Source organism: Vespa velutina, chromosome 8, assembly GCF_912470025.1.
Source record: "Vespa velutina chromosome 8, iVesVel2.1, whole genome shotgun sequence".
Lineage (NCBI taxonomy): Eukaryota > Metazoa > Arthropoda > Insecta > Hymenoptera > Vespidae > Vespa > Vespa velutina.
Window position 1 is genome coordinate 8,174,612 of NC_062195.1, and position 71,922 is coordinate 8,246,533.

General features: G+C 34.2%; 7 protein-coding genes across 38 annotated transcripts in view; 5 read left to right on the forward strand and 2 right to left on the reverse strand.

The window, feature by feature from the left end:
* Positions 1 to 6,257, forward strand: part of LOC124951303 (zinc finger CCCH domain-containing protein 13) — a 26,044-nt gene extending 19,787 nt beyond the window's left edge. For 5 of the 6 annotated variants that reach the window (XM_047499517.1, XM_047499518.1, XM_047499519.1 and 2 more), the window contains 4 exons: positions 1,703 to 2,406; positions 2,477 to 2,682; positions 3,030 to 3,198; positions 3,437 to 6,256. In XM_047499517.1, coding sequence (XP_047355473.1) covers positions 1,703 to 2,406; positions 2,477 to 2,682; positions 3,030 to 3,198; positions 3,437 to 5,213 — 2,856 coding nt within the window. In that variant the 3' untranslated portion in view covers positions 5,214 to 6,256. Of the gene's footprint in view, positions 1 to 1,702; positions 2,407 to 2,476; positions 2,683 to 3,029; positions 3,199 to 3,436 lie in introns of all 6 variants that reach the window. The other variant, XM_047499520.1, reaches the window with a different exon arrangement.
* Positions 6,258 to 9,325: 3,068 nt separating this feature from the next.
* Positions 9,326 to 23,459, reverse strand: LOC124951308. Of its 3 annotated transcripts, none has more exons than XM_047499531.1 (3): positions 22,899 to 23,459; positions 9,965 to 10,189; positions 9,326 to 9,554 (listed from the first exon to the last, which is right to left on the reverse strand). In XM_047499531.1, exons 1-3 carry the CDS (start codon positions 22,984 to 22,986, stop codon positions 9,373 to 9,375), a joined length of 495 nt encoding a protein of 164 aa, XP_047355487.1. In that variant the 5' UTR covers positions 22,987 to 23,459; the 3' UTR covers positions 9,326 to 9,372. The 3 variants fall into 3 exon arrangements, with proteins under 3 accessions (XP_047355487.1, XP_047355485.1, XP_047355488.1); XM_047499529.1 differs by having other exon boundaries at positions 9,965 to 10,192; XM_047499532.1 differs by lacking the exon at positions 22,899 to 23,459 and adding an exon at positions 10,586 to 10,655.
* A 1,201-nt stretch (positions 23,460 to 24,660) lies between these two features.
* Positions 24,661 to 26,599, forward strand: LOC124951306 (protein abrupt-like). Its single transcript, XM_047499526.1, has one exon. It carries the CDS (start codon positions 25,111 to 25,113, stop codon positions 26,248 to 26,250), a length of 1,140 nt encoding a protein of 379 aa, XP_047355482.1. The 5' UTR covers positions 24,661 to 25,110; the 3' UTR covers positions 26,251 to 26,599.
* A 153-nt stretch (positions 26,600 to 26,752) lies between these two features.
* LOC124951307 (tetratricopeptide repeat protein 12-like) lies at positions 26,753 to 28,058 on the forward strand. Of its 2 annotated transcripts, none has more exons than XM_047499527.1 (4): positions 26,753 to 26,885; positions 26,961 to 27,158; positions 27,226 to 27,618; positions 27,720 to 28,058. In XM_047499527.1, exons 1-4 carry the CDS (start codon positions 26,753 to 26,755, stop codon positions 27,755 to 27,757), a joined length of 762 nt encoding a protein of 253 aa, XP_047355483.1. In that variant the 3' UTR covers positions 27,758 to 28,058. The 2 variants fall into 2 exon arrangements, with proteins under 2 accessions (XP_047355483.1, XP_047355484.1); XM_047499528.1 differs by having other exon boundaries at positions 27,000 to 27,158.
* LOC124951305 (UPF0415 protein C7orf25 homolog) lies at positions 27,613 to 30,011 on the reverse strand. The gene is made up of 4 exons (XM_047499524.1): positions 29,855 to 30,011; positions 29,193 to 29,591; positions 28,122 to 29,105; positions 27,613 to 28,045 (listed from the first exon to the last, which is right to left on the reverse strand). The coding sequence occupies exons 2-4, from the start codon at positions 29,346 to 29,348 to the stop codon at positions 27,959 to 27,961; spliced, it is 1,227 nt and encodes a 408-aa protein (XP_047355480.1). The 5' UTR covers positions 29,349 to 29,591; positions 29,855 to 30,011; the 3' UTR covers positions 27,613 to 27,958.
* Positions 29,315 to 37,260, forward strand: LOC124951304 (zinc finger protein 346-like). The gene is made up of 8 exons (XM_047499523.1): positions 29,315 to 29,857; positions 33,135 to 33,617; positions 34,286 to 34,359; positions 34,451 to 34,597; positions 34,713 to 34,807; positions 34,896 to 35,203; positions 35,306 to 35,374; positions 35,445 to 37,260. Exons 1-8 carry the CDS (start codon positions 29,818 to 29,820, stop codon positions 35,597 to 35,599), a joined length of 1,371 nt encoding a protein of 456 aa, XP_047355479.1. The 5' UTR covers positions 29,315 to 29,817; the 3' UTR covers positions 35,600 to 37,260.
* Positions 37,261 to 45,832: 8,572 nt separating this feature from the next.
* The window catches only part of LOC124951198 (ephrin type-B receptor 1-B), a 159,172-nt gene continuing 133,082 nt past the window's right edge, over positions 45,833 to 71,922 (forward strand). For all 24 annotated transcript variants that reach the window (XM_047499151.1, XM_047499153.1, XM_047499171.1 and 21 more), the window contains exon 1: positions 45,833 to 46,072. The gene's annotated coding sequence lies outside the window, so the exon portion shown is untranslated. The remainder of the gene's footprint in view (positions 46,073 to 71,922) is intronic.

The window sequence follows — 71,922 nt, forward strand, 5'->3', positions numbered from 1 at the left end:
ACCGTTTCGTGCTAAGCGAATCTCGAGATTGTGAAAGCTATTGCCAAAGGAACTTCCTTCCGTCTGGACTTATCGATCGGCTTACCCGTATGTCGGGAGTGGATAAACCATTGTTATGCAAATATCGGCAAGAAAATTCGTTGCGTTCGTCTACGAGTCAGTCGGCGTAAAGGGAAAAGAAAAGAAAAGAAAAACAAACGGATTTCTTGTTCGCTTTCCCCTTAAATCTCGATAGAAATTTTAAAAACATACACGTACACGAACACAGTTACGACGAATCAAATAGTTTAGAAGTGTTAGAAATATATGCGTACATACAATCATCAATGATTTCATGTACGCATATATTTCTAACACTATATCTCTAACACTAGGATTCATCCTGGATCCTAGATATTGAATTCGAAGTCACGTCAATTAGAAGTAAAATAAATGTATCTCTGTACTTACGTAGATGTACGTGCGCGTATATCAATTGATGTAATTAGCATTAGACAGTTCGTTATGTTATGTCAAAACTATAAGAACAATTGCGTTGTTCATAAAAAAAAAGAAAGAAAAAAAATTGAAGAAGTTCGGTCGATAATAGTAAGAATTAGAAGATATTAGAATGAAAAGAAAAGAAAGAGAAATAAAAAGAGAAAGAGATAGAAAGAGACAGATAGTGAAAGGACGTGCTCTGAATGATTCCAGATGATTCCGTCAGATAATTCACGTTGGCTGTATGCGCGATAGACAATCGTGCATCCTGCTCATACGCGGAGAGACAAGTTCCATCTGTGCGCAATAGCGTGCACACACGAAGCCTCGAAACGAAACGAAACGATCGTTCTCACACATACGTACACACACACACACACACACACACACGCATAATACCGCACGGTGTGAAAGCTACGGTAACGCCGGCGACCTGGCTGTTTCTCTGAAAAGTGTGTTAAAACTGTCAACTGTCGACAACATAATCAACTAGAAAAAATATACATATATATATAAAGAAAAAAGAAGGAAAAAGAAAAGAAAAACAAGAAGAAGGGGACGAAAATAAATACGTTAAATTTCGTACTTGTCTATATATTGATAATGACGTATCGCTTTCCAAATCGAAGGAGAAACGTGCTCAAAAATTCTCGAAAGTTTTAACGCCAATACAACATGGCGTTTCCGTCACTTTCACCGATCGATGGATATATTATTTCGCAATTAGCTATAAAACAAGTCCCAAGTGTTACCCTATTATGAATAATAGTTGTGGTCCCAATGAAAAATGACTTGGCCGAGGATGGATTTGAAAACGACGACTTCTAAGATGTATAATCGTTCCGTCGGAATCATCTTACGAAGAACTAATCCCGCACGATTTATCTCGTATCACATTATAAAGATTACGTTGCGCATCCATGAACGATGTTTTTCTTCTTTTTTCTATTTTCTTTTTTTTTCTTTACAAAAGAAAAAAAGAAAATACAACAAAATAAAAGAAACGGTTACGCTTGAGCGATGGTTTCGACTTACTACATCGGGACTGAGAGATTCTTAGCAGCATGCGAGAAAAGAATTTCGTGGAAGTAGAGCGAAAGAAAGCGTTTCAAAAGTCGACCATTCGTTTCACGGTTTCCTTAAATCTCAAAGATCTTTTATAATTAACAAAAAAAAAAAAGAAGCTACACGAAACAAAACAAAGAAATCTTCTTTTCGGCAGGTCTATCATCACTGCCTTTTCGGCACACGTTACGACTTCCTCTGTGCCAATTTCACAGCATTCGACCAGAAAACCTTCATTTGCCATTTCGTGTCCGAGGTCGATTGCGCCAACTCGAAGAAGTACTGGCATAGGAACGATGCCCTCTACAAGGCGACGACCAGCTCGACGACCTCGACGTCGACGACGACCACAACTGTCGCACCGGTCACGGTGGCTTCCTCGTCGAATGGTCGAGGTTCCTCGCGCGAACGAGATCCATTAAGACGAAGAAGACCATATTCAAGAAGAAGACCTTATGATTATTACGATGAGGATTATTATGACGACGAGTACACTCGACCACGTGGATACGACAGACGAGATGATTACGAGTACGAAGATAGGAAATATAGAAGAGATAGAGATAGAGATGTTAGAGATCGCGATCGTGATTTTCGTGATAGAGATACTGCTAGATCCAGAGATACAGCAATAAGAGACGAAAGAGATCGGGACGTTTCTCTTAGAGAAAGATATCCAAATAGAAATAATAGGAGGGATCAAGCAAGACCAAGAGATCCACCAGAAGAGGACGCAAGAGGATTGAAGAATAGAGAACAAGAACAATCTAGATCGCGAGAGATCGAAGATTCGGAATTGGACGATCGAAGGATCGATTCGAGAGGCAGGGACAATGATGATAGAAGATATTCCGATAAAAGGTAAGTAAAAGGATTTTATACTACGATCGAAATATATGTAGATACATTGTTTTGTCTAATAATATAATAGGTTCAGGGATGATTATGATGATAAGGATTCTGCTGGTGCTCTGTCAAATCAAGGATCGATAGGTGCTACCGAAGGACTGGTCAAACCAGCTGCTCCAATCTCTTCTGTGTATTCCAGACCAAGGGCTCCACCTAAAATTCGAAGACCGGTACCATTATCCGAACAAGACCGCTACGCTTATAAGTCAACGTCTGCGCAATCTACTGGTAAGCCGGTTCTTCCCGTTCCACTTGATCAATTTACATTTGTTTCAACGCCAGTTTAGGTTTATTTTCTTAAGATTAACAAGCGTGTTCAACAAAAAACTATTCCCTTTCCCCCTTGTATTTCTTTCTACTTTGTGGTTTTATTATTAACAAAAAGTGGTATTTAATTTTCTTCTTTCTCTTTCTTATTTTCTTTCTTTTTTTTTTTTTTAATTTGTTCCTATGGATAAACAAAACAAAAACTAAACGAACGAGCAATGATATATTCTCAACAAGATAACTCGAGTGAAATTTTCTTTAATACAATATATTCGAAAATCGTTACAATAATGTTACTTATAATTTAGAAGAACCTCGAAGACGACCTGTGGATCTTGAAGACGATTATTATGACGACGAGCTCGAAGATATCAGACCAATGAGACGACCACTTAGACGAAGACCGACTTACAGAGAAAGAGATAGAGATCGTGATTTCTACGACGTCAGGGACAGGGAACGAGATCGACCCTTCAGGTAAGGTAACGTACACAACACAGATACAGTTCTACTCATCGATGTTAACCCGTTAATCCGCATTGCTCGTCTGGACACTAATGACGCACTCAGGAACAACATACCAAAACAACAGTTGTTTCTTTAACGGATCAAACATCGGATTGGTTTAATAATAACTCATAAATTCGTCATATCGTTCATGCAAGTCTATTTAATCTTCGTAGAAAATAAAAGAATGGATGATTTTTAATTACAGAACTCGATATCGCGAGGATGAAGATGATATACGACCCAGGAAGCATCCTGATCGCTCTAGAGACCGTTACTACGAGAGAGAACGAGAAAGGGATCGTAGTTTGGAACGTGGCAGAGATCGATCGATCGATCGTGGAAAGGATCTCTCTGCTTCGAGATCTTTGGATCGCGATCGTGGAAGATATCAAGACACTGAGAGACCCGAGAGACCGTATTCCTCGAGTCGACCTCTAGAACGGGAGAGAGACAATAGGCCAACGATAGATGATAGATCTCGATCGTCCTTCAGATCAAAAGATTTGTCAGATACCACGGAGACATCTAGAAGACCGATCTCAACGACGAGCACCACATGCATGCCGGAAATGGCAGTCCACGAAGTGGAGCCGGAAACAAAGCAAACGTCCGTGGATCGATTCGAAAGACCGGAACGCCCAGCAAGACCCCTACAATCGCATAACAATAACAATAATAACAATAATAACAATAACAACAATAACAACAATAACAACAATGGTGCTCGGGGATCGTTCGAAGATGAGGAAGATATTGGTAAGAAATCTATCAAAACACCTCATTATACAACCTACCAAGAACGAGATCAAGAAGAAGAGGAGGAACAAGATCCTCGATATTCTCAACAGCAGCAACAACAGCAGCACTCATCATCTTACTCGGATGAGTATTCATCGGAGTATTACGACGAACCTGAGGATCCACCAATTCCTTCTCCAAGGACAACCGTGCGCATTGTCAAGAGACCATTTTTACCATCACGAGGTGGAGTTCCCAATCCTAGAGGACTCTCGCCGGTTGGTTCGAAAGCACCGAGAAGAGAGGAGGACAGAAGTACCGAAAGAACGATCCTACAACAGCAACATGAGGAAAATCATAAAGATTATTACGTTCAACAGGCCCCTGATCAAGAAAGCAAACGAATCGAACAGGACGGTAAACGCGAAGAGGAAAAACAAACATATGACGCTTACAAAGTGATACAGAGCGATCTCCAACAAAAACAGAGACAGGAAGAATATGATATATCTATAGCCAGACCAATATTACGTAGACCCACTGAAAGACAACACGAAGAGGAAGTAACAAAATCATTGGAACAAAATCCAATACCTAAATTGGCCACCACTGAATCTTACGAAGAAATTCGAAAAACACTCGAGCCAGAAGTACCGGCAAGTAACAAAAAATGGTCTACCGAACAATTTACTAGTAACAAGGAAAGTAATGATGGTATAGTGCCAACGTCCTCAGGATCACCTATTCGTAGCAAAAGCAGACAATCCGTAACTGAAATTTCCAATCTCTACAGTTCGACTTATAAAGCGGAAGATATTCACGAGCAACCTTCCGGGCCAAGTAGTTTTCGTGTAAAACAAAGAATAAACGAGGTGACCCATAAACTTCAAGATATTCCGGACAGCGAGTACGACGTAACATTAAACGATGCACTGACACCTACGTTAAATCAAGAGGCCAACTTGCCCAGTGGTTTTGTTTTACCTCTTCACAGACAACTTGGTAGAGACACAGTTTTACAATCCTCGGAGGACAATTATAAAATTTCCAGACCGATCGGTCAACAACAACAACAACAACAACAACAAAAATCATTCGTACCGAGTCCACAATTCGTTCCAGCTCCAGCTATCCCAAACGAGAGACAACGAAATGTTTATTATAGAACACCGGAACCAATCTCATACAATGGACAACATTACAGACAACAAAGTCAGCCTTGGCAAGATTATACCGGTTATTAACGGAGGATAATCATCGTCATAAAAAAAGGGGAGGGAATACGAAAAAAAATTAGAAGAAAATCGATCACATAGCTCAAAGATTTCCAAAGTATTCCCTTAATTTCTCAATTGTTCATTGTTCGTATACGAAGATTCTCAAGGGAGATTGGCTTGTGACAAGAGGAATCGTATATGGATAGATATTTTGTGAGGATTGGACGATCACATCCTTTTATGTCTTTCATTCCAATTAACGTACACAAATAATTATGCAAAAGAAATGTCACGATACAATTTTCAATATAGAATTGAATGATTAGCAATAAGAGAGAAAAAATAGAAAAAAGCAAAAAAAGAAAACAAAAATTCGATTACATCTCTGCGTTAGATGTAGCAGAGAAAAAAAAACGCTCGTTTCTTTTCTTTTCCTTTTATAATATTTTATTTATCCATGGTTGTCAAAAATCAAATCGTAGACGAAAAACTTCAAGTAAAAGATATTTACATCTTTTGTCGCTCCTATAGAATTGCAAAAAAAAATCTATTCGTTTCTTTGTTCAAACAAAAAAGTAGACGATCTCTATTATTACATGAAACTCCGTACTTCCTTAACAATCCCTATAGCGTGCATGAAATAGGAATCCTCATCTAGTACGATTTAGTTGTCTAACAGCAAGTTTATTTTCTAAACTACGATAACTTTTGAGATTTTTTCACGTGGCCCCCAATTATTACTTCTTTAGAGACGTAAAGATAACTTAGAAAATATAGTAGGCGACGAGAGACCTTTTGTTTGGCCTTTGTGTTTCGTCGACTAAACTTGTAAATACATGTGCGATTATCGATATTCTCTCGAATTTAATTATATCTTAAGAGCGATAAATTATAAAGTGTTTTCCTATAAAAAGGTTACTTCACGATCCACAATTCGTCAAATAAAATTATTATATATTAGATGTTAGAGCGAACACAGCGAACTTCCTGAGTGTATATCTTACATCACGATAATAATGTAAATTATATTGTCGGTATTTGCGTACGATATAAAAAAAAAAATATATATATATATATAAAAAGAATTTCTTTCAAGTATTCGTTATTTGACACCTTTAAATTATATCCTTAACTTTGCTTACATCGATCGACTTCCTCTTTTTTTTTTTTTTTTTTTTTTTTTTTTTAATAATACAATGAAAACTTATCTCAGTAAGAAATTCAAAAATGTTTATTATTATAGTACAAAATAAATTACGTAATGAAACATTATTAGGTGCTCTTCGTATATGCCAATGAATAAACAGCACGTCCAAAAATATATCTTTTACATTCAAACAAATGAGTGCATAATTTTGAATCAAACAATTTGTATATATAGGTTTACGGGTAATTATAGTAATTTTCAAATATGCAGAGAATTATATTTAAAAATATTTGTATGATGCCAGACGTTATTTGCGAAAAAAAAAAGGAAAAAATAATAATAATAATAATAATAATAATAATTTATGAATATCGTTATGATATATAGGCATCAGCTGTGCCAAAAAAAATAGTGTGTCTCAGTCAATAACAAACTTCTGTTAAAAGATAATATTATGCACATCACAGAGTAAAAATGTACAACTTACTAAAAAAAACCACGAATACACAAAATATACGTTTTATTTCCAAGGAAAAAAAAAAAAAAGAAACAAAAAAGAATTCAAAGGAAGCTCAAAAATAATTATTTATAAGACCATCTCGACGAAACAGGGATGTATAATACTGTAACAAGTGTATAACATGTTTCAATGAAGATTTGCGTATGCATGGCTATTGCTAAAAACAATTAACAGTTACGATATTACGTTATTCAGTCAAATCACTGCAATGCGACAATGACAACAACCTGATACATGCACGATACAACAAATAAACAAAAGAGTCCTCGCGTAATTAATTAATTTCTTTTTATTACAGAATATAAATCGACGCGGAAAATAGATAACTTAAAGATAATAATTGATGATAATAATAAAAATAATAATAATAATAATAATAATAATAATAATAATAATAATAATAATAATAATAATAATAATAATTCGCGAGTACCATTCGTAATTACTAAAGTTTGGGCTTGCGAACTATAAAAATATTAAATCTTGCCATAATACAGACGAACATCCGCTTTTATCTGCGCATAAAAATCAGGATTTATATCTATCTTGCTTATAATGCTTATTTCTGTACAAAAATGATAGAGTACAAGAATAGGTTACACGCATATACACGTATGTACACGTATACATACATACATACATACATACATATATGTATACACACACACACACATGTATATATATATATATATATATATATATATATATATATATACATGCATATATATAATTATACATATTATACGTATAAATGTAATATGTCGCAAGTGCTCCACGATTATTATCTGCGAGCGGAAACTCGTGCACCTTAAGAATATAATCTTCTTCTAGATTACAATATAAGACATGAATTATTGGCAAGAAATATACTGCCGTGTTTGTTAAAAAGGAATATTTACAAATTTTTTTTATTATATTACAGAGAAAAGGACATTGAGCATGATTATGAAATTCAATATAGTTTTGGTATAAAAGCTGGTGTATGTTCCCATATGTCTTGTAATTTAAAAGTTAACTTCTCGTAAATGTTTTCTTATCTTCTCGTTTTCCTTTTCTTTCTTTCTATCCTTTTTCTTTATATCTTTTTTCCTTTTCTTTTTTTTTTTCTTTTTTTAAATATCATTATTTCGCAACGGTCATTCGACAAGGAACCAATGGCTACATTTGAATTCACCGATTCTTTGGTAAACGATAACATCTGTTAAAACGAAAATCGTTGTGAATCAACCGAATTTAAAATTATTTTCTAAGGAACAAGACTACATAAAGAAAATAATTATTCAATCATCGAACGTAACGCGATTCTGACAAGAATAGTGTCGTTGGTTATGAATCAATGAATCATATCGTACAAAAAATATGCTTAGTTCATTGTACCAAAAAAAAAAGAAAAAAAAGAAAAAAAGAAAAAAAAAAGAAAAAATACATTATTCTAAGTAGCCAAAGTGCTTAACATATTTATTAGAACTTAATATTCGATAATGAATTCAATACGTTATAAAACAGATACAAACAATCGCGTTACGTGTTTCGTATTCATTACATTATTGAATACAGAAATTCGCAATCATATCGAAAATGAAAGACAACTATATTAAACATAATTTTATTATAGTTCTCATCTTGTTTATAGTAGAACGCATCGTGTTACTTTCATTAATTGTCTCGAATTTATAGACAATATTTATATATGTGTATGTATGTATGTATATATATATATATATATATATATATGTCGACATCAAATTTACAAACATACAAATATTAATATAAAAAATCATGCACTCGACGATAGTATATCTTAAGGAGAATATCAAATGGGCAGCTCATCGCATCGCACCCAATTTTATATATATATATATATGTATGTTTGTTGTCTGTCTGTCTGTATATATATATATATATATATATATATATTTATATATGTATATATATATTTATATATATATATATATATATTTTATATAAATATAGATATAGCTGCACTTGAATGAGAAACGAGTAGTCAATAATCAAAAAATTACAGACAGTACTATTAGAGGTGGATTAGCCGTAAGAAAAGGCACATACCGCTGATATTAAAAAAGGTATTTAAAAAATCATTTCTCACTCAAGTACCTCTTTACATTTGGCTTCTCGATTCGTTTCACCTGCCATGTTCGATAATTGTTATTGTTCGATCGTGTCTAGTTATTACTCGTGTATGTATAAAAAAGAAAAAAAAATTATACAGAAGAAAAATTCAAAAACGAGAGTGACATACAAAAATGCGGATATACAAAGAAACGACGTGATATTTATTATACTTTGCTGACGATCGAAATATTCGATATTGTAGTATGTATATAAATTATTCTGACATCTATCGATGACGATCTATCTTATCATGGCAAGCAGGTGCGTCTCGATCAAAGCGTTCTTCTTCTTTTCTTTTTTTCTTTCTTTTTTTCTCTCTTTTTACACATACACATATTCTTTTTCTCTTATTTACTTCTTTTCCAAACATTTTTTCTCTCTTCTTACGCTATTGGAGGATCGTCATCGTCATCGTCGTCTCTTGTGACTAGGACGTTGCCGTAACGACGTTGCCGGTATTGTCTAAATCGTTGGAGCCAACTATATCGTCTCGCACCGAAATACAGTACGACGCCGATTAGTATGAGGAAAGTTGGTATCAAAAGACCGGCGGCTACTGAGCTACCTGAAGAAAATATAACATTAGCTAGATATATATATATATAAAGAGGAAGAGAGAGAAAATGTCTGAATCTCGATTAGATAAAAAAAAATTAAAAAATAAAAAAAAATCTTTTCAATTACTACATATAAATAGCTCGATGAGATCTTCACTTTATCGTTACAATCGTGCCGATTAATTACGAAAATGGCCTATGTGAAAAATTTGTAAAAATTGAATTTATTTCTTATTTTCTATTATATCGGTATAGATTATAAGAATACTATTTAATCTACTTCAATGATTTATCGGTTGAATTAATTAAATTAAGGAAATAAAATGTAATAAAAATGAAATATCTTAGGGAGGGTCTTTTAAACATCTTATTTCTTTTTTTTTTTATTAAATAAGAAAGAAAGAAATATAGATCATACCTCCTGAATCCTCTGCGTAATCTGGTCTGAACGTCGTCGAATTGATTAGAATCTGCGATACACTAAGCTTGCACTCATCATCCTTTACGTATTCGTAACCTTGTTCGCAGTCGCACAACGATTCTATCTGATCATTGATCTTTTTCTGGACACATCTTTCATTCTTGGCACAGGATGTCTCCGCGTTCGAGATGTCGCACGTCCTTGATCGCTTGTTGTTGTTACCTGCTAAAGAGAGTCGCCGTCAGTGATGACTTTAAACGGAGAGACAGGTAAAAGCCTTCCATTTCAACTTCACGGAATGGCAAACACATCCATATGGATTTTCTCTCTTTTATCCGTACGCCATTATATACGGTGATACAAATAATTTGTTTCATTCTCCTAATCGTCAATTATTTCGTTTTTAATTACGAATCAATCAAATAACGAACCTGAACAGGATTAAGAAATAAACATATAACTAAAGTTATAGCCAATCAAATTGATAAAAGAATATAAGTCGTTACTATATTCGATTCGACATAGAGGGTCATTTTATATCACGATATCATCATCATCATCATCATCATCATCATCATCATCATCGTTAAGATAGATTCGTATACGTGTATTTCTCACCGCTAGTTACAGCAATAGACGAGAATAGTGGGACAAATTGCGCATTACGTGTCATAGTACGTGTCAATGTACATACATACATAGGCATATCATATTTAAAGTCATACGATGTATAATCATTTTTCTCTAGAACATATTTAAATGTTACGTACGTATTCATTTCACGAGGAAAGGAAAAAGAAGCGTGATCGCAAAAGGTTAATAAATAACTCTCTCTATATTCTTCTGTCTTTTTTTCTTTCTATAAAAATCGCAAAAGATGTAATGAATACAATAAAGAAAATCCACTTGTCATAAAAGAGATTAAAAGAAAGAAAAGTAAAAATGATAAACAAAATTCTCCCAATTATTCTAGAACACAATGAGTTTAGCTACTTGTATGTATTTTCATGAATACATCGACTGAGCTAGGGAATTACAAACGAGATAACGAGCCTTGTAGATAGTAACAATAATAACAATAAGAACACGTCAACCGAAGGAAAGAGCCGTTCTCATCCATCCAGTCAAGCCAGTCGCCGCGAATAAAAGTCTAAACACGAAGAGTAGAGAGCAATTGAAAGCGAGCGGCACAAAACTCTTTTTCTAGTTAATTTATCCGAGAGGAGGAGCCGGAGGTCAATCGACTTGATACGTATCGTTGTGACGAAGATAAAAAGAAAAAGAGAATAAAGAAAGAAAGAGAGAGAGAGAGAATGAGGGGAAGAAACTTTACGAGGATAAAAAGAGAAAAATAAGGATAAAAATCATTGAAAGACATCGTCTTTTTATTTTTAACAAACCGGTATCTATATATAATATAGTGTAATCTATACATAAATACACACATACATACATATATATATATATATTTATACATATGTATATATATATTTATATCTTACATCTTTTTGTTATATTTTAGAATTTGGATCAAAAATAATAAAAGACAAAGTTTTAAATAAATCTTTATATTTCTTTTTACTCTTTTAAATTGTTCACAATAGAAATTTGAAAAAAGAAAAAGGAAATGTTAAATTGAAAGGAACGCGATTTTCGGGATTCGTAATTATTTATATATTAAATTTTGTTTTGTTGTAATTTAGAATTTCTATCAAATGTAACGGATACAGGATGTTTCTTCGAAATAAATCTTTATATTTTCTTTTTGCTCTTTTAAGTTGTACGTAATAGTAATGTAAAAAAAAAAAAGAACGGAAAATGAACAAAAGAAAATTCTTTTAAATTATAAAATACGCGATTGCCGTGAAATCTTGTTAATTATTTGTAACGTTAAAACTTAAAAATGAAAGACGTCGTTAATTATACAAGTCAACTATCAAATAGCGCTACGTTTGTTAAACTGCAACGGTTTGCGACGTGTTAAGGAGTAATAACACTTAAAATTCGACGCGTCACGAGCGATATTCAAATGCCAGGCCGGAAACACGAACGTGATTAAGCGCATGGACTTTAATCCTATCGTTACGACGTTGACTAAGGCCATCGAATGAACGAACTATAAGAATGAGATAAAGAGAAATTGAAAGAGAGAGGAAGAGAAGTCTTAATAGGCCCAAGAAGAGAGAAGAGAGAGAAACAGAAAAAAAAAAAGAATGGCACAAAATTATTTCGTAGAAAATTTTTTCTTATTATAGTTTTATGTTAACGAAGAGGAACTACGAAGGAGTGCTCAAGGACGAGCATGCATGCCATTTAACGAGGGTTAAAATCAAGAAACGGAAGCATCGTTGTCGGTCACGGCACGCGATTGAGAGACGATTAAAACGTGAATTTCTCAGTAAAATGAGAATTCTCATGAAAACCAGGAAACCAGGAGATATATATATATTATTGTAATTATATTAATGTATTAAATATTATTATAAATATTTGATAAATTATTGTAGATATATATATATAGTGTGGGTGTGTAATTACAATAATTTATCGTCCATCAAAAGTCCGAGATATCAGTCGATCGTATCTCAATTGTAACAACAAATTCATTATATTAAATTATGCCATAAAGATACGGGAATTACCCAATGTTATTTTAATGCGCACGCGAATAAGTAATCTATCTTTTCTAATAAACATTTAAAATCTTTTAAAGTGACAATTTAAAATATCCGATATAACGTAAATATAGGTGATACCATTTCTAAGAATTTAAACGTAACAAGATTAATATCGTTAGTGTAACGATCCTTTTTATTGTAATCATTTATTTATTTTATTTTCTTCATTAACAACATAGACAAGGACACGAGAAACTGCTCGATATTTTCGTTAGACTCAATCGAAACGAACCGTGGCGAAGGCGAGATTGGCTGAATCAGTTAATTGAGACGAATTCGTTTTATCAAGTGAAGTACGGTGATGGGGGAATGGGGAAGGAGAGGGTTAAATATCGCCGAAGCTGAGTCAAGCAAATTAAGGGAGTTACTTTTGATTTAAATGATGTCATATTAATTCGATCAAAAGAACGATCGACATGACATCGTAATATCGATCTTTAAATCGATACGTTTTTTTTTAAATCTCTCTCGAACTCTTTAAATATACTATCTTTATTCTTAGATAGATTAATCTTAAATTAATTTCTTCCCTAAGGCCATTTGTCGAATTATATCAATAAATATAAAGATACATTATGATAATGTTATTCGAGTTTTATTATAAAAGTAAATAAAAAATCTATTCGCAAACAATTTTGTTATTGTTGTATATATCATTCATAAAACATATTTTCTTTTTTTTTTTTTCATAGTTTGCGCATCACTGATCTTCTTATTACACATCAACACGATGTAAACTTCGAACAAAGAATCTATAAAAAAAAATTCTTTCTCTCTTTTCATCTCAGAAAATATATTTCGATTACACTTTGAAACCTGCGAAACATATATATATATATATATATATATATATATATATATATATATTTAAAAAAAATATAAATTGGGGAAAAAGAAATCCATTATTTTATTTTTTTTTTATTTGACCCAAATCGGACAATCCGAAACATGTTAAATAAAGTCTTGAAGTTTACGCAAAAATAATGGATTTCTTTTTCCCCAACCTAATATATATATTTATTTATATATATATTAAACATATTAAACACATATATATATATATATATTTATATATATATATATATATAATATGCAAGTACATATGATCAAAAGATAAAAATGTACAGTCATGCAATAGCATCATCAACGTTGATCAAAGTTCTCCGGTAGAAAAAAAAAAGAAAAGAAATATCTATGTGTCGTGTAATAATGACGAAAGGATTATTAAAAATAATGAATGTGATAGTAACTTCAAAGAAACACGTTTGTGTGAAAGTTTAACAATGTTTTCTAAACTATGACTTTACCACGTTAGAGAGAATGAGAAATGAATAAATTATCAAGGTTAATTTAATATAATTATACGTTAGAGCGTCGATTAAAATGTTTGGAATAATGAACGAGACAAAATGTTTCCTATAAAAATGAAGTAATAAATAATGTGCGATAAAAAAGAGTAGATACGTTCATGAATTTATGATACATATATTTTTATCGTGAGAAAATAAAACATAGCAAAAGTTAATTGATATTAATTGTATCGATATAATACATTGAAACATTTTCGAATACGATACGGGCCGTTTTTATTTCTTACGTGTAATTTTCGTATTATCAATTTATTCATTTAATGTGAAAGAATATAATCTAACTGTGTGAATCTTGTGAAGTTCTTAGTAAACTTGGATAAAAAAAAAAAAAGACGAAGTATAGATCCTAGGGAAAATCCAGTCATTATGTAGTAAAACAGAAATTCGTCGAGGTCAGTAAATTAATTTTCAAACAAAGAGTTGAAAAGATAAAGTATATTTACTTTAACAAGTATGAAGGTTTTTCTTTCTTTCTTTTTTTTTTTTTTTTTTTTTTTTTTTAATGCAGACATCGCATAACTTACGATATTAAATAACTTGGAGAAATAGAAGCATTCAAAAACTACTCTTCAACAAAACTCTCTCTTAAACTCACTCTCAACAAAATCTGCTTAATATTGAATAGTTCGTAATTATATATATATATATATATATATAGACGTCTATATTCTTGTATATTATTGACGAAAGTATAAAAAGTTACAAAAATAAAAAATTTCAACGATAATGTAGCGAAAGAATACCCATTTATCACGAACAAAGTTTTTCACGAAAAAACAGGAAGCCAATCGAGAATTCCTCTTATTTCTAATGCAATGAATAGAAATTGTTTCTTATACGATAGAAGCTTCATTATTCGAGTTGCCATTATCAGAACGTTCTAGCATCCAATCGTTTTATCATCAGAAACTATTTCTTTTATCATGGAACATCAAATTTTCTTTCCCGTCTGATCAAAGATTTTTTTTAATCAAGATCAAAAATATTCTATTCCAAATAATTTCATATAAAATCATCGATCTATGATTAGACGATCTTAAATTTTAAGAAAATTTAATTCTTATAAGAAATTCAATTTTATGTAATTTGATGTATAAAAGGATTAACGCGATTTTACATAAAATATATGTATGTATGTATGTATGTATGTATGTATGTATGTATGTATGTATGTATGTATATATGTATGTATGTATGTGTGTCCTTATTATTAGTTTGAATAATAATAAGATTTTCTATTTCCTTCATCAAATAGAAAAAAGTAACGCTATATTTAGTTATTAACAAAGTATCGAACGATCCAAGTCGCTAATAAAATTATTATCATCGTGATATGTATGTAGATAAACAATTTTCATTACTCTGGGGAACTTGTTCTCTCAGATAAACGAACATATTAAATTTGTCCAGTGTAATGAAAGTATTGTATATTAAATAAACATCTCGCAAATAGTAATTAATTAAATGTTGTAAAGTAATAAGCTAACCGATCTATTATTAAATGTATATAATTATTTTTATTTGGATTTTCCACGTTTACATAATTTTCTGTGAAAATGTGCTTTTATTATTCCTTAATAGAACAAAATAATAAACGATTTATGATGAAATATCGTTTCTTCACAATTACAGGTGTTTATATATAATAATGATAATAGAGGAAGAACGTTTGATCGGACGAAAACATATAAGTAAATGTTTACACACAGAACAAATATATATATATATATATATATATATATATATATATATATTGTATATTGTATGTATTATCATATCGGGTCATTTATTATCGATGAGCTAGCATCGTCCTTGCGAAAGCGAGCACATTGTTATCGCTATCAACTTCCTTTATTCCCTGTTAGAAATTTCTATATGTATATGTAAATAAACAATTCGCTTGAAAGACGTCTATTAAAAAAAAAATAGGTAATAAAAAATTAAGTAAAAACTTTGAGAAATCTAATTGAAAGTTATTTTCAATCAATATTATTCAAAGAGAAATATAGAAACATTTCAAAACAAATTAAATGAAAACATTCACGAACTTTTATAATTGAGAATTCATCGAGAATAATCATGAAAATGAGATGAATAAAAAATCTGAACGAATAAAATTACTTATTTTATTATTTATTATTCATTTTTTGTTGCATCAATTTATGCTATATAATAATGTTGAATCAAAAAAAAAAAAAAAAAAAGGAAATAGCAACAAAATTTATATATATATTTTTTTTATTATATATATATATATATTATATTATTTATTGTATTTATTTTTTCGTATATATATTTTTCTTATTTAACTTATTAACTTTCTTATTTAACTTTATTCAACTTTTTTTTTTATAACAAATTCTACAGGTTTAATGAAATTCTAATCGTCGAAATGTTAAAAAAAAGAACTTTTTCAATTATTCATATTCTTAACGCTGTGCAGCGAAAAATAATAAATTTTTATTATCGAACGAAATATGAAATGCTATCAAATTGATAAAAAGTATAAAATATGAAATTATATCACGTATATTCCCATCCAAAGCGTAGCATCTCTAACGGATAGCATTTTTACAGCTGACTTTAATGACAAAATGTTAAAATCATGTTGCTGAGTAAGCTTACTCAGCGACATAATTCTAACATTTCGTTAACTCGCAAAGATTCTGAATGAACGATGAGCGCGGTAAGTTGGAAAAATAGTCAATTTTCGATTAGCAACCGAAAGAATCGGTCTCGAAGAAGAAGAAAAAGAAACCAAAGAACGAGCATTATACTTAATTGTAGCTTTGTATAATTGTCTAATTTTAATAAATCTATATATATTTATACACACAAACACACACACACACACACGCACACACACATACACACAAAGCCTCGTAATTCCCGAGTTGGAAATTTACTCAATCTTGGCTAAAATATCCCCTCGCAATGACAGGACGATTTTCATTGGTGAAACATTACGAGGAAAAAAAAGAAGAAATTAAAAAGACTTATCGTATAATTTATCAATGTATAACGAAGAAACGAATGTAAGTAGCTTCAAGTAACCTACGTATCGATTTCTTTAGATTACAGAGTTTAGCTTGAAGCGAGTTTCGTTCGATCCGGCTTTTGAAGACCTTGACTCGTACATACAAGAAGACATAGCCGCTACTTGAAACTCGATCGAGTATCTTCGAAGGATACGATTTATAGTTACATAAACGAACGCATTGGACAGAAGTTGAAATAATTACTTTAGTTTCATTACAACTACTACCCACGCTAAGTGTATCCAACCGGAAATAAGAACGTCGTTGAAGAAGATAATCTAAAATGTATGTATTCGATAGGCACAGTTAGAAATAAAATATTCAACGATTTTAGTTGATTAAACGAAATGTACGAGTATAAATGTGATTATGACATTATCCGATGATCGATATTTGTATCGCATGATACATTTTTATAATAATATTGTATTTTATTAATGCGTGGAAGAAATTAAGTTGTACGTTTAAATTTTCTTTCTAATTTTATATATATATATATATATATATATATAAGGATAGTTTTTAATATGAAAATTCATTTATTTATTTCTTTTTTGCAAGAATTTAGACTCTTATTGTTCTGATATCTCGCGTTTTTTTTTTTTTAATAACGTCCAGAGAACGATGTGATATATTATATATTATATAAATTATACAATATAAATATATAAATATAATATATATATATTAATATAAATATATATTATATTAATATACATTATGTAAATAATATAAATATATATATTATTAATATAAATTATATAAATAATAGAAATTAATATATATATATAAAAATATACATTTTGTATATCCAAAGTCAAAGGTATAAACTTGAGAGACAAGTCATTCCTCTTGTTTGCTCCGCGAGCAACGCCTTTCAAGTTTCCATGCGGTCCCTTACGTAAGTCGAGATATTATTACAGCCGTCAATTCGCAAAAGGAACACCGGCGAAAGTTAGCAGAATTTATCTTCCTCTTCTTCCACTTTCGTAAGAAGCATTCTCGCAAATGAAAGAGATCCTTTTGTAATAAAAAAGAAATAAGAAGATGGACGCGTGGCGCCAGCGACACAAACTTCGGCTTAACGATGTTGGCCAAGGCAGAAGCCAAAAAACAGAAAAAGAAAAATAAAAGAAAAAAAAGGTAAGAAAATAAAGATAAAAAAAAAACAGAAAAATAGAAGGCAAATTCATGAAGACGAAAGACAAAGTAAGCAGAATAATGATCGAATATTCTAGCTTTTTTTCTCTTTCTTTTCTCTTTTTTTTTCTTTTTTTATCAAAACGAACTAAATTTATCAGAACAAATTCACAAAATCGAAGAAGTAAAGTCAATAATTTACTTTTTATATTCAAATAAGAGGAATATGCATAATACTGTACACATTTATATACACAACGTAAGTATACAAATTTTTGTCTTTTTTATCGAAAATAATCAACATTATTCGAAATATTAAACAATATTTTTAATCGATGGAAGGTATAGGGAACATCACAATTTTTCCCTTGAACACAATTTTCGCATAAGCGAAACTTTCCGTGAAGTATTATATCGCAGGCGATAATCGATTTTACCATTCTCACTGAATATTCAAAAGTAGAAAATAACGTTAACCTTACAAAAAATTCATAAAAACCGGACTGATCGTATATACGCGGGAGTTTATGTGTATGCACGCGACGAGGTATATATCTGTTATTATAATTATGAAATACATGCGACAACGACATTAAAACTAACCGGTCTTTTTCTTCGCGTTTGACGAAAAATCGAAATATTTATTTTATATCGCGAACGAAAGAAATGTTATACGTTTGAGAAAGAAAGAAAAAAATTCGCTATGGACACGAATTATGCGATAACAAAGCTTGCAAAAAAAGATATTTCTAATCAGTATATTTTCAGATAACAGATAATACGAGATAAGAAAGAAAAAACAAAGATCGATAAACAGATATTACTTATAATCATTATCTAATTTCCTAAGTAAACAAGAAAGGAAAAATGAATGTTCGAAATCAATTATCGTGTTTTGATATAGTATCGTCAACGAACAAACAAACGATAGAAAAAAAGAGAGAGAGAGAGAGAGAGAGAGAGAGATAGAATTGAGAGAAAGAAGTTGTCGTTAAATATTGTAACCACATATTAATATTACGTTTGATAACTATATCTATTTTAAGTAGCTTGATCTATGAATTTTTTTTTTCGATATGAACATTGATGCAGTGATCATCGTCAATGTTTCTCGGTAACCTTTGTAGGAACATTTATAATTTATATTTCCGAAAATCCTGTATTGTTCATAAACACTATCTAATCATCAGATTTGTACGCGTGGTGAAATGAATATTTGCGATATAAAATCTAGTTCAGGAAAATGAGATGATTTTGTCTCGTTGCGAGTACATTGTCATTGAACGTTGAAAAAGTGTGGACATGTTCACGATTTAAAGATTAAATGCAATATTTACACGTCATTACGATATCCAAATTAAATTATTGATGTTCTTGAGTAAATTTTTTTTTTGAAATCATTTTTAATACCATTAATCGATCACAAATTTCTGTATGAAAAGCCGAATGGATTGTTTGAAAATTTCTTATGTATTTCTCGCTTGATAAGCGCTGTTATTGGCATTGAAATTTGTATAAGGTATGTTTAGTTCAGTTGAACTCAGTAAAGTTCTAACAGACATCTCATTACTTGTAGATGCGTTGACTGCATTGTCAACATCATCGATCATCGATAATTGAGCAGTTGGTACTGTTGATATTAACGCAACTCCATTTTTTAACTCGCTTTTTGGCGACCTCGATATTTCCTTCGACGCTCTAGGATACACTTTTTAATTTAAAATACACTAGGGAGTTTTCCTTTTTGTTTTTTTTTTTTTTTTTCTTTTCGATGGAGGGAATTTTTAAAATGTCTTTCATGCTATCTTTCACAGAATCCTTTTATGCGCTCTGTATATTTTTTTTTTCAACATTGTTTTAATTCTATCAATTAATTACACTTGAAATTAATAAATCGTAAAAAATAAATTACACAATAATAATTATAACAAGAACTGTATAATGCGTTATTAAACAAAGTATACGAGAAAGAAATACGTGTAAACTCAATTTACTAACTGTCTCTGACACAGTAGAAACGAATTTAGAACAAAACGAAAATGTGAAACGTTCTTGCCCTCGCTTTACTAAGACGATGATGATTAACGGAAGGATAAAGGGTAGGTAAACAACTTCTGTTTTTAAACGCTCATTATCACTGGTAAACGCCGTATGAGACGAAATTGTGAAACTAAGGGTATTCACTATACCGAATAGTGGAACTTCTCTCCCTGTTTCACTTTTCGTCTCACTCCAATTCCTAATAGTTACAACTCTCACTACTGTTTTCTAAGAAGTTTTATTACAAAAAGATCGAAAAAGATAGATATTATTTACTATCATTATTTGAATTTCGTAGGAAGGAAGAAGGAAAAAAAATGTATGTTCGAAATCAATTATCGCGTTCGTCAACGAACGAACGAACGAACGAACGAACGAACGAACGAACGAACGAACGAACGAACGAATGAACGAACGAACGAACGAACGAACGGTGAAAAATTTCGCAATAACGCAAAGAGAGAGAGAAAGAGAAAGAGAAAGAGAGAACAAAAAAATAATGTCCGGAATCAATTATAGCATTTCGTCAAGGAACAAACGAATGGTAAAAAATTTTGCAAGCACAGATAAGAGAGAAAACAAAACAAGAAATTGATTAATGTTCACATATATTTTACGATGATTATTTGAAATTTGTAAGGAAAAAAATAAAAGTGTAAAAAAAAGAAAAGAGTAAAAGAAAGAAATGAATGTTTGAAATCAATTATAGCACTTCGTCAACGAACGAACAGTGAAAGATCTTGCAGCGACGCAGATAGAATGAAAAAATGATCGATAAGCAGATATTTCTTACAATAATTATTTCTATTTCATAATAAGAAAAAAAAAAGAAAAGAAAAGAAAAAATGGACGTTCGAAATCAATTATCTGGGTCCATCAACTGAACAAACAAACAAACGGAAAGATCGTACAGTAGCTGAAAAGAGAAAAAAAAGTCGATATGCAGATATTGTTTACGACCATTATTTGAATTTCGTAATAAGGAAAAAAGAAAAAAAAATGTTCCAAATCAATTTTCGTGTTTTGTCAACGAACGAACGCAGAGAGAGAGAGAGAGAGAGAGAGAGAGAGAGAGAGAACAAAAGAAAAAAAGATCAATATTCAGATGTTGTTTACGATCATTATTTGAATTTCACGTTTGGTCAACGAAGTAACGAACTAACGAACAAACGGTGAAAGATTTTACAGCGATGAAGATAAAAGAAAACAAAAATAAAAAAAAATCATTTGAATTTCGAAATAAGAAAAAAAAAAAAAACAAACAAAGAAAAAATGAACATCCGAAATTAATTTTCACGTTTCATCAAATCAAATGAACATACATACGGTGAAAGATCATGCAACAACAACATATATAAAAAAATGAATAAAAAATAAAGATCGATGTTCATATATAGTTTACGATCATTCGTTGAATTTCGAAGAAAGGAAGGAAGGAAGGAAGGAAGGAAAAAATAAATGTTCGAAATCAATTGTCGCGTTTATCAACGAACAAATGAACGAATGAACGAACGAAGAAAGACCTCGCGGCGACGCAGAAATGAGAGAGAAAAGAGAAAAAAAAAAAAAAGAAAAAAAAAAAGAAACGAGACTAGCCGATTGGCCGGAGATTGATCGACAAATGGAGTGAGCAAACGTCATCATATACTTACATACATATATATTTATACATATATGTACACAAACGTACACATTACATATATATATACACATACATATATACATACATCATACGTATATATACATACGTATATACCAAGAGTATACGAGAACGATGATAAGAGTAGAAATCCCGTGCTCGTTTCAATAGTGGAAGAAAGAAGAGCACGAAAATAGCTTTTGGACGACTTGCGTTTCGAGGCGACAACGAACAGCGAACACGTAGCATAGTATAGACGGTTCCAAAATCTTGAAAGAGCGTAAGCGAGGGATTAACGAGTGCAAGAGAGAAAGGAAGATAAAAATGGGAGTAAGAGATAGAGATAGAGGGAGAGAGAGAGAGAGAGAGAGAGAGAGAGAATAAAGGGAGAAAAGATCAGTCAGGCAGAAAAGGAGGCAGAATGTACGAACGAACGAACGAACGAACAAACGAATGAACGAACGAATGAGTAAAGAATAGAAAGAGAAAAGAGAAAAACAGTTAGTAAAAGCGAGCGTAAAAGAGTGAGAAAGAAATATAGAGATAGATAGATAGAGAGAGAGAGAGAGAGAGAAAGAGAAAGAGAGAAAGAGTGAGAGAGAGAAAAAGAAAGAGAGTTAGTTTGTAAAAGCGAGCGTAAGAGAGTGAGAAAGAGAGATAGAAAAAGAAAGAAAGAGAGAGAGGGCGGAAGAAGACCATTGCGAGTCCACATTGGGGTGACCCTAGCGGCGATGTTCGGCCGGACGAAGTTAATTCGTGGCCCCGTCGGTCGTCGAGCGGTAGTAGTGAGATTCGATTTTATCTCATAGAGAAATAGAAGAAGAGAGAAATATTTATTCGTTACTTAATTTTTGTTTTTGCTTTTTCTTTTCTTTTTTTTTTTTTCTTTTTTTTTATTTCTTCCTCCCCCTTTTTTCGTAATCTTTTCTCTTTTCTTTTTTTTTTTTTTTTTTGGTTTTATTTATGTTTTTTCCTTTCTTTTTTTTTTTTTTTTTTTCCTTTTTTCTTTTTTTTTTTTTTCCTTACCTGGCAAAGCGTAGGCAGCCGCAGAAAGAGAGAGCAGGGCCACGACGACGAGGAGGCGGCGTAACGCGACGCTTCGTCCCCTTCGCATTTTTCGACTTCCCAAGCGGAACACCACCGTTTCGTCGTTTTTCGTCCCTTTTCTTGCTTATTTACTTCTACTTTTTCTTCACTGTGTGTTTGCGTATATCTCCTCTCCTCTACTCAATCTCACTCTTTCTCTCTCTCTTTCTCTCTCTCTCTCTCTCTCTCGTATGTGTGTATGTGTAAAAGTGCGTGGGTTTTTCTGTATTTTGTTTTTTCCTCTTCTTTTTCTTTTCCCCTTCCCAATCACTGTTACAACACAACGTAGATCGAAGTTACGAATATCTTTTAATTCGCATAATAAACAATAAAAGAAAGGAAAAGAGAATGATTCCTCTCAAACGAGGAAGAAACTCCACTAGCGAGATACGCGCACAACTCGGATTTTTTCCCCCCTCTCTCTCTCTCTCTCTCACTCTCTCTCTTTCTCTCTTTCTCTCTTTCTCTTTTCTACTCTTCTCTTCTCACTCTTTCTCTCTCTCTTACTTTTATTATTCTCTTATTTATCGACGTACGCGCACTTCTCTCGTTCCCCTTTGGCTACGTCGCGAAACGACGACGCGAAACTGAGATACATATGTATATATGTATGTATGTATGTATGTATGTATGTATATATATATATATATATACACGCACGTATTTACCTCGAGTACGCGCGGCTAACTAAACTCGACCACGCGTGCGGGACGAACTGACGAGCGACGTAGAACGGAGAGAGGGAGAAAGAGAAAGAGAGTGGGAGGGAGAGAGAGAGAGAGAGAGAGTAAAACGAGCGCAGATATATAAAGAGGAAAAGAGAGAATGAAAGTCAGAGTGAGAGAGAGAGACAGAAAAAGAGAGAAACGAATTGGAAGGAGGAAGAAAGAGAGATAGTATGCTATATACGATCACTCTTACGAGCTTAAGTCGAACACGCGTCGACCGGCTCGTCAATGTACACAGCCGGTCGGCACTATCCTTTGACAGATAAATGCTAACTCGCGTCGCGTAACGCTCAAGAGCATCTGTTATTAAGCGACCATTTGCAATAATCGAAGTGATTTGAGCTCTTCGAGAGATCGTCCTCGTCTGATATGCTCTCGAATTCAGAAAACAGAAAGAAAGGGAAAGAGATATCGACGATTATCGATAGTCATCGTCGATTATCGATTCTCGTAGTTACGCGCGCCCTCAGAATTTGGCGCCATTTTTAAACGTAATACTCGTCGATCATTGTAAATAATCCAAAGTTTTGTCTGACGTTTCTAAGGAAATTTTTCTAACGTTTTGTTCTATTCTGCTTTTTTATGATAAATTGATTAATTAATGACTGTTTTTTGATACTGATATTTGTATAGTATATATTTTATTACTTTGTGTTGTACTCAATTACGTATTTCATGGATTTATGAGAATATGTATTAGTATTTGACAAAATATTCTAACGAGAAATATTCTAACTTTATCAATCATCGTGAAACGTATAAATACTGAATATAATAGAGAATATTCGATGATGTCGATTCGATTGATAGAATTTTTAAATACAAAAAAAATCAGATATTTTGTCGAAGTAAATCTTCGAACGTTTTTATTTTTAACTTTGTAAAAAATAAAATTATTACAATTGTTAAATTAAAAATATTATATAAGCGTAGGTAGTAACATGGCATCAACTGCGCCACATGCGAAAAATGTTGCAATCCGAGATAAAATTAAAGCTAGTTCATAGTTATCTTGTTACACGGTAGATAACGCCAGCATTAACTGTGACGGAAATCGATTACATTCTATGGTATTTTTAAAATATTATTTCCTCTATCTTTCTATATATATCTCTCTCTTTCTCTCTTATACTTTCTCTTATCGGAATAAAAAAGATCGGCACAACGTATGAATTAAATCGAAAATGTGCTGTTCCCTTTATAAAATAAATTTCCTTTCCTCAGGGACGCATCTCTACGAAATTGCCGCGCTTTTAAAATTAGCGATTTTGAAAATCCGCATACTTCACTAAAGAACATAGCTGCGAGCGATGACAGCGGCACGTGTCATGGCGAGTAGTAGAGCATTGACATAAGAATAGACAAATCGAGTCGTCAGAAATAATCGTTGAGTATTAACGAAAAAATTGAGCGAATTATAGAAAATGAAGGAGGAAACAATGCTTAGTTTAAAGTGGCACAGTTTTCACTCTCACTTGGCAGTTTCTTTAGATACGTGCTATGAGAAGCAACAGTTTGTGGATCTTTCCTTGGTGTGTAAAGACGGAACAATATTAAAGTGTCATAAGATGGTATTAGCAAATTCAAGTCCTTTCTTTCGACGTTTACTCGTTGCTAACGATCATCCTCATCCAATGATCATACTACATGATATCGAGGCAGATGATCTTAAAACTATTGTCAATTTCATGTATTGCGGAGAGATAAAGGTAGTTAAAAGTGAGGTTAGGAGGTTGCTAAAGTTAGCAGAAATCTTAGAAGTTACTGGTTTGCGACATATTCAGAGATCAATTTTAACGGGAGAACATTACAATACGTCTCAAGAAGTTCCTAAAAAAACAGCTACTATGAACCCTTCTAAGATAGAAGACAGCAGGAATTCTAATAAAAGCGGTCCAAATTCTGACTTCAGGTCAAAAGTTCAAAATAAGAATGCATCTCAGTCTGCTACATTTGTTTCTTCCTCTCATTCTCATAGTAGTACACTTAAAACTTCACAGGATAATGTCAAAAGAAACGAGGACGGTAACATTACTGCTTCGAATCAACGATTTGAAAGTAATAGATCTAACATTAATATAATAGACATTAATGATATACCAAGTACAAGCAAAGGTTTACAAACACCAGTAACTTCAAAAAGAAAAGTATCTGATGATTCTGTTATTAGCTGGCAAAAGATTTTATCTACTATATCAAAGGACAAACAATTACCATTAAAAAGATTATGTATCATGGATGAAGTGGAAATTACTCCTGGTAAACCTTCCTCATCCAAATCTGATGCTAAAAGAGATGAGCCGTTGGACAGGAGGAAATCAATAGATACTATCCATAATAGTACTTCTATGAAATGTGCAGTTTTTATAAAAGATGAGGTAGACGTCTCATCAGAGTTAGAAGAAAATGCAGATATGGATCCTCTTGAAATTGAAGAACTTGAAAGTGAAAATACAGAGAATGTTGTAACACCTAAACGAACGTTCCGTTTGTGGAACGTTGATCGGACTTATAATACACGTAGAATGCTAGATTTTCCACCAAAGAAAGGCTCTAACAGTTAATATGCGGGGCATTGAATTTTGTTCTATTGAGAGTGATGCTTCTTTAGATAATACAATCTTGTGATTGTAAATTTCTTTAGAGGGATAAATCTTGTTAAAAACTCATCCTCGTTGTGTGATTATAAATAAGGACTAACATTTCCACTTCGTCGCTGTTTTGTTACATTATCTTACTCCCTTCCTAATAAACCAATACATATGGTAGTTTGTTTCTTTTGTTACCCCAGCAAAATCTTTATTAAGCTTTACTATTGATTTATAATTTATGATCATATCCAATTCTAATATAAATAATAAGAAGTATTCTAATCACAGATTTTATAAATTAAAATTCCTCATATAAAATATTATCTCTAAGAATGAAAAGTTACTGAAATGTTGTGTTACCATAGAAACTGTTTCTGTGCTGAACCATAATATATCGCACTAATAGTATATATATATATATACATATATATATATATATATATATATATATATGATTATAAAGTGAGTTAAAAATATGGATTCAAAAGAAGTTGAATATAATAATGAACACATAATTGAACGTGAACAAGCAATAGAAAATTTAAGTTCTACTAATAAACTTACCGAAGAGGAGTTTCAGAATTTTATGCACCGTGTTACTGAAATTGGTAGGTTATAATAAGTTTGAAATTAATGTAATTCGGCAAAATTTTTATTTAACTTTTAAACTTTTTACACTATAGAAAAAATTGTATCAAAATTATTATCTTCTGATCCTAAAGAACAAGAACTTGGTGAAACATTGGCAGATAAAATTTTAAATGGAAAAATTCAGAAAGAATTTTCTGAACTAGAAGAATTAACAGTTAAAACTAATCGTACAATCATCAATAAATGTTCCATAAATGAAAATACATCTGATCCAAATAAAATGGGACAAGGTAATAGTTCATATAAAATAAATATTATAATACATTATATCATTCAATATTTGTCTTAAATAATTAGAAGCATTCATGAAGAGTATTGAAAAAGATGCTAATGAACGAGCAGCAGATAGAAAGATAAGAAATGAACGCGCAGAAACGTTAAAAAGGATTGGAAATGGTGCATTTAAAGAAGGAGATTATGAAAAGGCTGTGACATATTTTACCAAAGCAATAGAACAACGTAAAGACTCCACTGTTCTTTGGAACAATAGAGCTTTGTCATACATGAATCTTAAATTATTTGAAAAAGCTTTACATGACTGTGAATGGGCTTTGAAAGTAAGCGATTCGAATTTGAAAGCTTTGTTAAATAGTGCTAAATGTTATAAAAATCTTCACAATGAAGGAAAATGCAAAGAGTTCATTAAATTAGCAAGAGAAAAAAATCCACATTTCCAAGAATTCATTGATGGTATTATCTACTTTATTATTAATACTTTTTATTTATCTTTTTTTTTTTTTTCAGAAAATTTATACATTTTTACAGGATATAAATGTTATTTATTATTGCAGATTTTGAAAAAGATTTAGATACAATAGGCGATGAATAGACGATCGACGATGTCTAAAATACAAGACCATATCTAAATCCTTTTTCTATAATAAGTATAACAGTAATAATTAATCATTGTCTAATTCCAAAATTTTATCATATAATAAAGAAAAAAAATACTTTGATAAATATTAAAAAACTGAACATTTAATGCAATATTTTATGTTTTTATGGTATAAATAAAAATATATAATTAATATCAAAATTTATCGATTTCTTTAGCATAGTGTTCTTTGATTTCAGAGAGAGATCTTGGTTCATGTAAGAAGACGGTACACTCAATGCCCTGAAATAATATAATATCATTGATTAAAAGTATTACAAATATTTTAAGTTCAAATAATAATATACAAATCTAATACCTGCATTCGTGCTGCTCTAACGAAACCTTCATTTGCAGAAACAGTAATACTTTTCATACTTTCGCCACTTGCGAAAACTAATCGCGATCTATCCTTAATTTTTCCACCTAGACTTAATTGTTCTATAATCCTGCCTGTTTGTACATCATCTACAATTTTCACTCGTTTTAATAACTCGTGTGCTCTTAATGTCTCTTTAGGACCACCAATTACATCTATGATATTCATAAAGTTGTCATAAGCAGTTCGACAAATAACAAAGGTTTTTCCTTTAAATAATTTATCTAATATAGGTTTAACAGGTCTTTTTCTTTCCATTTCAGCTTGTTGCGTTAATAATGGTTCCCTGTATATAAAATGATCAAATCCATTTGTCATATTAGAAACATATGCCAGTAACGTTGAAACATCTAAATTCAAAATTTGAATTTCCTCTGTAATTGTTGCTGGACTTAAATTTACCATATCAAGAACAGGGTTTTCTTTGAATTCTTCAGTTTGTGTCTCTCCATTAAGATGGGAAACCAATAGAGTTTCATCTGTTTCTATCTCATTACTTTCATTTTCATGACTATTTATTCTATCACCTTCCACAACAATACCCATGGATTCCAAGCGTTTTGCTAATACTATTTCTATGCCGTATGCAAAGTAAAATACAATTTCCGGTGACTTGTATAAGTGTGGATGGTGCTTGGCACATTGCAAATAGGATTCTGCTTGATCTAAGACAGATTTTTGACCATATTCACCATTGCCAAGCGAAATCAAAGTAAGAGCTCTGGCATTTCTAGCAATAACTTTAACCCAAGATCCTCCACTTATACAGACAATGTCTACCTCCAATCTTGATCTTTCGTATTTAAAAGGCTTCATTACGCTGATTGGTTCTTTGGAGTTAAATAGACGCATCACCATTGCATCAAGGTGAATCAAATTTGTACTTAGTAGATGTTCTTTTTTTACATTTCCTGTAGATTGTACCTTTATAAAAATACAAAACAATCATGACATAAGAATGTAGCAAATTATTTAAAAAGTTAGAACTTTGAAGACGTATTAAAAAAATACCTTTTTTAAGAATCTTATCTCTTGCTGTATCTTCCGCATAAGTTTATCAACCCCATTAACCTCCTCCATAATCTTCAGTCGATCTATCATATCTTCCCCGTTGCGAATTTTTTCCTTTAGACATTTTAAGAGTTCGATCTTCTCTTCCATCGGCATCTATCGTAAGAGCGAGGCTCCAGCGTACATCGAATATTTGATTAATAACCGGAATTCTTTGAAAATACGATAGTTCACGGTCGACGAGCGTAGTATCGGTGGCCATCTTGGACCGCAGGTCAATATCGCGCAATGTCGTCAGGTCGCTTGTCAAAATCATCTAACCTCACAAATTTTTCATTCCTATAGACGATCATAGTCCGGTGTGTCAATCTATGGACTCGTCACGATAAAGAATTCCCTCTAAAAATTCATGGTGCAAAATGACATGTACTTGAAAAGTAAATCTCATGAGTGAAATAAAAAAAAAATCTTATCGATACATTTCTACATATATGGGTGTGTATGTGTACGTGTGTGCGTGTATGTGTGTGTGTATATATACATATATATCAAAATAAACGCAGAGTAGCGCTGTCAAGCTTCCTTCGACAAAAATAGAAACCGCATCGATATTGGGGCTCGCAAAATGTCTAGCGCGAAGATAATAAAGAATCCAGAAGTACCCGGTGAGTTTTTATTCTCAATTTATTTATTTAGAATGGCACTTAATATTTCACTTTATTCATGCGACGTCTTTCTTACACCTTTCCTCTATCCTTACTTCGTTAGTGTCAACAAATATTCGAGGTTAATGATACATATTATGATCGTCGGAGAAAGATAGAACTAGCGCTATTATAATTTGTAGGGGTCGTTCGATCTTTGAACGAATAGGATTCGTACATAAGTACTACTTAGTTCCTTTCTTAGTAAGTAATTTCGTGTAGGTAAAGTGCATCGATAAAAACACATTAACGAAACGAAAAAGAGAGTTGTTTCTTAAACCGATAAAAATATAATTATTATTTTAATATATACACAAGCCTTAATCATTCGATCAACGAATTTACTTTTATTAATTTTTTTCATTTACTATAGATTTTATTAGTAACGCACGACTATCAAGAAAAAAAAATGAGTAAAATTTATAAATATTACTCATTCAAATATTTCCCACGTTTCCATAACCGGCTGCCATAATTCTACGAATCAGTTGAAAGCACATGACTTGCTAATATAACATTGTTGTAAATTCATTTCTAATCGCTTTATGAGTATCTTTATTTACCTAAGAAGATATTTGATATGAGCTATATTAGATACTACTAGAATATGTATATATGTACGACGTGCAGTGAATTATCATATATTTCAATTAATTTTCGAAGACGTACAAGATGAGTACGCGCGCGCGCCATTATTGCTTGTTTTACTTATAGAAAAACAAAATCCTTCGTAATATAATTACGCTAAATTTATGGATATCAGTTTTCTATTATACCAACGTTTCTTCAAAAGAAAATCGAACTTTTTTTTTGGCAGCAATAAATTTGAAATTGCGGTTCTATGATTATTTTTTATGAAAAAAAAAAAAAAAAAAAAAAAAAAAAAAAAAAAAAAAAAAAAAAAAAAAAAAAAATTTGTATACATAATCCTTCATTTTTCTTTTTTTGTTTTTAATGCGAAAATTTATTCATTATAATCGTTCGTTTTTCGTACGGATTTTTTTTTAACACTTTCACGATCAATAACATTTCTTCTTTTATTTTTTCTTTTCTTTATATTCGTAGAATCCGTAACACAATCGAAATCATAGTGAAGTATTATTTATTTTATAATACATATCATAATTCATCTATAATCGTACGATTCGGTTGTTCGTTAAAAAATTGATAATAGATTATAGATTTGCTCTAATTAGCACATCTATTATTATTCATTTAAATATTTCTATACGATATTGAACATTATATACGTTCACTGTAAAATAATAATAATAATAATAATAATAATAATAATAATAATAATAATAATAATAATAATAACAATAAGAATAACAATAATAATAATAATAATTTATTTCATTTTATCATTATCATTAATATATTCGTTAACTTTATCATTTCAATTTTTTTGAATATCATTACTTCAAGAGTTAATTGTTTCTAAAGGAACGTTAGAGCATATTAGAATAACGTAATATGTATTTCAAAGCTGCGGGTGTAGAAAATCGTGTACGAATAACACTACAAAAGCATTCACGTGAAATAAACAAATTCTTATTTTGAATATAGGAAAGCAGATCGCAAAGCGATTTCAAAAGCAGTTGGCTAGATCATAGACTACAAAACATGTGGTTGACAAAGGTGCTTTGACAACGTACCTATACACATACACGTACACATACGAGCACGCACGCGCGCGCATATACACATACAGACAGCACATACATACATATATACAAAAGGTAAGTACAATTTGGGAACATTAGAGAATAGAACTAATGGCGGCTGTTCTTTGCCTAACGTATGTACATATTCATATTTGTATATGTACGCGGATGTGTGCGTATACACATATAGAAAATATATGTATGTACATATATACCACTGAACGTGCATTTGTCCCCGCAGTTTGTTCAAAATATGGCTTTCGAGCCAGTGCGTTAGTACGTACTACCAAACAGCGATTATTTCGAAACACGAATATCATTTATCACATCGAATCAACCGTGTCATAGTAATTTGTTTCATGAAAAGATATTTTTCAAGGACATTTTCCGTATCAGTCGTTCTATTCTGAACGAGAATAAAAAAACAAGAAAAAGTAGAAAAAAAAGAACAGAGAAGTTTACGTCATGGAAACACGCACATTGTAAGGCTGATAGTAGCTTAACAACATATAAAATTTCCGTAGATAATATATCTTTGCAATGTTACAAATTATAATTAGATATATTCTCGCAATATTTCGAGTGTCTATCCTGAATGCGTATATTTTATTGATTTTATTGTGTTAAAGGGAAACGAGATACATATTTGAAACAAAAAAATAAAAAAACAAAGAAATGGTTTTGCCTATCTCACGGTTTCACTTTTGAAGGGAAACGTATACAATAGTATCGATGCCATCAATGCTATTGCCGTCAACGATTATTTTTATTAATCTCATAGTAAGATTATAAAAGGAAGTTTATCGAAATATTATTATTATTATTATTATTATTATTATTATTATTATTATTATTATTATTATTATTATTAATATTATTATTGTTAATATCGATAAAGTCAAGTTAAAACGGTGCAAATTCGTTAGTAACGTTATAGAATTCAATAAAAGATCTTAGTACAATAAATGAAAAAATAAAATTAATTTTTGAATGAAACTTACGTTTATTTTAATACAGACTTCGTTCTCGTCATGCAAGTATCGCGTATGATCGAATCTATGAAACATTTTCAAAATGAAGAATAATATTAACCTTTCACTGCAATTTACTTACGGTAAATACCTCTACATGCATCCTACTATTGCGTTGCATCGTATTTGATCTAAGTATATTTGCAACGTCTTGAATCACTTCGATTTGCTACTCGAATTATTGAAATTTATTGTATTAATCTGCTTGTTCGAGTATTTAAACTTACAATTAGTCGCTAGAAAATAGAAAAAGAAAAAAGAATTATTTATAATTTAAATATTACTACGAAATGATTTTTCATTCGACAGATTCGACAGTTAAATCAACGCGAAACCTTTTAAAGTCAAAGTAAAATGAAGATCATTCGATAAATATAATATCTAAAACGAATTTATTTATTTATTTATAAATACATCATAGATGTATTAAATGAAAATACAGTAGTTTAGTTAAGATCACAATATAATATCGTACGAACAAGAAGAGATCAAGAATACAATTGAAAATAATAACCAATATGATTGTTCTGTTACAATTAGGATTAGAATGCTTCTTACCTCCACCCCCACCACCCCCACCTCCTATAACTTCATCGACAAACGCCGTGTCGACGACTAGTGGTATACAAAATCAACAACATCGGGAACAACAAAAACCAATAGTAGAAACAACGATAACGACAACGACGTTAACAACAGCTACAACGGAAACGATAACGAGCTCGACAGCGACAAATCCGAATACGATACAAACGGCTCTTCCAAATTTAGCGGTGCCAACTCCGTATATTCTGCACCCTACGATGCAACCGCAAACACCGACACAACAGCCTATACCATGGTGGATTTCTACGGAGGCTGATACCTCGGCAGATATGTATGCGCAATGGTACGATACGTCGTACAAAGCTGGACCAGCTGCTAATACGGTCGTTCAAGTATCGGCGGTCCAGCCATCATCAAAACCGAAGAATAAGTATTATAAGCGTAAGAACGAGTTCATCGATCCTGCCCAAGATGCAGGTGATTGATTAATTTTTTCCATTATTATTATTATTAGACAGTTTTTATGGAAGATTTGATCAATTGACAAATTAAACGAATTCACACATCGCACATCTGTTGCATTTGTATCTATAAGATATTTATATATTGCAATATATAAAATAAATATTTATGTCGTACGAATAATAACGACGTTTGATTATCGCAAGAGGATTCATGCTTGTCGAATTTGTGAAAATTCATTCGAATCTATCAGATTATATTTTGATCCACGACGAATAAGTATCATACATGTCAATGCAGGTTATTATCAACTGATCTTTTGCACATAGAAAAAAATTGGAGTAGATTTTTTGATATTATATTTATCTGGTTGACTAGATGCCGCCTATTGCGGATACATTTTCGAATAGAAACATTGCAATCGATATATATATATATATATATATATATATATATACTGAAATCAAACCAAAGTTTTTCTGATAAAAACGATAGTATATTTTGTATTATCATAAAAATGTTCGCGTGAAAACGGCCTTACGCTTGTTTCTTTTTTTTTTTTTTTTTTTTTTTCTATTTTCTATTTTTTTCTTTTTTTACAAACTTACCTGCACGAATCATTCCACCGAGAAACAAATGTTTACTTTATGCTTTGTTTGTTTATTTGTTTCTCGCTCTCTCAGAAAAAGTTGCTAGTGCCCAGAGGGAGTTGTCAGCGCTGATGAAGCCGCTCAAGTGCGATCTCTGCAACGCGGTGGTAAGATTTCTTTATCTGTTAACTTCCGTGAAATTTGATCCGCGGCTCAATGAGGGCAGTCGGACGAATAAAAACGATAGGACGTTTTCAGATGAACTCTACCCTGCAAGCGAAATTGCATTACGACGGTAAGCCTCATCAGAAGAAGGTTTCCATGTTTTTGAATCAAAGCGTGAAAAAACAGAAGTCGGAAGACGGCCAAGTCAGTAGTACGACCGATTGGCAAAATCGGTGCGACGTAAGCTTTTTCTTTTTTTTTTTTGTTCCTTTACAAATCCCCTTGGAAATAATAAAAAAATTGATTGAAATGATACCGATTGTAATATCAAAATTTGAAATAATTTTAATTTCAGATTTGTAAAACCTGGTTTTCGTCGCAAATCGAAGCGTCACAACATTACGCCGGGAAGAAACATATAAGAGCAGCCCACGGCGGTCCTCGTTCGAGGTATCGAAATGTCCTGACTCGTTTCGATCGATCCTTATCATACAAGAAGTTTGGCCGAGTTCGATCATTACGATATTGAACGTTACAGGCCGAAAAAGTCGCAGAATCAAAATCAGTACAACCACATAGACTCGACTGGTCGATATGGAATAGGCATGGCTTTTCAACAGGACGTGCAAGTGCCAGGAACATCAGCCGTGGTATCTGACGGTAACATCATGGTGTCACCGCAAGGAACCACGACTCCCATTTACACACCCCCAGCATATCCCACTCCGCTTCGATGTGATCTCTGTGGTGTCTCCGCGAATCGCCAGGATCAACTAGAAACACATAAGCGTGGTGCCAGACACATGAGAATGCTTAGACTCAACGGATTACCCATTCCTGAACTACGTACGAGGCATTTCTTTCATTTTGCATTTTTTTTTTTTCCTTTCGTTCATAATATCGAAAGAAAGCACGTACATTTATTTCCCTTGTTCTTTTTCCTTTTAGTTTCTGAAAATGAAAACGCTTCGAGTTCGTCAGGTCCCATAGATTATTCCATTTACAGAACGCCCTCGGGTAAGTATAATTATCCTGTTAAGTTATCTCAAAGAAAGTCTTGAAAAATTAACACTCTTTATTCTTCCAGGTCAATATTATTGCGCACCGTGTAATCTGTCGTTGAACTCAGAGAGCACGTTCGCTCAGCACGTCGAGAGTAAGAAGCACAAAAACCAATCGAATCCCAAATCGCCATTGAATGCCGCGGTGATATCGAAGAAAGCAAGATTCAAGAAGAAATAAATTAACGTAGAGCGTAATCGTTATTTCTTCGTTTAGACCGTATTTTTCCGTTTATGTTTGATTTTTATTTCGACAGATATCGACAATCGTTATATCGAAGAAGTTCGATGTGCGTCATCGATCTTCTTTTTAACGTGCAAAACGAACATAATAATAAACTTTTGACGTCTGGACGTAAAAGAAGAGAATGCGTTAAAAAGCGAAATTTTACGATCGTTTTTTCTTTTTTCTTTTTTTTTTTTTCTATCTTAATTAAATGTTCGTGGCGAATCTTCGTATACGTCGGTGATAATGTCTGTGCGGATATTAGGAATTAAACTAAAGACAGTCGTTTGCCGTCGTCTAGGCCGATGATGAGAAAATTAAGTACGTTATGTCGGACGGGTGGGGTGGTACGAAGGGGGTTCCATATTTTAAATGAAATACCGATTAACTTTAAATTAAATTCGCGCTAACTCGAGCGGATACTTAGTCGAGCCGACAGAGTTAGTTACAATTTCTCTCGGAAGTCGTTTGCAAACGATCATCATCGTTTATCAGTATTTATTCGATTACGAAACTATTAACGCGCGGTTCGAGTAAAATGTATTCTCATTCTCGCGTTCAAGAGGATTCGCGAAATCGAATCGTCGTAAGCCATCCGTCGCGTTACGCGCCTCGTTCTCCCAAGCGTACCGTGTCATGGCCTATACGTGAAATTTATGCGTCGCTCGTTCCTCTACCTTCCGTAGAGAATTTATGACCGCTAGCAAACGAGCCTAACATCGAAACCTCTCGGGTCTATTAATTACCTGCTAAGGTAACGCTTATGACGTATCAACCGTTTACCAGTATCTTTTTTACCGTCACTTCCGTACGATGAATATATGATCGAAAGACCGGTAAACATAAATAGAGAATACTACTGTGTCAGACACGACGAATCAGAACCGAATTTACGAGCAGGTAAATTTACGACGAATAAAAGCTCGACTCGCGCGATTCCTGGATATATTCGGAGTGAAACGATACAGCGAAGATCGTCTCGACATTTCTTCCCAAAGTCGCTTTTCTTACTTTTTCTTCTTCTTCTTCTGCTTCTGCTTCTTCTGCATCTTTTTCTTCTTTTTTTTTTTCTATTCGTCCTGGTCGGTACAAGCGTCGATTTTTCTAAACGAATTCAAAAGAATTCGCTTGGCAATTTGGCGAAGCAAGGGGTTATTTTCTTTCGGAGTTTATTTTTTGTTTTTCCGCCTTTGGCTCTCTTACTCTTCCTTGAGCGACTAAAAGAAAGATAGAAAGAGAGATTAGGATCGTTCTCGCACGAACTTGTAGATTGTTGCTTTATACCTGCGCTTCGGATTTTTATGACCTCCCTGGTTCCACGTTTAGCGTGTTTTCTTCTTTTTATTCCCTTCTTCATCCTCCCACTCTATCTTCTCTCTTTCTCTCTCTGTTTGTCTGTCCACGACATCTACAAAAAATCCCTTTTCCATCTTCTCGTCTACCGCGAGCCAGTATCCAGGGGTGCCACTCTTTCTTCCACGTTTTGTTTTCTGACCCGATGCTTTATGAAGCCTAAGAGTATGAGACCGCGTTGCGTTACATTGTAGCTTTGAGATTTAAGAGAACTCCTTTCAAAAGAGGAATAGAAGAGAGAGAGAGAGAGAGAGAGAGAGAGAAAATAAAAAAAATGAAAAAAGAAAAAGAAAACTATCGTCGAGAGAAAGTCGTTGTTTTGTATTCGAGTCACCAATACCAATATCATCTACATCATCGTTTCTCAGCGATCTTTGGGCGTAAATTATTGTGGAATACATAAAAAGGTCACGAATATGTATAAGCATAGGATGCTTATGGTCGTAGAATTCTACGAACGAGACGGCGGGATGGAAAACACGCGAATAAATGTAAAACGTTTTACGACGATTTTCTTCCCCCACCCCCTCCCCCCTATTTTAATGTCTTATATCGGACAAGACAAAAAGTGAGAGAAATGAGAAGATATTAATTAAAGACCCACATTGATTACGTTTCCGCGATGAAATCGACGTCTCGTATGCGTAACCAAGACGATGTTAATTCGGGAACGTCTAGAAAGAATGAGCAAGATAGATAGATAGATAGATAAAGAGAAAGAGAAAGAAACAGAGAGGCAACTCAACAAAAAAGATTGCTCTCAATCTGTCACGCGGTGGATAGTAATGCGCGTAAAAAGCCATTAATCGGAGCGGCAAGGTTCGCTTCGAATATCGGTGGAATTCGTAGTCAATGACTGGAGAGAATTTCTCAAGAGTAAGATCAGGAGGAGGAGGAGGAGGAGGAAGAGGGAAAAGGAAAGGATGGAGATTTTGAGGAGGCTGCTACTCGACTCGTTTCCACCTGCGAGAAGACGATGCCGTGACGAAAAAATCAATCGATCGATTCCTCTCTCCTCCTTCCCCCCCCCCCTCTCTCCTATCTCTCTCTCTCCCTCTCTTTCCCTCTCTTTCTACTTTACAATGATGAACCCATATCCAAGGTTTCTCTTGATCGTTTCTTACAAAAATCACAAAAAACATTCTGAAGTCCGTGCATCCAAAAGGATCATCGTAAAGAAGATCTTCTTCTTTGGCATTTACTTAAGTATTCTATTAAGAAAATCTGGTTCATGATCAATATATGCGATCTACGTATACACTTTAACTTGTTCTGGATACGCGTTACCGACGAGCGATTGGTTCCGATTTGTGGACTAATAATGATTATCGATTTACCGTTTAATCCAATGATCTTGTTTTTTCTTTCGTTTTTCATCGAATGGTACCCGGAAACGTTTAAGAGCATCCGTTTTTAATCGATTAGAAGAGAATTTTTCGAATGATACATTTCCCGCGATCATGTTCATGATCCTGTTTTTAAAGTATGACGTTTATAAAAAAAAGACGTTTTTTAATTATTGTTATTTTAATACTTCGTAGTTTCAAGATTTGTCTGTAGTTTCAGACATCCATTATTAATTATATAATATTTGAGATATAATAATTTTTTAAAAAAAGAAAATTAAAACGAGTGATGATTAGACTTTTTAATGTTTCATTTTTTTTTTTTTTTTTTTTTTTTTTTTTATATATATATTTATATAACTCAATAATCGATGGATCAATTTTTAATTCTTTGACAATTAATATTACCACGGATTTACATATTATACATATTCGAGAAATTATTTAATAAAGAAAATTAGAAAGAGCGAACCTTTTAATGGATTCGTATACGACTAGATATAAAACTAGCAATGAAGAGAAAAGAAATAAAGAAAAAAGAGAGAGAGAGAGAGAGAGAGAGAGAGAGAGAGAGAGAAATCGTATTGTGGAATCAAAACGAGCTCAAGCAGAAGTCACTAAAATAGGTACTCACAAGCTCAAACGAATCATTATGGTTTTCGTTTGGTCGTTCGCGAACGCGAGCGAGAGAGCGCGCGAGCACTCGCTTCTAATTTCGCTAACAAACGACTAACCGAGTTAGCGCGGGAACGTTATAAACGGGTATAAAACGGGGGAACGAACAGCGGCAGCGGCCTCTTTTGTCTCGTGAATTCCATTGTCCTGATGAGAGAGAGAGAGAGAGAGAGAGAGAGAGAGAGAGAGAGAGAGAGAGAGAAAGGAAGATAGAGAGATAGAACAGAAAAGACAAAGTTCGTTCGAAATAGCAGCACACAACGGGTTTGTTTTTCTTTTTTCTTTTCTTCATTTCTTTTTTCTTTTTCTTTCTTCTTCTTTTTTTTTTTCTTTTTATACGCCGACGAGCAGTACTCTCGACAAATTCGTACAATTATTTCTCGATTAGAGCGAATCGACGTGCCGAAGATGAGATTAGCTCGGCCGGTTGTATCAACGAACAAAAGAAAGAGAGAGAGAGCGAGAGAGAGAGAGAGAGAGAGAGAAACCGCGTAAGCCCTCGTGTTCTGCGAGCCAGCTAATTGCGGAAGTTTCCTGGACAATTTCGGTATTAATAAAGTTTTTTACGCCTCATCTCAACAAGAGAACGAGCGAAGGTAGAGAGAAATAGAGAAATAGAGAGAGAGAGAGAGAGAGAGAGAGAGAGAGAGAGAGAGAAGTAAAAAATCCTTCTCTTGATTTCGTCTGATATTGTCGCCGTTTTTGTGAAGACTTCCCGAAAAAACACGGACTGTTTAGTTTTAAGCCACGCCGAGCGGAAATATTATCTCGTATATACGAGCCTATATACAGACACATATATACATACATACATGCGTACATAGCACAGCAGATACACGGAACACATAAGTATTTGAATATACACGTGCCTTTTCTTTCTTTCCTTTGATCCTTTAATTCCCACCCGAATGGAATGACATTCTGTAATTCTTTTTTCTTTTTTTTTTTTTTTCGTTCGACCCTTCAAACATTGTCCTTACCACACGACTAATCTAAAGTAGGTACTTCAATTATTCGAACAAAAAGACTATACTTTATCTTGGCGAACGATCAAATTGAAGCGAGGAATAAGGTACGTACTAACATATATATCTCATACAAAGTTACATGGCTACAAGAAAAGTGGCAATATGTATGCAGATATATACGTTTTACCTGCATCGTGGTAGGGCTAAACGTATGTTGTACAAGAAATACTTATGCTCGTAATAACTCCTCCCTTCGTAATCGACGAAACCTAATTACACATACTATACATCGAAAGGGTAGGAGGGAGTACGTTTGCTAATGGAATTTCGATTCATTTTGGACCTCCCAAAAATTTTAAATGTTGAAAAAAATAGCAGAGTACATATTTCTATATATGTATATGTATCATCCATATAGATATATATATATATATATATATATATATATGCCTATTTATGTATATATATATATAAGCATATTTATATATACTTACATACTCTGTATAGAAAGAGAGAGAGAGAGAGAGAGAAAGAAAGAAAGGAAAGAAAGAAAGGAAAGAAAAAGATAGAGAGACAGAGAAAAACGGGAATTATTAAGTATTATTAAATGTCAATATTCCATCTAGAATGATATCGATTTCCGTAAAAATTCTTTTTCTTCTTCTTCTTCAACTTTTTCGTCGATAAAAATTTTGAAAACGGAGAAGGAAAGAAATCGAATTCTCGAAATTACTCGCCGTTTCTCTCAATCCTTTAGAAATACCGCAACGGAAGGAAAGAGTTTTTATCAATGGTACTGATTCCACTTGACTCGGCTAGGGGTACGGAAGAGAAGGAAGATCAGAGAGAATAAAAAGCGATCGAGAGGAGACGCATTTCGAAGTCATGGGTGGAAAAGAGAGAGAGAGAGAGAAAGACAGAGAGGCTGACCTTGCAGGTCTCTACGGGGCCACCAATGTAGACTGACGAGAAAAGAAAAAATCGTGCTGCTCCTAAATGCGGGCGGTGTGATGTCATGCGGAAATAGCCGTCCGACGCGACGGTGCCGTGTCGGCGTGCGAAGGAAGAAGAGAGAGAGAGAGAGAGAGAGAGATTAAGAGTGAAAGAGTAAAAGAGTTGCCGGGAGACGCCGGAGGAGAATCTCGATCGCACGACTCGGCCGATTACCTCCTCTCCGTAAGCTGAGAGTGAACGAATGAGTGAGTGAGTGAGTGAGTGAGTGAAAGAAAGAGAAAGATAGAGAGAGATAGAAAAGATCTCGAAAGACACCTTATTTTCTAACAACTAATCACTCAACGACCAGTTTCATCTTCTATTTATACAACCCCACGATAGCGATTAGTCGCATCATCCATGATTTTTCCGACCTAACCGTTCCAATTACTTACTAAATTTATTGTTTCCGCTGAGGACGAGCCAATGTATCGGTAATGAGCCTCGGAGATCGCAGGAGTAATGTTACTGCGATCATCTTTAACTTACGTTAAATTTAAGAAATTCTGCATTTTTTTTCCCCTCAATGTTCCTCAAAAGATTTTATCTTCGTTTGACTCGCGTGATGAATATCGTCAAAGGGCGCGCAGTTCGAACGTTGACGTTCTTTTTTTTCTCTTTCTTTTTTTCTTTTATGCTTTCTTTTCTATTGCTTTTTTCTTTTTTTTTTTTTTTTTTTTTTTTATACTTCTTTTCAGTGAAAATGAATATCACAATTTGTATGAGGTAAGTATACATGGGTTGGATAAAGGTTTGTTTCTTTTAATACTTGAGAAACGAAATGCCGTTTATTGCATACGGGCGTACTTATATCGTGATACAAAACTCGGTATGTCTTTTAATGTATTCGAAAGAGAAAGTAGCGACGCGTGTGTTCCACGGGATCCATCCTCGTCCATGAACATTCCAATGTTTATAAAGATCATCCGCCATAAATGTGAATGTGGGAAGATACGATCTTTAGGCGAGAAAAGGAAATTAAAGGAAAATTGGACGCGTGGACGCAAGATGGTAACATAATTCATTCACGTAGCCGTGTATGTACATCAATATATTTTGCTTTAAATCATTTATAATCCATCTATCAAATATAATTCTTTTATAAAATTGACAAATTAGTTTGCTTTATATATCGTCATTTTAATTATTTGCAAAACGTTTCATAATTTCGAAATATTTTGCGCTTTATAAATTAAGTTATTTACTTTAAATATCGATGATCTTACATACCTGCAGGTATCTTGTAAAATATACAAATGAACCGTTCGAAAGAGGAAGAGCATCTTCCTTTCGCAATTTATATCGAAACCGAGTCGATCGGAAAAATGATAGCTTATCGTAGCTTATCTCTTCTCAACTTCTGCTTGTCCACTAGTCACTTAATAATCATAATCCGATTTCATGGCGATGATGTGTGCGTGTAATTTGCGTAAAGATTAACAAATTTACTTAACAAAATTTTCCGGACTTTCGAAAATGTAATATAATATTTTAAACAAATTCGATAAAAATATTATCGACTTTTCCAAAAGGTTCGTTGACTTGTCGAGTATTCGCTGTACGCTTGTCTAGTACATAGTACGTGAGACACGATCTCTCTGTTGGTTTGATCGAACCTTTATGAAAACTGTAAAATAACTTATTTAATACGTTTCATCGCATTAACCTTTAAATACGCTAAGTTAATGGATATTTATGAGTTGTAACGAAACGATCGAACGAAATGGCGCGACTCCATTTGTTTTAAATATTTTATATCGCTCGTAAAATCTTTATTTAATGTTACGAAACGATCGAAAATATGTATCGTTATCGAAATTATATCTTTAGCGTAAAAAGAAAAAAAAAAAAAAAGAAAGGAAAAATAAATAATTTCATTACGTTTCATTTTTCAATTAATACGATTAACGTGATAAAAGCGTTCTGTCGCGACGGTTTATCGATCAATTTGATCGACTATCGTTTCGTTAAAACAATGAAGGGGGTTGCGATCGTCGTTGGAAAATCATCTGTCACATCGATAAAAATTTCTTCTTTTCTTTTTTTTTTCGCATAGAAGCAATTTTGATTACGTATCACGTCACAATATATTTTTCGTTATTTTTAATTAATTACATAAATTGTTAACGAAGATCGAAACTATTCATAATGTGCAACAGTAAAATTATTAACAAAATCGTAAACATTTTTCCATTGAGTTTTTATAAAAATTGTGAAGTTTACTAACAACTAGTGCATAAAGTTAAGACTTTAATTAAAAGAAATATAGTCTTCGATCGGTAGCAATTTATAGGTAGGCTATATCGTCGTAGATTTAAAAAAATAATCGTTAGATATAGACAGCAAAAAACAGAGAGAAAGGAGAGAGAGAGAGAGAGAGAGAGTTGTTCTTCGTAAGAACGGCACGCCGCGGGCGAAAGTCACCAGGAATTCAAGTCCGATAGGTTCGTCGGTAGAATCAAGAGAAAGAGAAAGAGAGAGCAGGAGAGAGAGAGAGAGAGAGAGAGAGAGAGAGAGAACAAGGTAGATAGATATAGAGAGAAAGAGAGATAAAGATAAAGAAAGAGATAGTGAGAGAGAAAGAGAGAGAGAGAGAGAGAGAGAGAGAGAGAGAGCGAGAAAGAAAGAGAGAGAACGATGTCACGCCGGTGCGCGGTGGCGCGCATGCGCGCGACTTATACTTGACGAGCTCAAAAAATCAATGAACTCGCGGCACGAGTTTGGACGAGGAGAAGATCGTTTATCGAAAATAGAGAAAAGATTGTGAAAAAGAAAGAGGAAAATCTTTTAAATGTAGGAATAACAATAAAATTTTTTTTTTTTCCAGACGATAAAACTAATGAAAAATATAAATTATAATCACCGAGGATTGAGGAAAAATCGTCGTCGGCATTTGTCGGATAGACGCATCGTGTGCGATCAGAGAAGAGCGCGGCTGAACGAACGATCTTTCTGTAGAAGAGAAGGAGAAGAGGTGAAGAAGTAGGGATAGGTATAGGGAGTGTATGAGAAAGAGAGAGAGAAAAAGTGAGAGAGAAAGAGAGAACTATAGGAAAATGGTGGACGAGTGGGAAGAGAGGGTGCAGCCCGGGTGGCGGCGCTAGCGTAAGATGGCCGAATAGCGGTACGGCGGATAGCAGCCGGGCGACCTCTTCGTTCGGCGCTACATTGCTTCGGTGCTACATTCGGCTGGTGGTGCATTCGTTCGTTCGGTTCCGCCGTCGCCGTCGTCGGCCGCCGCTACCACCGTCGCTGTCGCACGAGTTCGTCTCGGTTCGGCTTTACTCGGCGCTTCAGTTCGTGTTCTCTCGCTGCGCACGACGGACGTGTCTCTCGGTGATCGCGCAGAGAACGTATTTTATATATATATATATATGTAGATACATATATGCATAGGGACATATATATATATACACACACACACGCACACACACATAGACTGTTTGCGATTCTCTCGGACTACCACCATCGAGTTATTATTCTCGTTAAATACAAAGAGGGAGAGAGAGAGAGAGAGAGAGAGAGAGAGAAAGAGAGAGGGGAATTCCAGAGACAAGTCAAAACATAGAGACGACACGGAAGAAAAAGAAAGAAAAGAAATAAGTATATAGACAACGATTTAATTCGCGAAGAAACGAACCGAGTATCGTGCCGAGAAAGGTCGTTTCTTCATATATATATATATATATATATATATGTAGAGAGAAAGAGAGAGAGAAAAGTACAATAAGAGATGTAATAGAAAGGAGAAAACGAAGAATCGAAGAACGAAGAAGGTTTTCGTCGGATCACGGCGGCTTATTCTCTAAGCGTCCTTTTCGGGTGAAACCGTGATGACCAAGTGTTAAAAGTGAACGAAGGTGAAGATCCAAGTGCGCGATTTTAGAAGGGTGCCGATCTCACGCGCGTGTCCACCTTTCTATCTCTATCTACCTCTATCTTTATCTCCTTCTTCATCCCCAAACTCCTCACTGCTCCTGCCACCCACCTCTTCGCCCTCCTTCCCTCCCCCCATTTCTCTCGCGTTAACCGCGAGTGCCGCGAGTTAAAATGGCGCTCGGCTTCGTCCGCAAGAGCGCTTTTCCGTTCAACAGCATCGCTACAAAGCAATCTTGTGACTCGTTGTCATCGTCGTCATCGTCATCGTTATCGTCATCCTCGTTATTCTCATCGTCATCGTTGTCCTCGTCGTCGTCATTATCATTGCCGTTGTTCTTTCTTAGTGCCGCGTTCTCTCTCTGAACTCGTTGCGTTTTTTCCAATCCTTAGCGAGTGCAAAGAAGAAGAGGAAGAAGAAGTAGAAGAAGAAGAAGAAGAAGAAGAAGAAGAAGAGAAGGAAGAAGAAGAAGAAGAAGAAGAAGAAGACGACGACGGAGAGAAACCTTTCTCCTCGACTCGTCCTTTTGCTCTCCGCGCGCCACCACATCCCGCGTCCTCCTGTACCTCCTCCTCTTCGTTCTACTCCTCTCTCTCTCTCTCTCTCTTTCTCTCTCTTTTCTTTTTCCTCTCCTTTCCTCTCCTCTCAACTCCTCTTCTCCTCTCTACGGGCCGCGCGCCCCGTCGGAGCCAGCCGGCTCGGGCGGCATTCCGCGAATCGCGAACCCGACCGCCTGTCCTCGCGGCAGAGCCCGAGAAAACGACTTTGCTTCGTCGTACGTTTCGTACGTCCGTTCCTTCGAACTCACCGTAGACACGACTAAGCCAGGCCCCCTCTCTCTCTTCTTCTTCTCCTCCTTTTCTTCTTTCTCCTCCTTCTCCTCTTCTTACTTCACTGGTGCTTTTTTCTTCCCTCCCTTTCCTCATCGTTCTTGTTTTTCTTCCTTATTTTATTTTATTTCATTTTTCTGTATCTCCTCTCTATTTCTCTCTCTCTCTCTCTCTCTCTCTCTCTCTCCCTCTCTATATATCTCTTTCTATCTTCCTGTCTTCCTTCCCTCCCCCCCTCTCTCTCTATCTCTTTCTTACCTCTTTTCTTATTTCTCCTACTGACAAACCCGTCAGACAAAACGTGGAATATCATCCGTCCCGCTAACCTTCAGGATCTAGACGGGGCCGAAAACAAGAAGCCATCTCTCCTCGACTATTTCTTACAGGTGAGTTAAGTTTTTTAGTTTTCTTCGATCGATAACGTGCGAGTGTGTGTATATGTATGATTTTTTGTGTGTAGTGTATTTCTTTATTATTATTATTTTTTGGCGAAAATTTTTTCTATCCCTTTTCATCTTTCTCTTCGTCATTATTTCTTGTTGTTCCTTGTCTATTTTTTTCTTTTATTATTATTAATATTATTATTATTATTGTTATTGTTATTGTTATTATTTTTTATTCTTTATTACTTTGGGTACGAATCTGGTTCTAGGAAACATATTTAGTGTCAGTAAACTCGTGTTTTCTTGACTGTCATCATAACCATGCGAAAATCGTAATCGCTTCTTCTCTCCCTCTCTCTCTCTCTCTCTCTCTCTCTCTCTCTCTCTCTCTCTCTCTCTCTTTCTTCTTTCTCTTTCTTTCTTTCTTTCTTTCTTTCCAGCATACTTCTTACCGACCGAACGCGAAATTAATCCCCCTCTTATGAGTACGCTCTAGGGAAAAACCGGTTTAGTTCCCCTGGTTAAGGGACTTATGTTAGTCGAATTCGTAACTCCTATCTCTGCATGTGCATATATGTATATATATATATATATATATTGGATCGATAGAAAAATAATTGCGGTTTTTATTATTTTAAATTTGGCACCAGTTTTAATTACTCCTTACCCGGTTAACGATGAAATAAACACGAATGATATTTTTCTTGTATCATCGTTTTCATCGTTTAGTATTGTAGAATTTAAGCTCTTAAATTGATCATGGGGGAAGAACAAATTCGAGGGATTTTATTTGTATGAGTTTCAATTGGAACGTAAAGTAACAGGAGCAGTAACAACAGCAGCAGAAACTACTCAAATTATCAACCTTGGTTTTGACCAAGAGATAATTAGCGAACATACAGCTCTTGAAATCAAACATTGGTTTCAAAAATTTCGTGATGTAAACGAATTCTTTGTGTGCAGGATCGTTGATGTTCTTGTACTATTGGAAATAATGATTTAAATTCATTACTGAAGCGGATTCACTTTAAATAAATTGAGAGATTGAAGAAGTATTCAATGTTGAACGTTAAATATTTTAACATTTAAATTATATACGTATCTAAATTCGGTACTTATAAATCACAATTATTTTCATATATATGCGTAAATAGAGAGAATTGTTCGATCTCGTCTATTAAAATTCGACTCTTCTTTAAAAAAACTAATTCTTTTCAATACTGAAAGTTTTTCGAACATTTCATTTATTCATTGATGGGAAAAGTAAACTTACAAAGAAGAGAGTAAACGATTTTCTTCCTCCGAAAAAGAAAGTGACATTGTTTTTCCAACTGTTCTTTCTTTTTTTTTTTTTTTTTTACAAAATCTAAAATGACTTTTTAAAACTAACCGACGTTATGTTCCTTGGTAATTTATCGTCACGGGTACTTAATATATATCAAAATACGATGTAATGATCTTCTGTTCTTTTAAAAGTTCCCATAGGAATTAACTAAATTGCATCGTTAAGTTCAGATAATATATCGTAGCTCGTAAAGTTATATACAATACATCTAGATGATACGCGAGAAACACCTAAAATCGACGAACCATAGTGATATCTCTGCTTCAATTCGCAATTTATGCTATATATCGAAGGATTTACGATACACTCGAATCATATTGTCAGAGTTTGATAGATCCTCGACGACAAAGTTACGATGTGTCAGTATCATACGCGACACATACATGTATATATATATATATATATATATATATGTATGTATGTGTGTACGTATGTATATATAGTGGAATAGGGTGAAATAGCGATTTGTTATCGAGAAACGATCTCCCAATGATTGTATCATCGATGACTTTTATACGTTCATACGTCGATATATTTAGAAAATGTTTCAGAATAATTCCGGCCAAATTTTATCACGCATACACACATACACACACACACACACACACATGTATTATAAGAATAGATATTAATAAGGAAAGAAAATATATTGATTCAGATTGTTCGAAACTTTATTAAAAAGCTCCAATCATACAATATTTTTTTTATCGATATTACCGTGTTATCGAAGGAAATGATTTAGCGAGATTTAAAAACGGTATGACATATGTCAAGTGATTATACGTTCGATTTTATAACTCGTTCGTTATATTGAAATATTAGAAACAATTCAATTATCGTTTCCTTCGTATTTCGTAGTTTCTTTTTCTTTATTTATTTATTTATTTATTTTTTTTTTTTTTCGTTAGATGTTTAATTTTCCGACATGTTTTCTTTCTTATTATTTACTTATTTATTTATTTATTTATTTTTATTATTTTTATTAATAGAAAGTGTAAGGACAATCGAGTATAAGAAAATGTAATTATATTTGATATCGTCGATATCGCATTGATTTCTTTCGTTAATGTAAATATTTTCGTTTAGATACGATATATATACACGCGCGTGTGCATTAGAAATTCGCTTTTGATTGATAAGGAAAGAGCAACATTTCGATAACCCTAAGAATCGCAATGAACGCAGAGTTTTGTTCGAGTCAACCGATCAATGGACATGCGTTTCTCATCGTTTCAGTTTGACGAGAGTGATTCTCTGTACTACTGTATCGTAATTAGCGGATTCAATGGGGAATTTCTCCAGCCCTTCTCGTTTATAACGTATAGTTATATTCCTATTTGGATATCGTATCGAGAAATATTGTAAAAATATATAGAATATTTTTTTCATTCTCCTAGTTTCGACGTTCTTCCAATAAATCTACCAATATTTCAGTAAAAAAAATGATATCATGAGTATTTTTTTTTTTTTCCTTTTTTTTCTTCTTGTTTTCGTTTCTTTCTTTCTTTCTTTTTTTTTTTTTTTTTTTTTTTTTTTTTTTTTTTTTTTTTTTTTTGTTCTTCCATATAGTATTCATTTCGAACAATGGTTTTACGAGTTACGGTATTGGATAAATCCTTATAACTTTATATATATATATATATATATATATTTATGTATATAAATGCGTACGTTTAAACAACGAACAAATTTTTGTTAATAGATATTGTCTATAATTATCTATGATTAAACATTTTTTATACTACATATATATACGTAAATACATATATGTAGACGTTTACGTACATATATATAGTATAAAAAATACGAGAAAGAATTTCGTAATTTATTTATCTGTCGACTTTTTTTCATCATTTTTTTTCCCTGCCTTTCTTTATTTTCGTCAACTCAAAACACGTTTACTTTCGCTCTATCGAAATTTCTTTTTGTTACTAGTCTAGTGACACGATACTCGCCGAAAACATATGGCATTTCTCTAACTTAAACGGTCGATCGGTCACTGTCAAGACTACGCCTGGCATAGTCGTTGACGTCACGCCCGATCGTGAACAAATCGTTCCGTCGATGTCGCAAAACGTTAAAAAGAAGAAGGTCTACGTTTTCTGAATACCACGAACATAAACGTTCAACTAATTTTTGCGTATCTATTTGTTTGTCCTTAAAAAAAGAAAAAGAAAAGAAAACAAACAATATATATCGTACAAGAAATAAATATAATAAACATATTGGTATTTACTCTTTCAATTAAATCAAGTTTTTCATGATACGAGACTTGATTCTTTATTTTTTTTTCTTTCTTTTTTTGGTTTTGTTTTGTAATCAAACGTTTTTCAAGTCAACTATTAAAGTTTGCAAGTGTTTCATATTTACGGGATGATTTTTCTTTGAAATTTCTTTCACGAGAATTGCCTCGCGAAAAATGCGAAATGTACTCGCATCAGCGTTATACAGGACGAATATGAGAGCGATTCAGAGCCGAGAGGAGCGCGGCTCTTTCGTTAAAACGCGGTCCATATTTCGGATTCCCTGCCGTCGACAAAAATCAGTTTTGTCTTGCCTCGCATGGGCGAAATTTATTTTGCGCGGGAATTACAGGCTCTCGATTCGATGGAGGAAATAAATTTTCCCAGTACCACTATTTTCCCGTTTCTACAAAATATGATTGGGTCGATATTCGCGTGCGTGCGTTATGTGCGTGCATGCGTGCATGCGTGCATGCGTTCATTACGTGCAGTGTGCATGCGTCCGTGCATCTATAACTCTCGAAAATATTCGCATACTTACAATTAGTAAATTGGCAGTACGATTAAAGCCACTTTGCAAAACGAACAATTTTTTTTTTATCTCTCTTTCTCTGTCTCCCTATTTTCTTTTTTTATGTTTTTTTTTTCCTCCCATTCGTGTTCGTTCCAACTAAAAAGTCAGAATTTATCAAGCAACTAGAGAAAATGATGTAGATGTCGCTGATCGTAGTAAAATTTATTCGTAATAAAAAAAGGGAAAGAACAATCGTGCGATTTAGACTCACTGCCATTTCCGTTATCCCTTGTTGTTGTGAATTTTGTTATAAGGCTTAGAACACGTTATCTCAGAAATCGTATTTACCGAAATTCCTAGACCTTGATCCTTGTCGACCCTGCAAGGAGATACATCCCTTTATCGTTAAGCAAAGGTGTGACAGGTGTTGTTTGTCCGTTATCTCGTTAATATCGAGCAATACATCGAAGAAAACAGTGATGTATACATATATTATTTAATACATCTTCACAAAGTTAGGTACGAACAATATTTCTAATATAATTTATATAAGTATATATTAGGATATGTAGAAGAGAGAAAAAAAAAGAAAGAAAAAACAAGAAAAGTAAGAAGAAGAAAAACCAAGAAAAGTCGAAGGTGAGAAGAGACAGGAGAATGTCGTGTTCCCGATGGAAAACGTTCTAGGATCTTGTTCTAGGATTAGTGTGCGCGCGCGCGAGCTGGCACACGTATGAGTACAAGGAATGAGAGTTCGTAGATGAGCCGCTGGTGTTTGAACTTGGCTCTTCGCGCAAATATTTTGCGCGGGTAAACACTCCCAATGACGGATCATATCCCCTTGTCGTCGTTGTCGTTGTCGTTGTCGTTGTCGTTGTCGTCATCGTCGTAGTTGCATAGTTGGTAGAAACATCAAGGCGGCCATGTCGACAACGGGATTTTCTTCGTTCGTGAAGTTTGCGCGTAATCCTCAGAAGACCTTCGTACGTTCTCTCTCAAACAAACGTAACAGTACCGTCGAAGATCAACTTTGAGAAGGGCTCTTCGGGTGATTACGATTTCGAACTGTTATTAAGGGATTATCATTCTGCATACAGTGAATTCATGGATAACGTATGGTACGAAAATTATGGAAGTTTAGTGTGTGTGTGTGTGTGTATGTGTGTAAATATATATATATATATATTGTATATGTGTGTGTGTATGTGTGTGTATGTATGTATGTATGTATAATGTATCTTATACGAGCTATAACTGTAAATTACATTAGAAGAATACTTCCGTGTAGCAAGTTCGCAGAATCTTGTTTCAAGTAATCCTAACGTGGTACGATTCTGTTGATTTTTAAGGTTACGGTTCAGCGATTAATAATGACTCATCCAATCGTTTTGAAGGTAAAACATTCCTTCCCGAGTTAGTCACTCTTCTAGAACTTCCCTTCGAGAAAAAAGAAATAAAGAAGAAGAAAAAAAAATACGAGATAAGGGATATTAAGACTTGATGATATTACAATTTGATAGTAATTATCGTGTTTTATGATCGACGGATGGTTAGTAGTATTTTTGTCTGGTTACGATTTTTTAAAATTTCATCTTTCGTCGATGTGACATTCATTCTTTTTGATAGCCGATTTTTAGGATAATATTGATGGCTTAAATCGCGATGGTTTATTTTCTTTCTTTCTTTTTCTTTTTGTCGAAACGTTTTTTTTTCTTTTTCTTTTTTTTTTTCTTTTTCTTTTTCTTTTTTTTTTTTTTTTTTTTTTTTTGTCGAAAGTGAAGGATAGATTGGAAAAGAAAATGAATTTTTACGTGATATGGTCTCGTCATGAAAAAAGCCGGGTTACGTTCAACGATCGATCGCTATCATCGTGCTACTTGGTGAAGACCTGCTAGATCAGGTAGAGTGCTAACTTTATGATGGGTGGTCGGTTTAAAAAGAAAAAAGAGAAAAAAAAGAAAGAGTGGGAAAGAAAAAGAAAAGAAAAGAGAAAAGGGGCACCAACCCCTCCCCCATTTTTCTACCTGTTGGCACACAGGTAGCATGTTCTTGTCGTTTACACAGAGTTTATTTAAGTTCGGTTTGCGTAGCTCGTCACGTTCTACCGAACGTGAAGGAATCGTCGAAACACTAGTTTTCTTGGCGGATAGAGAGAGAGAGAGAGAGACGACATGGAATATCATTAATTTTTTATCGTGCGACCCTTTTGCTTTTTCAACCGTAGGAACGTAGGAACATAGATGGAAGATATCCTTCTTACTATAATTCTAGCCGTTTATTATGATTTCTTTGAATGCTAACCGATCTTTGACCGATGAATGATGATTGTTACGAACAATCTCATTGTTCTTAAAATTCTTTATCATTGTAATAATAGATATCATACGTATCATATTTTCGATGATTGATAAATTTCAAATTGCCGACGGTGCAGCTGAAATACTTCAGAAATCTGATAATAAATGTTCTTCGACGTTTTTGATGTATTTCAAACCAAAAACAAAGCTACAGAAAGATTTATTATATTATTTCACAATTTATATATAAATATATCACAAGTGACGTTAATGTGTTAATATATATATATATACATATATATATATTTTTCGGAAAAAGAACAAAAACTATCGATGTTCATAAAGGACGTTACGTTGGGTGGTACGTTGATCTTTCATTGACCCCGTGTGATTCGATTATGTGGCTCTCAATGGATGCTCACACAAAGATATGTCCCTTACAAAAGGACACTCGATCGTGACGTAACGGAGCGTTATGATCCCGAAGAATTTGCGGAGAGAAGCTTTGCTCTGCACGCTTTACAAACGCGATTCTCTGAGATGAGCGTAGAAAAGGGGAGGATGTCTAGCGTGTACGTGTATGCATGTCTACCGAAGCATAACTCGTGTTTTTATCCTTCGTCTGTGTTTGTGCCCGTCTACGTACGACTTTATTGAGCGATTCGCAATATTTTGCGAATATTCTTATAAAGTATCGATAATAATAAAAAAAAAAAATCTATCGTATAAAATAAAATATTAAATTGATTCAATATATGATAAATAAATACCATTTTATTTTATTATATAAAAGTTTTGTCTCCTTGTTTAATCTATAATATAATCATTTTCAAATCAAACGTATGAAAATTTTCAGATAAATCTATTCCGATGATAACTCTTTTACTTATACTCTTTACAGATACGAATTATTTATTACTTAATCGAATATAAAATAAATATGTATAAAGGCACTTTACGTGATTATGTATATATCTATGTATGAAAAACAAGATAGGAATAAAGTATAACGACGAAAAGTCCGGGACACCCGGGAGACCGTGTGTAATTTTCTCTTTTCTCGCGTTTCTCATCGTAATTTAACGTTGAAAATGGAATTAGAAGAAGGATTTGTAGGTGTCCCCAGAGGGGATGAATTTTGCACGCATATATATATATATATATATATATATATATGTAATATATAACATGGCATACGCTTTTACGACCTGAAAGTTTTCGTTGAGTAAAGTATTGTTGAAAAGATGTAAGGTGGAGGACCTTGAGAAGAACGCGAATTGAAAAACTCACGCGACGCGTTAATCTCCGTCGTATGGTGGTTGTCCTCGGGGCGTGGATATTTCTCTCCGTTCTCTTTCTCCTTAGCTTCTTCGTCTTCGTCTTCGTCTTCATCTTCTTCTTCTCCTTCGAAAAGTAGTCAGGGTCATCGTTTTAACAAGAGAGTCGATCCCGTGAGTTTGTACGGCTCTAAACTCGAGATTGTTCGCGAGACGTGAGAACACGGATCTTAGACGTTTGTCGTCTCCACTATCCGATTCTCGGATCTGCTTGATAATCGTCGAACCGTTAGACGAAAATGATCATGGCTGAGCAAAGATGGTGCCTCTCCTCTGTCTCTAACTTTCTCTCTCTTTCTCTCTCTCTCTTTCTCACGCGCGCACACACACACTTGTATCTAACAACGTTAGGTACAGGTTTACTGAGAGGCAATCTCGCGATCGGTGCCGAGGATTCGACCAATTAATTATGATTACTGGTATTATTCTAGACGACGAAGTCCCTGGCAAACTCGCTAGGTAATTGCATCGTGAAAGTGTTACAAAGCGATTCACGTAGTCTCCGTTTGGCTCGAGTCCGCTTTTAAACGATCGAGAACCTCGGTGAGACCAGTGGAAATAGTGAAAGTAGTGCAGGCAACATCAACGGGGCACCATAACTACCAGTAGGTACTATTACCAAGTACTACAGCAGCACGTCATAAAACCATCGTAGCCACCTGCCTGCTATCGTACTTTTGCGTCTCTCGCTAACGCGTTTCTCGAAAACTCGCTAGGCAAAGCTCGGAATATAGCGAGGAAAAAGCGTAGGAAATGGTAAAAGTATTGGATTTCAGCTTTCAGTAGAAGAGCCACCGCTCTGGCCTCGTTTTTCCCGAGAGGAAAAACCTTTAACCCCCTATGTCTCTCTTTCTCTCTCTCTCTCTTTCTTTCTCTTTTTCTCTTTCCCTTTCTCTTTCTCTTTCTCTTTCTCTTTTTTCCCCTCTTATTCTGCTTTATGTTCTTTCTCTCTCTCTCTCTCTCTCTCTCTCTCTCTCTCTCTCTCTCTCTCTCTCTCTCTCTTCTCTTCTCTCTCGTACTTACAAAGCGTACCTATGTGTCAAAGGCCGGCGACTTCGATGCTCAAGCCGAAAAGAGAGAAGAACGAAGTGCATACGAGAGAGAGGGGAAGAGGGTTTTGATATTATCCAATACATATACATACATACATATATATATATATATATGTACATATATTAGAGGGACCGGAAAGTAATGTCGCTTTCTTAAATTAAATTCAAACGAATAAATTTTTAACAAGTTTTTATGTTTAATCATAATCAAATATCGACATGCGCAGAAACGACATTACTTTCCGGTCCCCCTAATACATACAAACATATATCTATATCTATATCTATATCTATATCTATATCTATATCTATATCTATATCTATATCTATATCTATATCTATATCTATATCTATATGATGGCCTTATGTACGATGTTCGTCTTCTTCGTCCTCATCGTCGTTCTCATCGTCATCCTCATCATCGTCCTCATCATCGTCCTCATCGTCGTCGCTCGGAACAAGTTTTTTCCTTGAACGGATCGTTGTCGAACGCGATGAACCGTGCCACTCGAAAAGTATCACGCTTCGAATATTTCTTTACTCTGATTCTTTCTTCGTTTCGAATTTTCGACGAGGACACAAGATGAGCTTTATTTTTTTTTTTTTCTTTTTCCTCAAAATTTTACGTAAAATTATAGCTTATATTCTATCTAAGATTCTAATATAAAATGACATTATGATTTAACGAACTTGACATTTTGAAGATTTAAATACATCGATTTTTTTTCTTCTTTTTTTAACTTTGATTAATAATTTAGGCATAACTATTAAGCAACGTTATATAATCGTATTTGGATATCGACTACCAATACTTACACGTTTTTCACATAAACGATTTTAAGATATTAATAAAGAAATTTAGAAACGTATTCAATGTTTTTATCCTAATAAAGAAAATATCGATAAACCATTGTAAGCGTGAAATTGTATAGTACTTTTGAGCCAATTGTTAACTACATTTAATTGTGTTATGACGTAGGCGTTCGAAGTATATTACCGGTCTCGAACAAGCGTCGAATATCTCGCACACCCTCGAACACACTCGACCGATTTCCGATTACATCGCGAACTTGCCGTTGAAATTCCTTCGCATTCCAGTTCTTTCTATATATATATATATATATACATGTTAATTTATTAGCTATCCAAAGTATAATTCACGTTAAGAAAGCTAGGATAACTATCCTTCGGCTCGAACTTTTTCGGCTTAAAGAATTTACGATTCGACTTCTTTCTTCTTAATTTCAAACTGCACAATAAAACAATAAATTTTGTTATATCTAGACTCATTTGAAATTAAACTTGGGTAATATAAAAAAGAAAAAATATATTAAGCGTAAAACTTAAAATAGTGAGTAAACTTCATTTTATTGCATTTCGAAAGGAAGATTGCAGCCGAAAAGAAAAAGAAAAAAAAAAAGAAAAAACTGAAATTCTTCCGGGAGCCTCAAAATTCGAGGCTCATCGGTCAGCTTTATCGACCGTTCCAAATCTCAGAAACGCATCTCTCTCTCTCTCTCTCTCTCTCTCTCTTTCTCTTTCTCTTTCTCTTATCCTTTCGCAAGAAGAAGGAAGAAGAATACGGAGTCCTCTTTCTGCTTCTTCTTCCTTACTAATCTCGACGGTCCATCTAGCATCTAGGGTTACCTGCTTTCCGCACCTACACGCATTTACGCTAACGTCCCACTCGTCCTCGGCGTTCAGCCATATTATTATATTACCGGCAAGGTCACGTTTTGACCCGACGAGATACCAGTCGAGATAACGTTCCACAAGGACGATAAGATCGCGTTCCTCCCGAGACGCGAAATTCGATTTTCGGATACTCTTCCTCTTCCTATTTTTCTTTTCTTTTTCTTTTTCTTTATTTTTTAATCTTATTTTTTATAATATTATTATTATTATTTTTATTATTATTATTATTATTATTATTATTATTATTATTATCATCATCATTATCATCGTCGTCGCTTGTTCGATGGTCGAAAAATATTAAAATTTCTTACGCATCGTGAAATAAGAATCTTTGATTTATTTTATAATTTAAGAATCTTTTAGACTTTTAATGAGACACATACTATGATTTCGACTATTTTATGATCGTCTTTTATCTCGAAACGAACGAAAATAACAGAATCGCGTTACGTAAGTAAAAGATAAAAAGGATAATTATGTCGAATGATTAGTTTGTAACCGAAAAATTATTACCAGAGATAGATCGTTTCGTGAGATTGAGATTCTCTTTCGCGTAAGCCAAGAAGGAATTTATATAAAAGAAGTAGGAAACTTCAATTTCATTCGTTTCGCAAGGTTAACTCGTTTCATTTCTCGCGTGTTGTCCGACTAAATATCGCGTACGATTTCTTGACGAAGGGAGGAGAGACAAGAGAGGAAGAGAGGGCGAAGAAGAGAAGGGAGGGAAATATACGGATCTTTAGAAGGAAAAGAGTTTTTACTTTTTTTTCTTTTTTTATATATATATATATTTTTTTTTTTTGTACGGTGTCTGCCGGAAGAAGGAATTTCAATTTGCGTATCATCGTTCGCGCAAATGCGAGAAAGACGGAAAAAAAGAGAAAGAGAGAGAAAGAGAGAGAGAGAGAGAGAGAGAGAGAGAGAGAGAGAGAGAGAGAGAGAAATCTTTTATACGGGTATAGAAATTCTTTAAATCGTTTTAAGTCTGGACCAAGGCCAATCGATATAATCGGCAATTGCATCGAAACGACGATCTTGAGACACCTGTACCTAAAAGTTCTACAAAATAAAATAAAAAAAAAAAAAAAAAAAAAAAAAAAAAAAAAAAAAAAAAAAAAAAAGAAAGAAAGAGAGAGAGAGTGAGAAAAAAGAATATCCTCGGAAACATCGATTAGAAATGATAATGTGATTATTAGATGTAAAAATGGGCGTACATAGAAATTTAATCGGTGAGATTTTATTCGATTTAACGACAATCCGGGATGAAAGGTCTCGCGACCTACTTATTTATCGAACGTTCTTGCACTTTCTAGAAAAAAAACTTATCGTAAGGTCGTCGTCTATATTTAGTTGATAGTATATACACTGAATGATGTAACAAATTTGTTTATTGAAACATCTCTTAGATTACTAATCACTTACGTGATTATTATTATCTATTAGCTATTTACGTATAAGCAATAAATTTTTTATTTTTCGTTTCTGCCTTTCCATTGGATAGACCATTATTGCAGATTTATTTTAATTTTTGATTTTATGTTTAATATGAACATATAAATTTGAACGTTTATTATATCCTTGAGTTCGGTTTTTCGTTGCAAAATCAGAGTCGATTCATTTGAGTCGTTGATTATGAAAGTGGCACATGTCATATACCTCTCTCTCTCTCTCTCTCTCTCTCTCTCTCTCTCTCTCTTTCTCTCTCTCTCTCATATATATGTATTTATAAAAGTTTTAAAATCGCATTTTTTTTTCTTTTTTTTTTTTTTTTTTTTCACAAGAATAAATGAAGAAACGTATTTCGAAAAACGTTCGTTAAAATGACGGGAGTATAAATATATTTATTGGATAAAGGGAGGTTAAGAAGAGATAGAAAGGGAGATCGCAATCATCTTTATGGAAACGGCCCTTGTCGTTGGGTATTTAGTGTCGTAAGTACGATTAACGACGGGTGGATATGTATAGACGAGAGTATTTCTCTCTTTCTCTCTCTCTTTTTCTCTTCTTTCCGCTCATGAATTTCTTCGACAGGGTAAACGACGAGTCATTGTTCGTCCACGTGTCGTCAGAGAATTCGGACTTAACGATTGGCACGCGTTGAGCCCCCTCGTAACGACAATTTTGTCCGATACATCGGCGAAGTACAAAGTTAATCGGCAGATTGTATAGTCCTCGTTTTTCTTTTCATCGAGTAAAAAAGAAAAAAAGGTTTAAGGAGAGTTAAAACCCCTGAACGATCCGGTACGTTATCTTGACAATACGAAGATAAAAAGACTCAAAAAAATGATCCTCGTGTTCACCCCAAAATCGCTAAACACGTCATCGTCGATATAAACGAAGGGAATCATTCTGATCTCAAAAGTTTTAGGTAAAGAAGAAATTAGCTTCGAAATTTTTAATAATAATAATAATAATAATAATAATAATAATAATAATAATAATAATAATAATAATAATAATAATAATAATAATAACAATAACAACAATAACAATAAATATATTTTAACGTGGTGACAGAAAAATAAAATATTATTAATTATAAGTAATATACTATTGCATAATACTTATACTCTAATTTATATGCAAAAATTCATTTCTCACCTTTATTTATTCAAATAGCTAAATTATATGTATATATACACACTCATATATACACATATTTTATATTTTTATTTTTTACTATATATATAGAAAGAAAAAAAAAAGAATGTTACAAAATTTAACTTCGAACTGAATTACATGGATAGGAATTTAAATTCGAAGGTGGCACGGCGAATTACCAAGGGCAATGGCGATAATTGGTAGGATTTGATTCGCACGCAATTTCGTCCGCACAAACACGCAAACATATACACATACATATACACGATAGAAAGAAGGAGAGAGAGAACGAGAGAACGAGAGAGACAGACAGAAACAGACAGACAGACAGACAGACAGAGAAAGCATGGGTCGGCTTGTGCAGTAAATACCGACGGTAACTACGAGGACGGATTTCGGCTTTATTTTTCTCATTGTCGAGGCCTTTGCTCGTGAATAGAGGATTCGCCTTATTTGCTGCTCGAATTTCATGGGAATCTGGCCAATGGCAGTGCGCGCACCTTTCGTTTCGCGGCGATCGGTGTCCCGGTTCGCGACGTGCGCGAGCGCGCGCGCGCACCGACCTTTTTCCCTTTTCATTGGAGGGTCCATTTTTTTGGGAAGTGGGCGTACCTCTTTCCGGTTTTCGCTCCATTGTGTTCCGCCCTGTCTGCTTCTTCTTCTTCCTCCTTACCTCTCCTCCTCTCCTCCTCCACCTCATCCTCCTTATTCGCGTTTCTTCTTTCTCTTGTTGCACTCGTGAAGAATGCAACGGACTATGCGCGCGACCGCACGCGAGCAAACCTGTCGCACAAACGACCATAAGCCTTTAACGCGATTTTTATATTTTTCTATCTTCTCAACGATATTTCTAAATAAATATATTTCTAGATCGTAATACCAAAACATTTTTACGATAATATTATTGTCGTCGTTTATCATTCCTCGTTTAAAACTATTGATATATGTATTGACGAAAAAAGAATAACACTTTCAAAATGGTTGCAAATTTTATTTTATTATATAAAACGATGTCTGTTCAAAAAAAAAAAAAAAAAAAAAAAAAAAAAAAAAAAAAAAAAAAAAAAAAAAGGAAGAAAGAAAGAAACAAAAAAATATGCGCCATTTTATTTTCTATCATATACAGAAAAAAAAATAATTTCATGGATATCGACCTTTCGATTAAAGTTTGATCCTTGTCTTACAATTTAAAGTTTGTTCGATTTCGGCATTCATTTTATTTCCTTTAATAAAAAGAGAAAAAAAAAAGAAAGAAAATTGGTTAAAGGAGAAGGGAAGGAGTAAGAAAAAGGTCGAAAATTTTTGTGGTCGTCGCTACGTAAGATATTTAGGTTAGAATGGATATAAATCGAGCGTAACGCGAAAAGGTTACTACTTTCGTCGGAAACTACGATCGAACATCGAGTTTCCGGAGAGTTTCCTAAAGCTATACATGTAAATATAAGTTTGCACGTGTATCTACCACACATACTTATACATTCGCCATACATACACATATATATATATATATATATATATATATATATATATATATATTCGTTGGTAGGAAAACTCGAGGGGAATGACGGTCAAAGTAATTTTCGCGTGGAGCTACGAAGCGGTAGCAGCCACCGAATTGCCTCGCTGAAGGAAAATATTAAAATCCGCCATGAGAAATAAGAAAAGAATAAACGTGTGGGTGCATACTATGCATACATGTAACTTACAAATATATGTAAGGATAAATTTAAAAATTCGAGCTTTCTTTCTCTCTCTCTTTCTCTACCTACCTACCTACCTACCTACCTACCTACCTACCTACCTACCTACCTACCTATCTATCTACCTACCTATCTCTTTGTTTCATATACATATACTTTCGAAAGGATTTAATGCGCGCGAGGCGAAACAAATTGCCTAAGTTTTTGCATCACAGTCGGTTTGTCTCCTTCGTGCCTAAGGGACATCGGCACGTTCTTGAGACGCAGATTCGTCATCATTGTTGTCGTCATTGGTCGTCGTCGTCGTCGTCGTCGTCGTGGAAAAAGGAGAAGAAGATGAGAAGAGGGCGACGAAACGTGCCTCGTCGTCGGCCAATTTCATTCGAAAAAGCCGTAAAGTACAGGTTGGGCTGGCCCACTCGAAAGGAAGGCTCACCCGTTCGCTCTCTCTCTTTCTCTTTCTCTCTCTCTCTCTCTCTCTCTCTCTCTCTCTCTCTCTCACATTGTGGCTCGAGACAAAGGGACATTTTTGTGCGCGATCAAAGGAACGAAGAAGGAGGAGAAAGAAAGAAAGAAAGAAAGAAAGAGGGAATGGACGGGGAACAGAGAGAGAGAGAGAGAGAGAGAGAGAGAGAGAGAGAGAGGAGAGAGAGACGCTTTTAGCGTTATACCTATCAAGCGAAAGAGTTTTCGACTTGCTTTCGACACGCTCGAATCAATGATTTCCTCTTCGTAGCAGGCGCCCCTAATGATTTTATCTCTCCCTCTCTTTCTCTTTCTCTTTCTCTCTTTCGTTCACTCACTCCTTACTCTTCTCATTCACTCACTGTTATATAGCATCGATAGCTACTTAAATTGAGAACGACATAATACTTTCTCACACAGTGAGTTTTTGCGAAAGAAAGAAAGAAAGAAAGAAAGAAAGAAAGAAAGAAAAAAGATAAGAAAAGAAAAGAAAGAGCAGAACGACAGTGATCCATCTGTCCGTATTATCCGTCTGTATTATCTGTTCGTATAATAAAAAGATTAAAACTAGAAAGACGTAGAAAAATAAAGGGATAGATAGAAGAAAATGAACAAGTAAGAGAAGAAGAATATCGAACAATCACATACGTAATTAAGCACTTACTTATGTATGTACATAAGTATTTACAGTACTTACTTATGTACTTACTTATATCGAGAGAGAGAGAGAGAGAGAGAGAGAGAGAGAGAGAGAAAGAGAGAGAGAGAAAGAGAGAAAGAGAAAGAGAAAGAGCGTAACAGGTTTGATAACCGCAAGATTTGCTCGTTAAACGTCGTCATAGATTAATACGAACATTAATCGATGCGTAACCATTTGAATTATAGATAAATAAGCTAAGCAAGTGAAAGGTGGTAGTAAGAAAGAAGAGAGAAAGAGAGAGAGAGAGAGAGAGAGAGAGAGAGAGAGAGAGAGAGAGAGAGAGAGATGGAAAAGACGAGTCGTTTGAAAGGAAAGAAGACGAAAGAGAAAGAGAGAGAAGGGGAGGGGAAGCTAACCGTTAGAACTGGTGCTTCCTTCTCGTTTTCTTACCATGGCTTTCGCGAACTGTTATCTCGTCGAGAGGATCACAAGATATTCGGGTCGAGGTTAATCTCTACTTTACCGTACTGAGACACCTGCGATTAATATTGTACCTTTTTATCGTACTTCTTTCCGACATCTTTCTTTCTCGCTCTGTCTCTTCTTCGTCTATGTGCGTCATATCTTTTTTTCTTCTTACTTTTCTTTCTTTTTTCTTCTTTTTTTTTTCTCTCTCTCTCTCTCTCTTGTTACTTTCATAATCATCATCCTTTCCTTTTCTTTCTTCTTTAGAAAGGATAAACGGAGAAAAAGTGTTTTCGATCGAAATCGAATGTTTACGTTCTTCTTTTTGTCTTTTTTTTTCATATTCTCTCTCTCTCTCTCTCTCTCTTTGTCTCTCTCCCTCTCTTTCTTTTGCTAATTACGACTAAACAATTTCTTTTGCTTCTTGTCTCTCTTGCTACTCCATTATTCGCTTACTACTATCCTGAGATCACGTAATTGCAGTTTCTTTCTTTTTCGATATTCCCTTCGAGAATCGATTTTCTTTGGAAATCTTCCTTTTAAAATTGAAAAACCACATAGTGGTTATTTTACGTAGATAAAGGAAGATAGAGGAAGAAGGAGGAGAGTGAGAGAGTGAGAGAGAGAGAGAGAAAGAGAGAGAGAGAGAGAGAGAGAGAGAGAGAGAGAGAGAGAGAGAAGATTACAGCTCTCAAGTTCGATGCAACTTATTGTTAGTATTTTGCTCAGGCAAAGTCTCTTATTCTGATCATGCATTTTTGTACTTCCACGCGTTTGCATTCTAGAGGGTTTAGTATAAGGAAAAGCGAAGTTTCCTTGAAGATCAACGTTCTCTCTTTCTCCATAAGATCGAAGTTCAAAAGCATCGTCGTTTATGAAAATTCTGCGTTACTTCTTCGCCGGCCTCGGGGAAACACGAAGTAGCAAAAGGATGATGTTACCTTTCTAATATTTGCGTCCTCTTCTATCCTATGCATGTATATTCTTCTCTCTCATATTCTCGTTCGGGTTATTCAAAAAGTATGGAAAAGTCTTCGATGGAGAAGAAGCCGTTCGATCTATTTTTTGAGTGGCCTTTCAAACATTCTTCTCGGTTTTTGTTTTTTATCATCTTCGGAATTTCGATCGATTTCCTTTACCAACCAACCACCCACCTACACCCTCCATCACACTCACATCTTCATTCTTAGATACAATTTACCTACTCTTCTTTTTTCTTTGCTTCTCTTCTCTTTTCTTCTCTTGTCTATCGGTTTCTATCCTTTTCTTTTTCTTCGTTTTCTCTATGATACCTCATGAGAAAAATCCTACGAATAAACATTTGACATCGAGGAGCCTTTCATCTTCCTCTCTACAGCTGCCACGAAATTTCAAAGTGTATCGAAAACTACGACGTCTATTGAACGAAGAAACGAGCCAAGGATTTCTCTATACGCTTCGCGCGAACCGTTTTAAGATACGCCAGGTGTTCCCGAGAGGAACAAACCTTTTCGTATGTATAACGAGATTAAAATCTTGCGCATCGTGATACCTCGTCTCTGCCCGTCGGTCCGGAGACCAATAAAAGTTTAACTTTTTTCGTTCTAGCTTTGTATATATTATTTTGAATTAATCTCTTCGACATAGATGATCAATTTCACTTACATTTTTTCTTTCTTTCTTTCTTTCTTTCTTTTTTTTGTTTCTTTTTTTTTTCTTTGTTTTATTTCCTTTTTTTTTTCGAGTGAAAAATTGAGGACGATATTCTGTCAGAAACGTATTATAAATCTAATCTCCGAAGAATTTGTTAAAAATCTTTATTATGTATATTAATATATCGTTTTTATTTTGTTTTTATTTATTTATTTATTTATTTTTTTTTTTTCATAACGATTGATAATCTGACAATATTTTAAATAAGCATCTGACATTTATATTTTTATAATTATATTTTTTTTGGTTTTTAAATAAATTCATTAGGTTGTCCCAAATGTTTCTTTCACTATCTGCATCCAGTTGCTTTATCCTGATAGTGTTTGAAAACGAAATGATCTATTAATAACAATATATTAATAATATATATTAATAAACAATATATTAATATATTAATAAACATTATATTAATAAACAATATTTTTCAAGTTATTTCCTTTCAAAAGATTCAAAAGAAAAAATTACCTGGAAAAAAAAAAAAAAAAAAAAAAAAAAAAAAAAAAAAAGAAAGAACTCTAAACCTTAATACCATCTCTCTAATAGAATTACCACAAGATTAGGATTTGAAATATTTCTCGAGAATCGAATTAACCGAGCGAAAGTTTACCGAAGATTTTTTCTTTTTTTCTTTTCGTCAAAGGTTTTTCATCTGAACGATTTAATTTTGACAAAGTATCAATGCTGTAGTCATACCGGGTGTAGTATAGGGGTCGAATTCGTACCGTGAATTTCACGGTATTTAACGAATCACTCTGCTTCTTTTCACAGCACACATACATTCTGCTCCGCAGAAACGCAATGTGTAGGTGCGAAAAACGACATCAGTATCTATCTCTCTTTCTCTCTTTCTCTCTCTCTTTTTCTCTCTCCCTCCCTCTCTCCCTTTCTCTCTTCCGGGCAAACATCAAGACGGTTGCTCGCCTTTTGTCGGCCTGTTTGCGTTTCTTTTCCGTGACTCGCAACTCACTCGATCGTACGTACGGTACACACGTTTAACGAATAGCAGTAGTCTCTCTCTCTATGTCTATCTCTATCTCTATCTCTTTCTCTCTTGTTCGTACAGATCTTTTGTCGATGATTTCTTTTCGTATGCGGCATCGATGCAAGGAAAGATGGTAGAAGCACCTGGTCGTTTCGATTCATCGAACTTTCAGGTTGCTTTCTCGAAAAGCAACCTGAAAAATATTTTGGGCTGGGTGAATGTGCCTGATATGTCATATTCATTCGTAAAAGTAAAAAATTTATAAACGTTCTGTATAATGCATTGAACGTAAATGAATATTGTACATTTTCATTAATGATCTTTCGTCGATCGTTAACGAGAAATCTCGTTTTCCTGAACGTGCATTATTTCTTAACTGTTATTTTTTTTTTTTTTCTTTTTCTTTTTTACGAATATCATCGTTCGAATATCTCGTTGCCGACGAATATTTTTATTTTTATGTGATTCTTACGATTGAATATATAAAAGTGTATTCGATCTTTATAACGAATCTAATATTCGTCAATGTGTTTTACGAATTTGAGATAAGTAATAAGTAATGATGATTTATATATTGAAAAATAAACAAAAGAAAGAAAGAAAGAAAAAAATGAAAGTCAGAGCAATAGAGTCAATCGTTATTTTCATTCTTTCGATGTGTATTGTCCCAGAAAGGATTCGTGTCCTCGTTATAATCGATTTCATAAGTCGGTAGAAGAAGGAATTACAAGATGAAACGAAATTTTCTCGTGAATCTCTCGCAAGAAAGTGAGATCAAAAAATACGTAACGAGAATAGAACTTAACTTGCCAACTCGATCCGATATTTTCCCTCATTCTCTTTCGACATTCCTTACCGTAAAAGTTCCCGACAAAGGAATTCAATGAAATTGGTCTCTCTCTCTCTCTCTCTCTCTCTCTCTCTCTCTCTCTCTCTCTCTCTCTCTCTGTGTGTCTGTCTCTCCCTCTCTCGATCGCATTTCGATTGTTATCGACACGCACGCTTCGCGCTATCGCTGACTCAGTCTCTTTTTACATCGTGCGCGGCGATAACGGTATTGAATGATATTAATACCGAGAAAAGGACTGTCTCGAGACAATTGATCTCTTTATCTATAGATTTCAATGACATGCGTACGAACGAAGAAAGAAAGATAAAGAAGCTGTTTGGGGTTTACGAGTTCACATCCAATTTTTTTTCTGTTTTTTTTTTCTTCTTTTTTTATTTGCACCTTCTCTTTCCTCTCTTTCTCTTTCTCTCTTTATTGCTCTCTTCCTCTTTTTATTGCATCTCTTTGTTGTTCTTTTAGACTCGTATCTAAACTCTTTCTATCTATGTAGTTACGTATATATAAATATTTTCTTTTTCCTTTTCTTTCGTACTTACGAAACTAGGTTAAGTCAATGTTCGAAAGAAGGCGATTTAAAAAGGTCTATTACCGGATCTCCTTCCAGCAAAGCTTTCATTTTTCTTCCTCCTCTCTTCCTCCTCTATACCTCATCTTCTCTTTCCAATCTATTCGATCAGCGGCTGCTACCTCGATAAGCGAACTACCGAGTATTCGATTATTACGATAACGCGGCCACCAAAGAAACACCACTTGGAAGGTTAATGATTTCAGGTTGAGTCGATCGTCGATAGAGATGGAAAAAGATGAAAGAACGCATATGTAGGTATAATAACTAACGTATGTACACATACACATACACACACATACACGAGATATCGTGTATTTGCGAGAAAACAACGACGCCAACTTCCTCCGTAACTTTTTAATACTATTTATATATGCACGCAAAGGGGCTTATCGTCTAACGGTACACGAGTGGCTCGCCTATTTGTTTATAATTATCCACAGACGGGGAGCCGCCGTTTTGCATTGAAGAAAATGCTGCCTGACGCTTCGTTAAACGTGATTTATGACTCTTTTTATGCTATCGTTCATTTACCAAGGAATTCCGATGCGAGTCGACCCATCGAAAGTACAGGAAGAAGGACAGAGAAAAACAGAGAGAGAGAGAGAGAGTGAGAGAGAGAGAGTGAAAGAGAGTGAGAGAGTGAGAGAGAGAAAGAGAGAGAGAGAGAGAGAGAAAGAGATAGGTAGAGGAAGAGATACTTGCTCGATCTCAAAACTTGCGCGCTTTTAAAATGTGTATTTACTTATCATTTTTATTTATCGAATTGATAAAAGACGTATAAAATAGATTCGTTGTTACGAATAGTTTCATTCGTACGATTTCTTCTTATTTTTCTTATTATCTGGCGAATATACAAAGATTTCAAAATAATGATGATACAAAGGGAGAAAGAGAGAGAAAAAAAATAAAAAGAAATCAATAAAAAATGTACAAATCTTTGACGTTGACCGTGAGAAAATGGATCGTTAATCTCACCGTTCCGAAAACTTTTTTTAATTTTCTTTTATTCGCGAACAGATTTATTTTAGCAGGAACGATAAACGCCGGATAATTAGGATCAACCAATGGAATTCCTCGTTAAGGAAGGAAGAAGAAAGAGAAATACCGGAATTCGTTACGGGACTTTAGAATATTCCGGAGTGTCACGCGATAAACCGAACGACACGTGCATTTCGAAAAGCGGCACGTTATCGAGAGACGTCCGAAAAGGAAAGAGTGACACGGAGGGCTTGGGGTCGGCGACGGAATGGAGTGAGGTGGGGTTGATAGGTAAGGGAGTACGGTGGTATAAGGTAGTAAGAGGGAGGGGTGCAGGCAGGCAGGCTAAGGGGAAATAAAACGGTTTAATCGGCCGAACAGCAGCCAGACAAGAGAGAGAAACAGAGAGAGAGAGAGAGAGAGAGAGAGAGAATCCCGTAGTAGATTGAGAAGTCAGAAGCGTGCTGCTCCTCTCTCCCTCTTTGGCCGGTTTCTACTCGCGTGGACAGGATACGCCAGCAATGGTAGGAGTACTCTCTCTCTCTCTCTCTCTCTCTCTCTCTCTCTCTCTCTCTCTCTCTCTCTCTCTTTCTTTTTCTCTTTTTCTCTCTCTTTTTCTCTCTTTCTTATTATCGGTCGGCTACATTAGCCTTTGTAGATAGCGCTAAGTGCCCCTGGATATTTTCAGGGCCCCTGCTTCAATGCGGATTGGACGGGTCCGGGCGTTATGTATCGCTCGAGTGCTTCCACGTATCCGCTTGTAAGTTCGTTGTAGGTACGCACGAGCCGAAACGAGCCGAAACGGAACCTACCACTTTCTTTTTCCACAAGTCAACAACGACAAATTCTAACCCAAAATGTTTTCCTTTTTTTTCTTTTTTTTTCACGTCAAAAAGAGATAGATTTATAATCGGAAGAGAGAGAGAGAGAGAGACAGACTGATAGACAGGGAAAGGGAAGAGAGCGTTAAAGAACGATGATTTAAACGAAACTCGAACGATTGTTTTTTCCTTTTTCTTTCTTTCTTTTTTTTTTTTCTTTTTTTCTTTTTTTTTTTGTTTCAACGATTTGTCGTCGCATTGTTTTTACGTTCCGCCAAATCTGATTATTGTTCATTAATCATCGTTATTATTATTTGTGGATTAGTATTGAGGACTTTATCTGGTGGTTTGAAAAGAACGGTATTATAAAATGATGCGAATCACGTGGTAAAATTTATCGAACGTGTCATTTGCACGAGCTTTAATCAAATTGATCCTATCAATCTCAATTTCGTTTTTTAATATAGAATACGATCGACCAATATACGTATGAATGTCGACGTACGTAGTTGTTCGTTCGTCGAAAGAAAATTTTTCTTTATTACGTTCTTACCGATTTATTCATTTAACAATCATTTTTGAGTGTATACGTGTATACGTATCTATACTATTTTTATTTAATTATTTTCAAATTAAGTCGATCAATCGAACTTCAAAAATTTGAACGCATACAAAACTCATTAATCGGAATTTCGATTATCGAGACCGTCGTAAATAGAAATAATCATTAAGGTTTGTTAATTAAGTAAATCAAATTTAATATCTAGAATCATTAACCTCACGATCGATAATAATTCCTTTTCTACGAATGTTATTTTTTCCCTTTTTCTTTTCTTTTTTTTTTTTTTTTTTTTTTTTTTTTTTTTTTTTTTATTTCTTTCGAATCCTCACGCTTTTTATGGTAAAAGCTCGATTAAACGTCAGCAAATAATTTTGAGCCGAGCATAACGAGTTAGTTGACATCTCGCAATTAGAATGATGTTGATGAATTCGTTTTCATTCTCAATTAATCGAACATTGTCCTTGAACACACGAAATTTTATATCTTTCACGTACGCAACTGATATAAAAATGTCCGTTGGCTTGTATAACTAATAAATTATTTTACATCCACATACATTCTTTTTCTCTTTTTCACTCTTAAGAGGGAAAAAAGCAAGAAAAGAAAAAAAAAAAAATATTCGTAAATTCATAAATTTATTTTTCTTATCGTCTCTTATCATTACATTTGTGCATTTAGCTTCTAGCCTCGATCAATCGAAATTGTTTATAAGTTTATTCCGACGTAGAACACAAATCGGTTTATTCTCCTTTTCACTCATTCCCTTTCTCTTATAATTCTCAATCTCTTTCGTCTGAAACTATTAATTTCGAGTGTGCCAAGGCGTTCGGTAACGAGCGGAACCCAATAAACGTAATGACAATGTCGTGCATAGAGAAAGATGCGTGTCGCTCGTAGGACTGTAATTTCGTATGCAAAGCAGCGCTCATTGTAAGGCCCTCGATGTCCCTCGGAGTTACGAGAAAGAAAATGAGAGAGAGAGAGAGAGAGAGAGAAAGAGAGAGAGATAGAGAGAGAGAGAGAGAGAAAGAAAGAGAGAGAGAGAGAGAGAAAGATACCTTCTACTTGTATTCTTCATCATCCTCTCTACATTCTCTCGTCCTTCCTCTTGGCCTTCCACTCTCTCGCGCGATCGTGGACGAGGGCGAAGGCGATAATATGTGGCGACTGTCTCGCGATCGAGCAAAAGATTTTTCTCTTTGCCAAGCGAGGGTGAGGATCAATTGAAGAAGAAGAAAGAGGAGGAGGAAGAGGAGGAAGAGGAGAAAGAGAGAGGCCCTCGAGCCACACGTGGCGACTTTACTTGGCTCCTTCACAATGCGGTAACTATCGTCGTCCTTGCGGAATACGTTCCTCCTGTCAATAAGATCCAAGGATAAGAATTAAGATCTACGCTGCGAATAGGACTTTATCGGCGCATAAATTTAACGCTTGAACGAGAGTCGTAGATTCCCTGCTGCCGACGCCACCGCCGCCACCGCCGCCACCGCCGTCACTGCTACTGCCGCCGGTTGTAATCGGACAAATTAATAATTTTACTCGACTTGTGTTGTGCAATTCTTTCTTTTTTCTATTTTCTTTTCCTTTTTTCTATTCCTTTTCTCTCTCCCTCTCCCTCTCTCTCTCTCTCTCTCTCTCTCTCTCGACGACAAAATAATAAAATTATAAAGTAATATAATATAAATGTACAACAAATTTTCTAATAGGATAATAAAAAAAAAAAGTAAACAAAAAAAAATGTATTTAAAGATATAAAAAGATTTGAAAAGTATACTCGTGTATTCGACCGCACGAAGTAGATCATCGGCTTAGAAATATGTTTCGTTCGAAAGCCAAATGGGATATTACTTAATGGACACAAGGTATAATACGTGCTTTACGCGGTAATGGAAGCCGTGCAATTACTATTCACCGTTTTCCAACCATCTCACCCGTATTCACCGTTCTCTCATCATTGCTGGTGGTCATAAGTAGTAAACGCTCGCGCGCGAGCAACCTTGCTTCGTTACTGTTCGTTAAATTGATAACGTTAGACGTTTAGAAGATATTATAATAAGAGAGAGAGAGAGAGAGAGAGAGAGAGAGAGAGAGAGAGAGAGAGAGAGAGAGAGAGAGAAAGAGAGAGAAAGTAATTCAGAGGAAGCCGGTACATTATTAAACTCGCTTTAACCGCATTTAGCTAGCGTAAAGGAATCAGGTTTCGCTTGTTTTGAAAGGTTGATATGATTCATGGATATTAAAGTTTCTGATAAACTTTTTACCAAATTATTCCTATATTTTGTATCTGTTATTTTACATTGTCAGATAGTAAACGATCTGTAAATGTAATATCATAAACGGTTATTCTGTTATTTTCAGAAATAAGTTAATATTTGAGAATGTTGATAGGGTAATCAAATACAGTTGACTGTATCGATAATGTATCGTATAAGAGATAGATTAAATTCTCTATAATTAATAATAATTATTATACGAGAATATAAGGAATACCGAGGGTAAATTGATAACATTGAAATTATCTGGACATTGCGTGTATCATGCTCGAGCTTATTGAAACGAATATCGTCTTTCATGTATATAGTCAAAATTATCAAACCGAGTTAAAATTCGTTTCCATTGAGTTCATAACGTGGATCCATTAATTTTTCAAAGAGCATCAAAGTTTTAGTAACATATTTAACCGTGGAGTCTTTCCGACGAAAAAGAAAAAAGAACTTACAAAAATGTTTCAATTCGACCGCTTCGAAAAAATTAAAAGAATTAGCGAAACGAATGGCTGTTTTATTAATTTCCAATCTTTCGAAGTTTCTATTTCAAAAGCAATCTTTTTTATCTTTTTCTTTCCCCCCCCCCCCCCCTTTTTTTTTTCTTTTTTATTCAACCCTTCTCATAAAACTCTCGGGATGTATGTCGTATCTTCATTCGTGAAACTTTTTGTTTCGAAAAAGTATCGAATTATACGTAAATGCGAAAACGTATCAGATGGTTTGAATAAATGATGGGAAATTATAAAACCATTTCTATTCTACCTTCTCTATTACCTCTC

Excerpts from the sequence above, each read along its gene's own strand:
- LOC124951306 (XM_047499526.1), top strand. The coding sequence starts at position 25,111 with ATGAAGGAGGAAACAATGCTTAGTTTAAAGTGGCACAGTTTTCACTCT.
- LOC124951304 (XM_047499523.1), top strand. The coding sequence starts at position 29,818 with ATGTCTAGCGCGAAGATAATAAAGAATCCAGAAGTACCCG. Across the intron at positions 34,360-34,450 it reads GCGATCTCTGCAACGCGGTG|ATGAACTCTACCCTGCAAGC; the intron begins GTAAGATTTCTT and ends GGACGTTTTCAG. Across the intron at positions 35,375-35,444 it reads CATTTACAGAACGCCCTCGG|GTCAATATTATTGCGCACCG; the intron begins GTAAGTATAATT and ends TTATTCTTCCAG.
- LOC124951307 (XM_047499527.1), top strand. The coding sequence starts at position 26,753 with ATGGATTCAAAAGAAGTTGAATATAATAATGAACACATAATTGAACGT. Across the intron at positions 27,159-27,225 it reads TCCAAATAAAATGGGACAAG|AAGCATTCATGAAGAGTATT; the intron begins GTAATAGTTCAT and ends TTAAATAATTAG. Across the intron at positions 27,619-27,719 it reads TTTCCAAGAATTCATTGATG|ATTTTGAAAAAGATTTAGAT; the intron begins GTATTATCTACT and ends TTATTATTGCAG.
- LOC124951305 (XM_047499524.1), bottom strand. The coding sequence starts at position 29,348 with ATGCCGATGGAAGAGAAGATCGAACTCTTAAAATGTCTAAAGGAAAAA. Across the intron at positions 29,106-29,192 it reads AGATAAGATTCTTAAAAAAG|GTACAATCTACAGGAAATGT; the intron begins GTATTTTTTTAA and ends ATTTTTATAAAG. Across the intron at positions 28,046-28,121 it reads TTAGAGCAGCACGAATGCAG|GGCATTGAGTGTACCGTCTT; the intron begins GTATTAGATTTG and ends ATATTATTTCAG.
- LOC124951308 (XM_047499529.1), bottom strand. The coding sequence starts at position 22,986 with ATGCGAAGGGGACGAAGCGTCGCGTTACGCCGCCTCCTCGTCGTCGTG. Across the intron at positions 10,193-22,898 it reads GGCTGCCTACGCTTTGCCAG|CAGGTAACAACAACAAGCGA; the intron begins GTAAGGAAAAAA and ends GACTCTCTTTAG. Across the intron at positions 9,555-9,964 it reads TTACGCAGAGGATTCAGGAG|GTAGCTCAGTAGCCGCCGGT; the intron begins GTATGATCTATA and ends TATTTTCTTCAG.